General features: G+C 30.0%; 1 protein-coding gene across 1 annotated transcript; it reads left to right on the top strand.

Moving 5' to 3' along the window:
• Positions 1–39,484: 39,484 nt before the first annotated feature.
• Positions 39,485–71,147, top strand: LOC149514023 (uncharacterized). The gene is made up of 2 exons (XM_089746461.1): positions 39,485–40,077; positions 70,979–71,147. Exon 1 carries the CDS (start codon positions 39,675–39,677, stop codon positions 40,056–40,058), a length of 384 nt encoding a protein of 127 aa, XP_089602587.1. The 5' UTR covers positions 39,485–39,674; the 3' UTR covers positions 40,059–40,077; positions 70,979–71,147.
• The last annotated feature ends 942 nt before the right edge of the window (positions 71,148–72,089 follow it).

The raw sequence follows: 72,089 nt of genomic DNA, 5'->3' as shown, positions 1-72,089 counted from the left end.
AAGAAAACCTTTCACATTTTATTGAGCTTAGGCAATTGAAAAAAATCCATTTTAATGGTCGAGTTGTCACATAGTACTAGCTCTTACTATATGGATTTTTTTAATGGTAAAAAGTTTTTTAGAAAGATCTATAGAAGGAACAAGACTTAACTCTTTACAAAAAATAATGAAGCCTACTATGTACCTAAAAAATGAGGGCGAGCTGAGTGATTGTTAAACTATAAGCCAAAAGAAGTTCGATAATGAAAAAAATGAAAAGAAATCCTAAAACCGACCAAGATAGAGTCCTAGTAAACCTATAACCTATTAGATTTTACTATGTTGGTCACCTTATCCTCAGACTTGGGCACTATTACTTTGTAATATTCCAAAGAAAAATCAAATATGTTCTAATGCTCCCCAAACATGAAAGTTAAATTATGGTTTGTGTAAAGGTCATCTTAAACAAAAAGGAAAAAATGATAAACCAAAGCTTAATTAATTGATAAGTTTGCACACAATAAATAAGATCTTTTACTAGATTTAGTCAAAGATAAAATTTGTAAAACTAAAATATAAAAGATAGAAAGATAGCATACTAAAGCTAAAATAGGAAAGATTATAAGCAATAAATCTTATAATCTTTCAAGCTTGGCTACAAATCTTTAAACTTTCATTCTTTTAGTAGCAAATCTTCAAGCTTTTAATCTCTTATATGCAATAGCCCATATGTGAGGCCTATTACATTTAAAGCCCATAAATAAGGCTCATTACATGCATAAACCCATATGTAAGGCTCATGACATGCAAAAGCCCAATTTAACTCACTTTCACACAAAAAGCCTATAAAAATCCAATTTTACCAAAATGTCCTTGCAAGTGAGCAACGCAATCATCATGGACTTCTTCTCCATGGCTTCGTTATCCAAGTTTTGCATTTAGACCGAATTTTATCTAAGTAACAAGATAAGGATCGATTGTAACTTCTTGAACTTAGAACTAGTAATAAAACCTAATAAAGGCACCATAAGGTCTCAATCCTTCCCATCACCATGAATCACATTAGCCTTCACCACATCTCCATGACATATCACATCATGTTCTTTGAATTCATCTCGTGATGAACTAAAAAAAGATTAGGGCAATCCTTAGGAGTAGCTCGACGATTTAAATTCTTTATCACATCTTTAAGGTTGACACCAAGGTCACAAGGAGTATAAAAAAAGATGAAGGCATCAACATTTGCATCAAAGTTCTCTATTTAATCAGTTTCACCCGTTTTCTCAGATTGGTCAAACCATTCAGCTTGTTCAAATTCCTAAACCCACTTAGTCCCAGAAACTTCATCACTAGTTTACTTGGCTACTAGAAATTAAGAAGATCCTTAAACTTGGGTAGGACCATGGACCTTTATGATGTAAAAAAATATGACGATTACTCAAAAATAGAAGACTTTTCTGCATCAGATGTTGATCTAAAATTAGAGGCTGAGATTGGATCTATAGTGGTTTGGGCACTAAAAAGGATCATTAGGCATTTAATAGAGATAGGGGTTTGATTGAAAAAGGTATTTGAAAGAGGAATTAAAGAAGAAAAAATAGAAATAAGGGAAAAAAAGTTCAAACGAATCTAAACTAACCACATTTATAGGAACAAAGGGACTACAAAGGTTGAAATCTATTGCCACAATGAACTTATCCATCTCGAAGAACCCTTTCACTTTTAGCTCAAGAATTTTTTTTCAATTTATTTTTATCCTCTGTAGACATTGAGTTCAACCAGTAGGTAGTTAGGCTATAGTATTTTCTTATAATAATAAGAGCAACCTCATCATCTGAAAGAACTTTTACCTTGCCCTAGCAGAGTTAACCTTTTCCTAACCTCTACCCTAACATTAGATAATTCAAAATTAGAAGATATAATAAAAAGTTTAAAAAATGTACCAAGGTAATTAAGGAAGAAAAAAAAGGTCAAAAAAAAAAAAAAACTTACTAAATTGACAAAGGAACAAGTTATCAAGAGAGTAGAAAAGTAGGAAGAATGTTGGGAAATATGAGAAAATAAAGGTCTCAGTTGGGCTTTATATAGGCAAAGTCCAAAATGGATGGGCAATCCAAATTGAGCCACATCATTGTGCACAAACCATGGATAACCTTTCAACTTTTCCATTCAAATCCAAAGAATCATCCAAATTTTTAATTCTTCCTTGAATTTCTCTCTCCTCATTTAATGATGGCTTAAATGAATCAACAATCAATTTGGATAAAAATTCTTTTGTGTCACGTCGATAACACTACACAAGCAACAAAAAAAAAAGCTTCAGGTAGAAAAGCCAACACCACCTAAACATAGATTTTGTAAAAAATCATGTTAGATCTATCATGAAGACTATCTCCTCATCTCTATACTATGAAAATACTACAAAATCCATGATCAACTCCCAATTTAGCTAAAAAAAAAAATCAGCCAGATTAGTAATTTAGTCATTTGATACCTCAGACTATTTGATGAGAAGACAAACTATTAAGGGCATTTTTTAATTGTAAGGACATTTAAATGTTTTCCATTAGAAAATGATTCCTTAACAAAGCAAAGATAACTTTGTCATTCTAACACAAGCTGATGTGGCAGGTCAATGTGAAATTTTAAGGTTCACATTAACTTGGCCAGCTTAATCTTTCACCTGAAAGTACATGGACACTCTAACTTGGCACCCCCTTAATTAGACTGCCATTTACTAGGTCAGGTCTGACCAACATTATCAGCCTTAGACCTGACTTTCAAAGCTCGAGTCACCCAAGGCTGACACTCTCACCCTATAAGTATAAATGGCCCTCTTCAGACCAAGTATAAGCATTCAATTTTTCTTCTCTCTCTTCTTAAGATTTCTCTCATTCTTAAGTATTGACTTGAGCATTAAAGTACAAAAGCAAAAGAAACCTCTAGCCCTAGATTCTAACCAACCTTCGACCTTGTGATTTTAAGTTTTTGGCCTCGTTAAATAGTTTGACACAAACACTAGTCATAGACTTGAGGCAAAGCCCACGAAAGCATGGTGAGTAACCTAACATGAGGGTTTTTAGATAAGATCAAACTTGTATAAAATTTAGAACTAATAAGATTAATAAGACCTAAAATCTAAAGGCAACGTATAAAAATAGATAAGATCAAATTGTATAAAATAAATTTTAGATCTTATTAGCAATGTATTAAAAATAAAAAAGCAAATTTGTTGTTGTTGTGCGACTTTATTTCTTTGCTCTCATTAGCAATGTATTAAAATTAGAAAAACATATCCATTGTTGTTGTGTGACTTTATTTCTTTGTTCTTCCTCCCTCTATCTCTCCCCTTCTCCCTACATCTCCACTTAGTTTTTCAATGTTGATTATAGCTTCCGACAAGGTTGGTTGCTTATCCCCTCCCTCTTTGTGTTGTTTCCCCTCTTATTCTTCCCTTTCTCTTTCCTTTTCCCTTCTTTTTCTTTTGTATTTTTTTTCCATCACCATATGTCTCTAAAAGCTTCAAGCTTCAATGTTTATTTTTTTAGTCTTTATATTTGATCAATTTTTTTTTTTCAAAATATAAAGGTAATAAAAGATGGTAGGAAGAAAAGCTCTCTAGAACATCTTGTTAAAAAATCTAACTTGTAAATGATTATTTTGCCCTAAATAAATCTCAAAAACTCAAAAAAATTTTAATTAAAAAATACCGATGTCCAACTATGGAATTTAAACATATGTCAACATGTAGTATAAATAGAGGATACTACTTTAAATAGATTTAAGATAGATTAAAGCTAATTTTTCCACACTTATCACTTACTAATGTATTAGAAGTCCATTGTTTAAAAAAAAATATATGTTAGTTGACATTTATATGATCAAAATATATAGTAACAAGTTATGAAAAATTATGAAATATATTTTCAAAATTGTTCAAGAAAAAAATTAAGTTCAAGTAAAATTTAAAAAATTCATAATTTTATTATTAAAAATTTTGTGAAAAACTATCTTATATGTATATGGTTAAAATTTTAAATTTCATTAACAAATTTAAATAATTAACAAGTGTCCATTCAATTAATTACATTTAAGTTGATGAACTTTTTATTTATAATTCAATTGACATTTTGTTAATTGTCTAAACCGTTTATCAATTTCAAAATATTCATCACTGTTGTACATAATAAATTTTATATACGTACGATTATGCAAGTTAATGCATGTCTACTGGCTCATTATTTACGTTAATGGGATACAATTTGTTCAATGATTTAAATCCATGCACGTACTAATATTATTTTTTTTTACACATTCAAACGGTTTATTTATCTAATCTGGTGAAACCCACAATAATCAATGTATTCAAGGAATAAATTAAATATATTCAATAATATATAAAATTAAAAATTTAATTTAATTTATTCATATAATCATCTTTAAAAAATATAATAAAATAGGTTTAAAATTTAAATCATAATACTGATAACTTTTTTTCTATTTTTTCTATTATCGGATTGCAACTTTTTTTAAAAAAAATCGAACTAATGATTTTTCCCATGATGTCGTTTTTTCATCTATCTGACAATAAACTCAACAAAACTCTTCTTTCAAACAATTTTTTTGCCTTTGTTTGATTCGATGTTATTGTAATGAATCAATGAAATACTTTAGGTTTTCCTCCCATAAATGAAATCCTTATTTTTTAAATGGAGAACAAAGTGTCTTGTCATTTCTAAGGAATTGGTGAGAAATTCAGTCAAATTGACTAACAATTTTGTTTTATTTGATTTGGGATAACAATTTGATTACTGTTTCTCTTGTTGGAAAAGAACAGCTAATTTGTTAACGCTTTCATGAGTTTTCTTTTCTTAATATTCTGGTCAAAAGAGATACAAATATAATAGCCAAGTTCTTTGAACTTTTCTACTTCCAAGAAAATATGATTTCCATTGAAGTGTGAATCTCGTGTTGGAAATACGTATATAATTTAATTAATTTATATAATTATTTTTTAAAAAATAATATTTAATAAAATAATATTCAAATTTTAATATTTATAATTTTTTATTTTTAAATTACGTACTATCTCTTTTGTAAAAAAAAAAATGAGGATAAATTTACTTTGTAAAGTTTTGCTTTCCATAATTTTATGGTTGTTGTTGCGAACCTAGTAACAGGGAATTTGGTCGATAAAAGAAAAGGTCATCGTTAGCTTTCCAAGTTGTAATGAGTTACACGGTTTTTAGCAACGAAAATTTAGTACATGATTCGATAAAAATAATATAAATACGTCAATGTTATCAATTATTGATAATTGACAAACACTTCCATTTCACATGGGATCACATTTTTAGTTTAATCTTTATTTCATTTTCACAATGACCTATCAAAAAGATATGAAAAAAAAAGGAAAATAAATAATTTCACGATTAAACATATTAAAAAATTGAAGAGTGGGACAAGAAAGTTTAAGGTAAATAATTATAATTTTGCATTTTTTAAAAGTGGATATATATATATATTTTTTTTTTTTCTTGGAACATAAATCATGACATAAGGAAAATTTGGAAATTGAAAGCTTATGGTCGAAGAAAGCTTTCATCCATCCAATGTAGATATTGATTGAAGGCCACTCCTTCTGGGGCGGCCAGATGGGCCGAACACCTCATCTTCTGCCTTTAAGATGGGATTTTTGACAGCGTCCCCTGATTAAAGCTGTAATTAAATCAAGTCAAATTGTTAGTAAAAAATTTAAATTTAAATTGAAATTTATTATTTAAAATTAAAGTAGAACTCAATTAAATTTTAATTTTTAAACTTGAATTCATCTTAAGATAAAATTTGAATCATTCAATTTTGTTTGATTAGACTTATTTGCCGAATAAAAAATGAACTCAATTTTCATATTTGATTTTAAACTCAAATTTAAGTTCAAATTAATATATATGAGTAAAATAATAATTTTAATTAAAATAATAAAAATATATATTGCAATGTAAAAACTCAATTATACTGTCGAACTATTTGAGTTCAGCATTAGGATGCTCAAACTTGACTTACTCAATAAGTTAAGCTACTTGAGCTCGAGTTCAATTCGATAATGATTAAATTAAATTCAAGTTTTATCCAAAACGAATTCAAATAATTTGTAAGTGCTAGTGTATCATTTGCATTACTACCACTGACAATCATTTGATCATCATCTATGTCTAATTGATTATAAATAAAAAATATTCAATAGACGCATGGTTTGATCATATAACATTGAATTCTTAATATCAGTGACAAAAAAAATTATGAATAAAAAATGTAAAAAAATTATAAAAGGATTAGAAAAAATAAATAAAGATACCTCATTAACTTCTTGTAAAAAGACTACATGGTAAAATGCCATGTCAATAATTTTTAATTTTAAAATTATTTAAAAAATTTTCATCAATTCAATAAAAAATATAAAATATAAAAAACAATAAGATTATAAAACAATCGGAAAAAATTAAGTAAAAATAACCTCATCAACCCTTCATAGATAATTCAAGTGATAAAATTGACATGTCATTAATTTTTAATTTTAAAATTGTTTAAAAATTTCACATCAATTCAGCAAAAGGCCATGTTAACTATTTGTGCCAAGCTTCAACCTAAAGGTATTCTTGGAAAGGTAAGAAAGGAAAAATAGTAGTTAGATGCAAAGATAGGGAGTTTTTCTTTTATTTGCACTCCAACGAGAACGGTAAAAATTAGAAAAAAAGAGGTCAAAAGGAGCAAAAAAAGTAGGGAACTAGAATAAGATGGAACCGGGGATGATAGTGCCTGAATGTCTACATTTATAAGTAGAAAGCAAGGGGCTTGTGGGGGACAACAGTGATGTGGTGAGTGGATATGGCATTGAATATGTCAGGCTAATTTGAAATGTCTAAAATACCCCTAGCTGTCTATTGGCAACCTCTAATAAAAGGAAAAGACCACAATGCCCAGTTGATCGCTAAATGCCCCAAACATTCTGTCCCCCACCGAGTAGTCTAATTATCAAATTGTTGGGTATGTGATTAATTTGTTTTGCATATGTTTATGGGCTTAAAAGGATTCCTAAAGATTCAACCTCTTTTGGCTAGGGTCAAATGTTCATGAGATCGACATGATAGGCTAACATCAAGGGCCTATACTTGTTATTTGGCTCGATCTGGGTTGTTATGGTATGTGCCACCTTAGCATAAGTTTGATCTTATGCATGTGCTTTAGGTTAGGTATATGGTCTACTTAGGGATTGCTAAAGTGGCTTTGCCTTGTGTGGTCCAAGGTGAAAATGAGGGGTTTGGGTAAGTTACTAGAGTTCGTTTGGTCTATGCGAGACTTAACGCTTCATAAGATTTGTTTCTTATGTATGCTTTGAGGGTGACTTAATAGTTGGTTCACCTGGGATCTTAGTTGGTTTAACTGGTTTAAATGGTTAAAAACTCATTTAATGAGGAGAAAAACTGTTTAAGTGCCAAAATTTAGAGCAGGGGAGGTAAAAATATGCATTCCAATGATGTCTTGACACATGGTGCAATCTAGGTTGTTTATTTGATTGATATGTAACTATATAACATGCTATTAGGACCTTCATTTTTACTTTTTTACTTTTTACTCTCAATCTAACCTAAACTTCTTGACCTAAAAGATTTCCAATCTTTCTCAACCTTAAAGGTTTGTTTTTTCCAATCGTTCTCTCCTCTGACTTTAATACTATTATTTTCATCATGTTTACTAATGTTAGTTTCGGGGATGAATAAAGTTTTAAGGTAGAGCCAATGGGGGTTGACTTGAGTATAACAATGATGATCTAATCCCACCAATCATTAAAGGTTGAGAGTATGAAAAAACAACCTACTGGCTTAACTTAATTTTTGAAGAAGAGTAGTGGAAAGTTGATGAGAATACTTAGGCTCGAAAAGAATGGGCTTAAACATGAGCGAGTGGTGCACTCAAATAGATTTTGATTTAAAGAATCCACCTATTCCTTTTTTAATCTCCCAAGTTGATCTATTTTCTACTGCCAACCTTTATTTCTTTTTGGCTGTTCCCACTTTTGGGGTTCAGCCTTATCAACTTTCTACCTGTTTAACTCATTAACCTTTTGACATTGATGCTCTTTTTTTTTCGTCTCTTCTTCTTTGATCAGCTCTTGTTGATGTCTTTTTTTTTTTAAGAGTCTCTTCATCCCTTATATTCCTCTAACATTATAGTGCTTTCTACCACTATTCTAGCTTCAAATCCTACTTGGACTCTAAAGTTTGAGTTTTTTTACGATAAAGACTCTAACAATGAGGGGGTTCTAAGGAGGATTAGGCAGCAGAAGATAACCTAATTAAAGAAGGTAAAGGTGAGAAAGATTCTTCTTCGGGGTTAGATAGGCTAGCCCAGGTCCTTGTTTATACCCTACGTACCTTAGGCATAATCCCTAAATATATTATGAAAAACTTAAAAGGCAAGACTAAGCTTGAGGACTACCTTAATATGTATTCAACTCATCATATCCATTCTTTGGGAGTGAAGTTTCACTTTCTAGAGAAAGGGTATGGTATAATGATGTTGGACACCTCATATCAAGTCTCTAAAAAGCTAGAGCCTTCTTGGCTCTTGGTTTATTAGGATTTTGTGGTGGTCAGTCTATGGTTCCCTTTACATTTTTTATTTGTTGAAATTTTTTATTCTTATAATTTAACAATCACTCAGCTTTCCCTTAACTCATTTTGGTACATAGTAATATTTATAATTTTTTACCAATAATTAGGTGTTCTTCTTGGCCTCCTTTTATTTAGAGAGTTTTTTTTTTTGTTAAAAAATACCCTAGTGACAAAGGTGGTTCTACGTCATAGCTCGTCCTAGTCAAAAATTATTTACAGACTACCTAACTCAATAAAGAACTAGAAGCTGCTCTTCTTCCGCCTTCAGTAGGAGAAAAAAAAGAGGGATGATGAATTCATGCCATAAGAGATCATGAATGAGCTTGAGAATTTTCTTGATATGCCCATTGCTCTTTCCATATTAGACCTCACAGATTGGGGTAAAATAATAAACTACACCCAAAGAATAGAGCTATTCATAAATGCCTATAAGCTAATTTCTCCAAAAGTATTGGGACAGGTGTAAAGTAATCTCGTAGGGTCTTTAATTTTATTGATTTGTTCTAACTCTCCACTTATTTTTACAGAGCGGTCTTTCAACCCAACCAAGGATTTTGGCTTTTCTTTACGCCCATAAATCGAGGCCCAATAAGGGCCAAAATAAGAAAATGCATCTCGGTGCCCCCTTCAAAAAGTAAATAAAATAATAAATCCCACTTAGAATAAGCAATCAAGCTCTTTAGCTTAGCCCTCTGCCATCACCAAAAGCAAGCATGAAACAATAGTACACAATTAGCTTTTAACATAGGTCATTTTCTAGCTAAAAAATTAAGGATTGAAGCCTTCTTTTCCTTTTTAAACAATCAAAAGGCTCAAGTCCTAAGCCTAGCTCAGACAAAATTTATACTAGCTTGGAGTACACTCCTAACAAGAACCCATTGAAAGTGCTAATGTGGCCAAGAGGTTTTGCAAGGTAGTGGTCTTCTCAAGTAATAAGTATCACTTTAGCTTAGTTCTTCTATTATTATTATTAGCTTTTTTATTTTTTTTAAATATGAGATTTACTTTTGTAGTTTATCAAAAGCTTTCACCTCAGCCCTCTATTTGCGCTAGCTAGGCCTTACACCACACCTATATGGCAATGGTCGACGTGCTCAAGGTCGAAAAAAACTTGACTGCCTGAGGTGAAGAATGCTAGAAGAACATAAAGTCTTTGGTCAGTCTATATTCCAATCTTAGCATTTTCTACAAGAAATAGGTCGAGTAGAAAAAAAAAAGATAGATCAGCTAATGGCTAAGTTGAAAAAATACAGATAGAAAAGACCTTAATAAAATCGATGAAAGATTAAGCCAAGTTGAAGCTTAGTGAAGTTCGGGTTGAAATTCCTAAGTTGAGGTCTCAGTTGGAGGTTGAAATGAAAAAGAAGAAAGAAATCAAGCAAAAGGATAAAAAAGCCTACAGGGATGAGGTCATTTTAGAGTTTAAAACCACTGAAGAATTCATTTAACTTCAAGTGAAGTTTTCGAGGAATAATGTCCTCGGTACTTTTAAGCTCACGAAAGATAAGGTGCTGTTCAAGTATGCTGACTTCAATCTTGACTTCTTAAACATTAGCCTAAACAACATCAAGGTCTCATTGGCACCACTCTGAAAGGAAAGGGAAAGAAGATAAGGATACAGCTATGGATGTGAAGCTTGAGGCTGCCTAGCACCTGAGATCAAGAGGAGACCTACCACTGCTGCTACTCTTAACCAAGGAAAAGCCTAAAATGCTTTTCTTTCCTTTTATTCTTTTGTTGATTTTGTAAATTTTTGCTTAAGTATGAGTTTAGGTTTTCATGATGACTTCATACCAACTAACATCACTCTCTAAAACTTCTGTCAATATATGATTCCTTATACTTATAGGGATTAATGGAAAGTGAAAATTTTGTTTAACTCTTAGTTTGATTTTCTTAGTATACCTTTTATTTTTTTTAATATTTAAATAAAAGAATCATAAGCTTATGGCAACAATTTACCAAGTAATCATATGGTTTAAGTTCGGTGAATTTAGCTCAAGTGAATCTAAATAATTTAACAAACCAATGATTAAAGTGTCAGCTCAATTCAAGTGAGCTTAAAATTCAACCAAATGTTTAAGAATATTCTAAATTAACTTAAGAATCTATTTTGATATAAGTTTCAAGTCAAACTTTGTTAGGTCGATCGAAACCTAAGCTAAGGACTTAGAACAAATGTAATTATATTTGACTTTAAGTTAGACATAGTTGAGGTTAGATTCGATCAAACAAAACCCAACTTTAAGACTCTTAATAAACGTGATCATCATAACTTTATTTAATGATTTTTCGTTACAAGTGTGAGCTCGATTCCATCCGAGCTATTGGTAGCATACTTTCAAATTATCTACATTTCATGTTTTCAAGACGAGATTGCCATTCATGTCTTGTAATCTATAAGTCGCACCATAGACAACCTCTTTAACCATTTAGGGTTTTTCCCAGGTTGGGGTTAACTTGCCACCTTGACCGTCAACTTTTACGATTTCAATCTTCATAAATTCTAAGTTACCCTTCTTAATGTTCTTACGTTATACTCTTTTGTTGTAGTAGTTGGATACTCTCTATTCATAAGCTACTTATTTGGGTCAAAGCCACATCTCTTTTTTCTTTAACCAGATCTAGGTTGGCCCTGAGGGCCTCTTCATTTCCCTCTTCTGAATTGAGTTTGACTCTTAAGCTTGAAAGGTTAATATCAACAAGCACCACGACTTTTGTCCCAAATGCTAAATGAAAAGGAGTCTCTTGTAGGGACCTTTATGATTGTCCTAAAAACCTATAATACTCTAGGGAGCTCATCAACCCACTTACCCTTGTCCTTAGCAATATCTTTTTTAGGGCTTCTAATTTGTATTGTTGGCTACTTCAACTTGGCCATTAGATTGGGGGTGGGCAATCGATGTGAATCTTAAATCAATGTGAAGGTTGGAGCATCTCTTTGAATCTCAGGTTTTTAAATTATTTACCATTATCAGTTATTATGGACCAAGATAAGCCAAATCTGTAGACTATATTTTTTCATACAAATTTCTTAACTTAGGATTTTGTTGTAGTAGCTAGGGTCTCGGCTTCAAACCATTTTGTGAAATAGTTTATTGCTATCAAAACAAATTTTCTCTACCTTGTGACTAAGGTGAATGGGTCGAGGATGTTCATTCCCTATTGTATGAAGGGCCAAGGGTTGATGGTAGAAATGAATTCGATTGATATAGATATTGTACATAAGCAAATCTCTAGCATTTATCACATCTCTTCAGTAGGTTAGTTGTAACCTTTCTAATAGTGGGCCAATAGTAGTCCTGCCTAAGTACCTTATAAGCAAGCGATCAAGGTCTGAGGTGATTTTTACATATCCCTTCATGAATTTTTCTAAAGACATAGTTTACTTTTTCATTATCCACACACCTTAGTAATGTAGGGTGAAAGATCTCCTGTATAACTTCACTTTGATTATGGCATACCGAAGAACCTTTCTCATCAAGGCTTTAGCTTAGACCTTGTCTTTGGGCAATTCTCATATGGTTAGGTACACCTTAATCAGGGTTATCCAAGTTTTTTTTTCCTCAATTTGTTCGACTCGTTTCTATTCAATGCTTTTCTGTGCTAACTCTTCCACCAAGACTTGGCTTGAATTTTTCGTTATCATCTTTAAGGCCAACTTAGACAAAGAATCTACTAGCATATTTTTTAACCTCTGTATTTTTCTCACCTTGACTTTTTAGAAAGTGGTGATAAAGGCCAAAGCTTTGTCTAAGTATTTTTATATTCTTTCTTCTTTGGTTCTGAACTCACTATTTATCTTACCAACCACAAATTGAGAATTACTATATATAATTATATACTTTACATTCTGTTTGGCTGCCAATCTCAAACTAATTATTAACGTCTCATACTTAGCCTTGTTGTTAGATATTCTAAAATTTGAAGGCATATTGATATCGCAAGTCATTTGGGCTTATTAATATGAGGTTGGTCTCACTATTTTGGTTGGTGGTCGATCTGTTGATGAAAAGTTTTCACATTTTCTCTTCTTTAACTTACTCATCTTTTCAATTTACTCGTCAATCTGAGCTGACATGAATTATAAGATCAAGTCCACCAGTACTTGAGATTTTAGGATCGACATGATGACTACGTAAGCCAACTTCTCTATCCTGGCATAGTTTACTTCTAACCCCATCAGTACCTTACTCATAAAATAAACTGGCCTTTACCTTCATTTTTTTCCCAAATCAAAACTGAACTAATGGCTTAGTATATGATGGCTAAATACAAATACAATGTCTTGTCGAGCTTTGGCTTAGAAAGAATAGGTGGAAAAAAAAAAAGAACTCTTTAAGCTCATCAAATTCTTTTTGACACTAAGAGGTCCATTTGAAGTTGAAAGGCTAAATGCTCAAATCAAGATCAAATGTTTAGGTGGTTGCTTAATTACGGATCAAACGTTTTAATTTGTACAAATAAGGAGCAAACGTTATCGACTTGTAATAATGTAGGATTTATTTCAAAGGTAAAAGGAATGTGCATCTTACGCGCCATTATAACACCTAAAAAGAATAGGAAACAACTGATTAGGCAAAATCATGTTTATTTGAATTTTTTTTATTACAATTCTAAAAAAAAAAATGAAATGAAAAGATTTTTGGGAAAAAAATTTGTGTTTAACCCAAATAAAAAAAAACTAAAAATTCCCAAACCCAGAGTAGATCATTTTTAACCCTAATCACCCAAACAAGTTTTTTCGATAATCGATTCAATTTCATTTATTAATTTCTATGAGAAAAACATTTTTTTAAACCCTATTTTAGGCTAACCAACATTCTCATTTTTAAGGTTCAATCGTTTGAGCTCTGAAAATTTGGAAGGTTAGTTGTAATTTTTTTGTTAAATTTGTGTAAGGTGAATAATATGTACACATATTTTGGGTTATGTTATTTTTCATAGTTAGCCATTTTGTGGTTGAAGGTTTTTTGTTGTTATTCAAAGTTAGGCATATTCTAGTTTAGGGTGTTTTATAGTTCTTCATTCTTAGGCATTTTTTGATTTATGGTTTTCTGTTATTGTTTTTAGTTGCTTAAACTTATAGTTATGTTTTCTGTTGCTATTTTTAATTGCTCAATTTTATATTTAGGGTTTTCTGCTGTTGTTCTTAATTACTCGAAATAATAACTACGGTTTTCTATTCTTAATTGGTCAAAATTATAGTTAGGGTTTTCTTTTGTTTAGACATATTCCGTTTAGACATAATTGTTTATATAGCCTTTTGATTCTTGTCTATTACTTAGGCCTCCACTAGTGCTAGCATAAGTGATCACCCATCACTATTGTCTTAATTTATAGCATAAGTGAAACCAATTAATCAGCATAAAAAAATAAATGTTATTTCATACAAAAAAAAACCAACAATTCATGGCAGTTAGGATTATAAATATGGTTAAATTTAAGATTGAAAACACTTGCAACATAAATTTTATTTAGTAATTAGCTGTTGTATCAAAAGGTTGGAATTAAATTTTCACCTCACTACCTAACCAAAAAGATTCCAAAAATATACACCAAAAACCTAACTTTTAAGACGTCTCCTAAAACTTTAGCCAAGTCAAATATAATTGTCAACTATAGCAGTTCAAGAACAAAATTATGATAAGGATAGCCATAGAACCAGCCACAAAATTATCAAAAAGATAACCAAGCTTAAGTATAAGCATGATCACAACCTCAAGTCCACGTTATAAATTATCTTGCCAAAAATATTACCAAATAACAACATCAAGTCAATCATGTGAATTCTAATTCTAAGAACAAAATAAAACAGGAAAAATATGCTAAACTTTTGAGCTAGGATGTGCACATAAAAGACCTATTGTAAAAGAAAATTGCATTTCAAAGAAAAACCCTTGGTTATAACATGGTTATAACAAAGTAAAAGCTTATAACGAAAATTTTATAACAAAGTAAAAGATTAAAACAAAAAATATATAACAATGTAAGGGACACGCATACTTAAACTAACTGCAACTTTCATTATTAGGGATTTAGGGTTTCTTATAAGATTTATAACATAAAATTTTGTTAGAAATGATTGTTATAGCACTTATCAACTGTTGTTGCTAGAATTTAGGGTTTATTGTAACATAATTTTATTTTTTTGGTTTTGCAATATGAGTTTTGATTATTGTATTCTATGATTTTACTATGCTAGGGCTTTTGTAGGTAATGATCGTAATTTGATGTATATAAATGAGATAGTAAAGGAATTGGCAGTTGATCCTAATAGAATATCTTACTTTTGATTGTTAAACATTTGTAATGAGGTTGGGTATATGAATATTAGTGAGATATTCTATTTAAAACCTGGAAAAAATATTAGTTGATTGCCTGATGATAGTAAATTATGATAAAAGCACTCTTGATATGATTAGGTATATGGTAGATCTAAGTGTAATTGATGTGTATATAGTACATGGTATAAATGAGGCTATTTTGGCTTATGAGCTGTTAATAAGAACTGAAATGAAAGATGTAGTTGAGGTAGTAAAGAATAAAATGGTAGAAAATCAACACGTAGCTGATGCAGTAGGGAATGAAAAGGTAGAAAATCAACATGTAGATAAGGCAGTAGGGAATGAAAGTGTAGGTGAGGTAGTAGGGAATGAAAGTATAAAAATTGAAGAGGTGGTTGAGGCAGCAAGGGTAGAGAATGAAGATATAGCTATGTCAATAAGGGTAAGAATTGAAGATGATGTTGAGGGAGCATGGGTAGGAAATGAATATGTTGTTGGGATAAGAAAGGTAGCAAAGGTAGAAAATGAAGATGTTTCTAGGGTAAAAGTTGAATATGTAGTTGATAAAAGTAGTAGTGAAAGGGATAACCTTAGAATGAAACTAAATTCAACTTTATTAGTCAATAAAGATGTTGATGACAGATATCAGAGTAAGTATTATAACTCTGATGAGTATGATGAGCCTATCAATGATGAAGATGAAATGGTTGATGGTGCTATTAGGGTGAGAAGTAAGGTCCCAAAGTATGATCCCAATGTAAAAACCCTTTACATTGAGTTAGGTGTATTGTTTGAGAATTCAAAACATTTTAAATATGTTGTGTCCTTATTGTCTATTAAGACAAATAGGGGTATCATTTGAGCAAATAACCATAAGAATTCTGTTAAGGATAAGTGTACTGCAAAACAATGTCCTTCGATAATTTATGCAATATATGATAGAAAGTTACAATCATTTCAAGTGAAGACTTACAATAACAATCATGAATGCAACCCAAGGACAAGTCAAACTATTTTGGCTGAGTTGTACACATAGATTTATGAATGATCTTTTTATTAAGAATGCAAAAATGCAAGAGTTAGTTAGGAAAGAGATTGATCCAGGGTGAATTTAGCATGATAAAAAGGGCTAAAAAAGATATGGCTGATAAAGTTATTACCAACTATAAGGATGAGTTTAAACTCTTACGGAATTATGTTGATGTGATAAAAGAAACTAATAAAGGCAGCACAATAAAAATGCAAGTTCATAGGCCATTACCAAGTTTTCCACTTGTATTTAAAAAGTATTACATATGTTTTTTAGCACTAAAAAAAGGTTTAAAGAATAGTTGTAAGCCTTTTTTGGTACTAAATGGTTGTTGGCTAAAAAGTTTGACAAAAAGTGAGTTGCTATGTGCTATTTGTAGATATGGAAATAATCAAATGTTTTTAGTGGCTTAGGCATTGGTGGAAGTGGAATGCACAGCTTCATGGAAATGGTTTCTTGATTTGTTGAAATCAAAGCTAATGTCTTTAAGAAATGGTATAGGATGGACAATCATAGCATATCAACAAAGGCTAAATATTTATATGTTAGATTTAAATTAAATTATGTACTGAATACTTTAACTCCTTATTAATTACTTTTAGATGTACTAAATTGTTGAAATCAAATTAAATTATATACTGAATACTTTAATAAATTAAATGGTGTAGGGACTTAATAATGCAATTACAAAATTGCTTCAGATGCTAAACATAGATTCTGTGCTAGGCATATATATGCTAATTAGGTTAAAAGAAGACATAGGGGTGAAGAGATGAAAAGAGCTTTCTGGATAATTGCTAAGTCTTCAATAGTTAGACAATTTAAAGAAAACATGAGGAAATTGTAGGAAAAAAATGAGACTAGCGATAGACATAATAAAAGCCCCACTTCAGCAATGACGTAGAGCCTTTCTCAACACAGACTCTAGATGTGAGTTAGTTAACAATAACTTATGTGAAGCATTCAATGGGACATTGCTAGATGTAAGGAAAAAATCAATGATTTCTTTATTTAAAGACATAAGAAGGTTTCTGATGGTAAAAATTGGGAAGAAAAAAAAATGCTTTAAGTGGATAGGTGTGATTGGTCTTAACACTATAAAAGTGATAGAAAAAAATGTAGTTATAACATCATAATGTGTAGTTACAGTTAATGGAGATGCTGGATATGAAATAGATGTGGATGTAGATAGATTCATTATCTAGCTTGATGAGAAAACTTGTAGTTGTAGAATGTACTAACTTTTTGGTATCCAATGTGCACATGCCATATATGCAATTAGAGATCTAGGTGGAAATATTAAAGATTTTGTGTCTAGCTGGTATCATAAAGAGTTGTACCTATAGTCTTATAGTAATTCTTTATAACCTATGCTTGGGAGAAAAGATTGGGCCAAACCAAGGATAGAAGATAATGTTTTGCCCCCAAAGCTCATAAAGATGCTAGACAGGTCCAAAACCAATAGAAGAAATGATCATGACAAGCTTAAGAAAATGAAACCCAATAGTTCAATACATCTGTCGAGGAAGGGCATGATAATGACATGTAAACTATGTCATAAACTAGACCACAACAAAAGAGGTTGTCCTATGATAACAATTGGGTAATTTCATTCTATTTTTTTAATTTATTATTATAAACATTGTGCTATTATGGATCCTTTCTTGTTAAAGTGCACTAACCCATCAATTCAACTTTATTGTTTTATCCATGATAGCAAGATTATCATATGCTTAGATCTGAGACCAGAACATAGACCAAGGTGCATCAAGTATTGTAGATAATATTGAAGCTGCATGCTACTGCTTTAGCTACTACTTATGGTGCTTTCGCATCAATTTTTACTTCTACATCTACTTTAGCTAATGTCAGTGGTTTTGCATTTGCATCTAGATTTGGTTATGCATCTGCATCTGTTTCTGCTAATATCAATGGTTTTGCATCTGCAACTACAACAACAACAACAACTGCATCTACAACTGCATCTGTACAAAACTTAAATCCAGTTTTAAATCTAGCTTCAACAAATCCAATTTCAAATCCAGTTTTAACTCCAACTTCAAATCCACTTTCCATTCCAGTTTCAACAAATGTTTCAAATCCAGTCAATGTTGTTGCTTTTGTTGCCATTGAAAATGCAAAATTGAAGTCTAAAAGGCTAACAAGATCTATTGGAAGATGTTTTGCAAATGAGGATGGGAGACTTTATGGGATGACGATGGAAAAAACAAATCCTTTTATCAAAGTCTAACTCTTCTACAACAACCATTGGGAAGAGAACAATTTTAGCAAATAGCATTGGAAGTTACAATGATAAGCACACTGTAAGAGTTGCCACCAGAAGCAAGACAAAAGTCTTATAAGGTTATGGATTATATACAAACTTAGAAATAGAAAGACAAATTTTAAATGTGAGTGATTCTTTACCAAACATATATTTTTTTATTTCTTTAAATATTACCTATTATAACTTGATAAATGTTATTCAACAGCCTAGATTGAGAAGTGAGAAAATGATAATAGTTAAGACAAGTAGAGACAAGATGAAGGTTGTTGAAGATGTCATTGGTACTCAAGAAAATCAAACACTTGTTTCTAAAAGAAATAAGGGGAAATAAAAAAATCTAAAAAGTTTATATTATGTTCTGTTAACTGTTGCTACTAGCTACTGATGTTAACTATTTTTTTTTCTTGTTAATGTTGTAAGAACACTTTCTATTCAATCTTCTAATGGCTAAATATTTTCTATACTGAATGTTGTGTAATAATACTTTTTGTTGACATTCATCAAATTGCTTTATTATAAGATTGCTTTTATTATTAGATTGTCTCAGATTACTTTCCGGTTGCATATTATAAGTTGAATATATTGCACTAAATCATATTTTCACAACTGATAATATAAAGCAACAGAATTCAAAAGGCTAATTGCTCATTGATATAAAAAAAGTTTTAACAAACATTTATAGACCCTCATAACAATCTTATTAACCCACTATCAAGCGTATAAGTTAAGTTTCCATAATTTTTTTAGCATTGAAAATGATTACACAAAATACAAGTATAAAAAAGAATGAGATAAGCCAAATTATTTTTCAGTTGCCATCTCACCATGTCGATTACCAGCAATTTTATTACTTTCTTTCAATTGCAACCTCAAAATACTAACTTCTCTCCTCAACTGCATATTCTCTGTGATAACATCATCTTTACCAACATTTTCCTTCCACTTTGAAACTTCATAGTTCAAACTTTGAACATAACTATATAAAAATTTTTCTCTTTTTTTTAGCTCTAAAATTATCTTTTTTTTTTCTCTTTCAAAAATTTTAGGATCATGCCATAAATGAAATCCACAAACAGTGCCCTACAATCACACCAAAGAAATATCAATAAATAAATTCTAGCAAAAACACCCAAAAAATATCAATAAATTTACCAGCCTATAATCACATAAAAAAATCTGGAAATAAATAGCAACAAAAACACCAAAGAAATACCAACAAAAATATGAAAGAAATACCAGTAAATTTATCGCCCTACAATCACACCAAAAAATATTATGAAATAATTACTGGCAAAAACATCGAAGAAATACCAACAAAAATACCAAAGAAATACCAATAAATTTATCGAATAATGTGGGCATCCATAAAATCTTCTACCAGGATTGTTATTCATCTATAAAGTCTACCTAGCTACTTTCATATTGTAGTAATAAAAAATGGGTTTTCCTTCAAAGTCCCATTCTATAAGGTAACTAGCTAAAATTAACTTATACGTGTTTATATCATAAAATCATCCTCTAGAAACCCTACAATTTTAATATTTTGAAAAATAAATTCAAAGAAAATCAAAGTATCAAAAAAATCCAAAATTTATACCAAACTTACACTACTAGATGAATTAATATTTGAAAAAAAAAACATTATGTTCAAATGCTATTTCAACAAAAAAAAAATTTCAATTTATGATGAAAAATGAGAAGAAAAAAGGACAAAACCCTAAGCTAAAGCTATTTCACAGACAGAAACGATAAAGAAAAAAGCAAAAAAAAAAAAATAGAATAAGCTTAAAAAATAGCCAAAATAAGTTAAAACTGGTGTTACATGTAGATAAATTAATTCCACATCATATTCCACGTCATGTTTTGTCTGTGATGGCTTTTACACATTGGTAATTTAATGACGCATAAGATGCACATCCCTTTTTTCATTGAAATAAATCCTACATTGTTACAAGTTGATAAGTTTGATCTTTATTTGTATGAATTAAAATGTTCGGTCATGAATTGAGCAACCACTTGAATGTTTGATCCTGATTTGAGCATTTAGCCAAGTTGAAAATATTTCTAAAGATCTTGAAAAATGTCAAGTATAGCTTTACCGACCTGGACATGAACCTACTCAAAGCAATTATTCTCCAATTAACCCTATACCTCATTTATCAATGTTGGTGCTTTCATGTTTAAAATGGCATGAACCTTTTCTAGATTCACCTCTATCCTTATTTTATTGATCTTGTAGTCGAAAAATTTGCCCGACATTATTCAAAAGGCGCATTTGCTCAAATTAAGCTTCATGTTGTATTTTTTCAAGGAATTGAAGGTCTCTTCTAGGTTTTTTAAATGTTCAATCAAGCTCTTACCCTTTACTATCATGTCATCCACATATACTTTCATGTTCCAACTGAACTAATTTTTGAAGATCATGTTGACTAACCTCTGATAGGTTGTTTTTACATTTTTCAAACCAAAAGGCCATGACCTTGTAACAATAAAGGCCTTTCTCAGTGATAAAGGTTAGCTTTTCCTCGTTTTTTTTCAACATTTTGATTTGATTGTAGCTAGAGTAAGCATCCATAAAATTAAGAAAGCCATGTTTAGCACTGTCATCCACTAATCAATCTATGTTGAGGAGAGAAAAACTATCATTTGGACAAGCTTTAATAAGGTTAGTAAAGGCAACGCACATTATTTATTGTTGACTCTGCATCTTGACAATGATTACATTAGCTATCCATTCGAGGTAATAAACCTCCCTAGTGAAACCTGCATGTAATAGCTTGCTAACCTCCTCCTCAATAGCTTTTTGTCTTTTGGGAACAAAAGTCTTCTTTTTTTGCCAAACTAGTTTCATGTTTGTATTAGTGTGTAATTTATGGAATATTACCTCAGGGTCAATTCCTAGCATATCAAATGGTGTCTAAGCAAATAGGTCAGCATTATTTCTCAAAAATTGGATTAATGTCTCTTTATGTTCAAGTTTAATTCCAATTTGCATGTAATTTTTTAAGATGCTCTCCCAGAATGGTATAGACACAAACTTTTCTGCTAATTCAAGTCGATTCTCATCTACCTTAGACCTTTGGTCAACTATTTCTTTCTACTTAATTAGGTTGAAACCATTTTCTATAGGGACAGATCCCAACGTGACAATCAGTATGTTGTTAATAAAATGATAAGTGAGAGAATAAAGCTGAACAAAATGTATGTATTTTCATTTTAATTTTTCTTTTGGTAAGTATATTAGCGCGATCATATTAACATGTGAGTATTCATGCCAGCTTAAGAGTTCAGTCACTTTTAGAATCTATTCAAAAGTTGTAAAAATTGCTAAAAGTATGGTTTCTATTGGTATGGAACTTAAGAGCTCACAGTAGCTATAGACACTTATTTTTGTCCGAGATGTGATCAACTTTTTGAATAGTTGTAGCCATCCATTTTTATCCGAGATGCAATCTATCGGCCCAACCGTTATTGTATTATTATTATTATTATTATTATTATTATTATTATTATTATTATTATTATTATTTTGTTTATTTTTACTTTTAAATCTAGAATCAGGCAACAAATGTTTTGGGATTTATTCGCGTAAAGTTAGGAACCAAATCAAATGGGATTAAGGACTAAGATCAATCGTCCAAATCAAGCAAAGCAAATCCAAGATTCAGGCCTTGATTAAATTTGTTTAAACCCTAAAATTTTTGCTAAAACAGACTATAAATTGAATGCAAATTCACAAGGGAAAATGAGGTTTTTTATCTATTTCAGTTTGGGTTCTTACTACGATTAAGAATAGTCTAGGTTTTTAGGATTTGAATTATTAGGCTTCTGGAATTCATGTTTGGGTTTTTGGAAATATGTTGGAATTGGTTGAAGTTTTGGATGAATTCTAAAAAATTTTCATTTTCTAGGTTAGGGTTTGAATTTTTGCGTTATTCTAGGATTTTTTAGGTTTGGTTGAAGTTTCCAGTGCTTTGCCAACGGAGGTAAAAGACGGCATGCGATGGCGATACGACGGGGTTTAACTAGTTTCTGGGGAAATTTGAAGATTGTTCTTGATGTTTATCATTTTTTAGAGAGAATGAAGAGGAACACTAGGTTAGAGAGAGAAAGAACCATGACCTTTTGAAGAAACTAAAATTTTTTCACCTTTTACACTTATCCAAAACGATGTCATTTTGCATAAAGTGCTGACCTGTGTGACCTATGGACATCCGCGTGCGACCTACTTCTAGGTCCGACCCATTTCGTAGGTTTTTCTTTTCTTTTATTTTTTATTTTCATTTTCATTTATTTTTAGATTTCATTTATTTTACTTATTATTATTATCATCATCATCATCATCACCATCATCATCATCATTGTTATTATTATTATTATTATTATTATTTTATTTTCACATATTATTTTACTTATTTTAAATTTAACCATTTATTTTTTTTACCTTTATGAATTTCATTTTACTTATTTATTTTTTGAAAAAACCAATAACCAAAAAATGTTTCCAAAATAAATTCATGAATCCTACCAAACTATTAGAGAATTTTTTATGAATTTAATTTTTTATGAATTCTACCAAACTATTGGAGAATCTCATAAATCAATTATCATAAAAAAAAATTATTGCTAACATTTGGTTTTGATCCTACTAAACTATTAGAGGATTTCCATATTAAATTAAGTCTTACAAACTATTGAAAGATTTAATGTATTTTTTAAAAATAAATTTACAAGAAAATCTCATCAAACTATTGGAAGATCTACATCAAAAATAAATCTTATTAGATTATTGAAAGATTTTATGAATTATTTTCTTAAATAAAATATATTAATGAACCCAACGATAGAGCCTCTTAAGAATAGAATACTAGTCTCCATGAATACTCATGAGGTGAAAGAATTATCTTAAATTGTTGCCAAACTATTGGAGTAATTTTAAGATCAATTTTTAATATTAAATATTTTGGTAAATCATAAATATGGTTAAAACTTGTATAGTTTAAAATCAAATTGGTACCATCAGTTGGATAGATACTGTGGGAGTGCTATAACCTTTCTCACATGTAACTGTGCTTTCAAACCTAAAATTTGATTTTGTGGACTAAAATCTATAATTTAAAAATACCTAAATTAATTTTTAAACTCCTCTTTAGATATGACAAATTCAGTCAAATGCCCAATCATACATATATAAAAAAGTTTAGTGATGACTCCTTAAAATCTATGTCTAGTGATAGGTTTATGGATCTATACATTATGATAGTTTGGCAATTCCATTGGAGATAATAAGAGTCAAGCTAGTAAATGATCTATATTATCCAAACATAACCTAATAAGTTTAAGATTTTTTTTTATCTTTTGCTTGTATTTTATTTATTTGTTCATTTATTCATTTGCATAAACATAACATAAGCTCTACACTTGAGGTCTGTCCTTTATAAGGGAGTAAAGTACCTACGCCTTTGTGAGATTTCATGTCTCTACATGAGCTAGCAAAATATTTCTACTCAAATTGAATCATTTCTACTTGTAGCCTATAATGAGCAATGATTGAGGTGCCCTACTAGTCTGTGATGAATGATGATGTAAGGAATAATTTAGGAACCTTTTAAAAATGACCCAAGCTACATATAGTTAACCTTATGAGCTTAACCCATAGATAGAGCCATGTTCCATTTACTTTTTATAGTTAATCTGAAATTCAGAGTCATGTTGTTATTGCATTATACTTGTTTATTGTGTTTATTTTTTATTTTATATTGAGATAACTAACCAATTTCTTATTATCTTTCTTTTTATGTATATTCATAAACATACATACAGATTGTATATTATTCCTACCCTACAAATATCTTTAACAAAAGTTTTCATAGAACTCACAGAATGTCAAGTTTGTGCCTCGTCTATATTCTTCAAATATGGGTCATCTATTGATGTGAAGATAAAGTCAGAAATGAGACAGCAAGAAGAAAGGGATTGTTTCCCATCTAGCTATGTCTCTACATTACCTAAGCAAGTTTGACTTACCCTTAAACAAAACGATTTGAAAGACTTGGCAAACATATAGAATAACATGGTTCTTTCATGACAACAAGCTTTTTGTCAAAAGTTTAGGTATGTTGCATATCTCATGTTAGTGAAAGTTGAAAACTCACTCATTAAGATGATATTACAATTTTGGAACCCTTTCTATTGTTATTTCATTTTCAATAAAGTTGATTTGGTGCCAACTATAAAAGAGTATTCAATTTTGGTGGGTATGTATCTTTAGTATCCAAATAGAGTATATGTGAAAAACGAAAGCTGAGATATCATAAAAAGTTAGCCCATATTTTGGGTATAGGAAAAGAGCTCATAAATTCACATGTTCAAGAGAAAGGGGGACATAAAAGTATTCCATAGGAGTTCCTTCAAGATTTCATTGTTAAATGCCCTGATGATGACCAAAGAATAAATGTCTTTGCTTTAGTAATGTATGGGATGGTGATCTACTCCAAAGTCTTAGGTCATATTGAGATTGAGGTGGTGGATTTATTTGAACATAGTGAAAGAGGATGTAATCCTTCACTGACAATATTGGCGAAAATAATAAAATTTTTGAAATTTTATAGATGAAATGATAAAGAACATTTTATGGGTTGCATACCATAATTGTATTTATGGATGAAGAGTCATTTTGAATGCAAGAATAATGCTTTCTCTAAACTCTATTTTTGCAATCGAAATCTAGTTAAGGAATTTTGTGAAAATGAATGGCCAAAAGAAAAACCTAGAAATAATGGGAATATTTGATGCAGCAGCTCATAATTTGTCAGGTGAAATAGTTAGTTCCATGGATGAATTGAGAACTTATGCTATATCAATGTGGAGATGGGATAATGTTCCATTTTTAAGCTTATGAGAGTCAATAGGTTACACACCACTAATGGTAAGAAAGTAGTAAATAGCTAAACAATTCATTCCTATGACTCATAGGCTTAACCAATTTGACTACTTATATAGGAAACCTAAAACATTTTAAAAAATTGACAATATGATTGAGGCCTAAAAGAAACACAAAAGAGTAAGTCTAGATTATTCACTAATAAAGTCACTTAAGGATATTTAGTATAGAAAGCCAAGAGGGGTAAAAAGATTGTATCTACATTCAATGTTCATTACTATTTAGTGAATCAAGAGTTGGATAAGGTACCTTCAAAGTCAAAACTTGCAAAGAAAGAATTTGAAATTGAGAAAGATAAAATGAAACAAGAAATTCTAAGGCTTCAAGAAGAGAAGGGGCAATGGAAGATAAAGCAAAAAAGTTAGAAGTCTAAGTCTATGAGATTTCCAAGAATTGTGATATGATAGTTAAGGATTTGGTTAAACTCCATCAATAACATAAGAGATTAAAGGCTGAGAGTAAGACTTAAAAAGTTGTTCGGAGCATGATAATGCCCTTACATAATTAATGGAGTTTACGACAAGAGCACAAAAGACTGCACATACAAGTGAAGGCTAAATAAATAAATATTATCGATTTGACTAGTAAAAATAAAAAATTTAAAAGAGAATGTTCTCAAATAGAGGATGATTATATGGAAACTCAACAAGAAAATGTTATGCTTAAAAGGTATATGTATACACTCAAGCAGAAGTTGAATAAGCCAGAAAATCATATCATGGCACTCACAAAGAAGTATAGGGAGTTATCTTATCAAGTATGGTTTGGTAAAATAGAAAGATTGGAAAGGTAAAGGTACATAGAACATCTTGCAACCCAGATAAGAAAGGTAGTAATTAAGATAGGAGAAATGGTAAAAGAGGTAGAGACATTGAGAACTTTGGTCACACTAGTAGGAGAGCATAGGCAATGGCTATTGAATTTCATTAAGGAGGCTACAGATCAGTATGAGCAAATCAAGCATTTTTACAAGTGGAAAGTATTGAACTTGATGTAAAATAGACTTTTGTGGAATAAATGAAAGTTTACTTTTGTTAAAATCTTTAAAAGGGTAAATATTTCCCTTTCTTATCCATGCATTGCATTGCATTCAATCACAATCATTTCCTAGTCATGTCAGCTCATAACAAGCTCACTAATTTTAGACTGTAGTATATAAGGTTCAATGATAGCTCAACATCCCTATAACACCCAAGCTCAAGCTAAGAAAAAGCAAGAAAATACGAGCCATGTTGAAAAGTTAGAAAAGGCTCAGGAGAAATCTAGGGGGAACTAAAAAAGATCCTTAAAGCTTTGGATAAAATAAACAAAAAAAAAATAATGGAAGAAGATATTTCACATGATGTCACAGAGCTATTATATCCTTCAGGTTACGATCCACATTAGACCCAATCTATTCAAAATGTCACGCCATAATAGCCCACATTCCCAAGCTATAACTACCTGGGAATGCCTTGTACATCTAGTCAAAGAAATGTTTAGAGTTACATTAATTTTGTCTTCGCTAAAAAGATAGTTATGCTGATCCAAATCCCTAATCGAAACGAGGCAGGAAAAATTGAAGTTGAAGGCGGTTAAGCCCTTAGAGGACTCTAAAATTGATCACACAATGAATATGATTGAGGAGAGTTACAAGCTATAAAAGGCATCGACTTTTATGGTTTCATGGATGCCATAAGGCTTTGCCTAGTACCAGATGTGGTGATACCCCTAAAGTTTAAAGTACCAAAGTTTAAAAAGTACAATGATACCAATGCTCTATCACACATGTCACAATGTATTATTGTAAAATGACAGCTCATGCTAGTAATGAGCTATTACTCATACATGTGTTCCAAGATAGTTTAACTGAGTTTGCTACAAGATGATCTTTTAGTTAGACAGGGCCCGTATACAATCTTGAAAGGATTTGACTCGATTTTTCATTAATGATAGCTCATGCTAGTAATGAGAAATTACTCATACATGTGTTCCAAGATAGTTTAACTGAGTTTGCTAGAAGATGATCATCTGGTTAGACAGGGCCCATATACAATCTTAGAATGATTTGACTCGATCTTTCATTAATCAATACAATCATATTATAGATATGGCTCTTAATCACCTTTAATTACAAGGTATAGAGAATATAACAACTAAGTCCTTTAAAGAGTATACCCAAAGGTGACAAGATATAGTCACTCGAATTCAACCACCATTAATAGAAAAAAAACAACGGTGACGTTTCTAAATATACAAAAGTCGCTTTACTATGAAAACATTATAGGAAATATGACTAAAAATTTTACTGACATGGTGATCTCAAGAGAGATCATTGAAAATCCCATCACAAATGGTAAACTTGAAGGGGGAAAGCCCTCTACTACTAAAAAGATGCTAAAAACAAGGAGAGTGAAACTCAAGCTGTGAGTTTCGAAGGGCAGTAATTTAAAAACTACCCTCAACTAATTTATCCCATATATTATCCTACCATAAATCATGCTTCAGCTTCCCCCTATCAACTAGCTCCATGACCTTTTTATCCATCTACTTACTAACCCGCATTCAAACTGTCCAGCTACACCCATAATTCAAACATCTCGATCGTAATAAAGTCCTTTGTTCATCCAGCCAACCAAATGACTGGCATATAAGAGTCACAAAATAATCAAGAGAAACCCACAATCAATTTTATTCTCATGCGCTATATAAAGTTGTACTAAGAACTCTATAAAAACCATTTCATTGTTCCCATTCCTACAAAATCACTTAAACTTCTTTATCCCAAGTGGTACAATTTCACCATCCATTGTGACTATAATTATGAAATAGCTGGCCATTCCATTGAAGATTGCATCTTTTTGAAATATAGGGTGCAAAGTCTGACTAAAAAAAGGTTGATCAATTTTGATACCAGCAAAAAAACAACACCCAATATCAATGATAACCCACTACCCAATCATATGATTAATGGTTTGAATGAGGACAAAAGACATATAAAAAGAAGGGTGAAAAAGATTAAAATGCCATTCAATCAGTTATTCAAGATTTTATATGAGCTAGGATGATATAACCAATAGACTGCACCTATCATGGAAAATATGTCTCATATAAAAAATGCAAGTACGATAGTAAGGCTTGGAAACACTTTATTAAAATGTGCAAATAGATTCAGATGAGGTATAAAAGCTAATGAATTCTTTCTAGATTGAGTTGTACAAAGAAAAAGAAGCTTCGAAAGGTGCTAAAATGGCTATGACTGATAAGTGGGTGCGAAAGTCGATCACCATACATTGTGGTGAGAAGTCAAAATCGACCATGGATAAACTTATTCGCAAGCCAGTGATTTTCAAAATCCCAAGTCCATTCATCTACAAGGATAAAAAGGCTATGCCATGAAAGTATGGTTATGAATAATGATCCAAGGGCAAAAAAAAATCATGCCTAAAACTGATACTACCAATAAAATTAGTATAAGTGGTAAGACCAAAAGTGGAAGATGCTATACTTCAGAGGTGCTAGATAAAATTAAAAAAAAAAAGAGAAAATGATGGTGACGAAAAAATAGAATGAACCAAAATTGATTAAAAAAAATGTCTCAAAGATAGGAAGCTTGCGAGTTCTTAAAGCTGGTAAAACATAACAAGTATTTTGTGGTGGAGTAATTGAACAATATGCCAGCCAGAATCTTTTTATTGCCACTGCTATTAAATTCAAAACCACACTACAATGCCTTTTCGAATGTGTTAAATCATGCTTATGTGACATATAACGTATCGATGAACTATGTAAACCATACAGCAGGGAACTTGATGGTACGATACTATATAACCTTCAATGACAATGAGATTCTACCCAAAGGTAGAGGAAGTACAAAAGCTTTGCATATCATTGTTAAATGTAAAAGTCACACAATAACTGAAGTCCTTATTGATAATGGTTCAGCTATTAATGCCATGCCCATGTCTATTCTAGCAAGGCTATCTATTGATACATCTCGCATAAAAAACTACCATATGATAATTCAAGCATTTACTAGAAACAAGCATGAAGTATTGGAAGACATTAAAATACCTAAGCAAATTGGACATTGTGTCTTCAATATAAAGTTTCAAGTTATAGAAATTTTTTCATTTTACAATTGTTTGTTGAGGAGACTATGGATTTACATTACAGGTGTTATTCCTTCTTTTCTACATTAAAAAGTCAAATTCAATATGAAAGATCAATTGATGATTACAGCTAGATAAGAGGACTTACTAGTGACTCAACCTATGAATGCTCCACACATAGAAGCTATAAAAGAATCGTTAGAATGCTCTTTTCGATCCTTTGAACTTGTTAATGCTATGGGTGGAGGACCTAAGTTATACCAACCAAAGTTCAGTAAAATCATGATCATTTAAATGATTAATAAAGGTTAGAATATTAGAGTTGGGCTAGCCAAAAGTCTACATGGGATAAATGAACCACCAATAATTACATACAACAATGGAAAACTACGCCTGAGATATAAAGTAAAAGGAATGTGAGATGACAAGAGAGGAAAAAGATGGTGAGAAATATGCCAATGGTTATCCTCAACTTGTATGAAACATTTAGTCTTAAATGATACATATACCTAGGAGCTAAGGAAGATGCTACAAAAGAATTAAGCATGGAAGAAGTTTTTACTGAACTGTCCATCCAAATGATGGGCAAAGATATTTGAAAGGAAAAAGTATTGATTTATCCATGCCCACCAAATTTTGAATTGAAAAACTGGAGTGTCATCAAAATGCCTACTGTCCTTTATACTTTCTCAATGTAATTACAACTACCAATCATTTACATTAAAAAATATTATGATGATCTCTTATATATAGATTTCTTATTATCCATTATTTTAATAAAAAAATAAGAGCATGCATTTTATTCATCTATTCTATTCAATCTACTTTCCTATCAAAACATTTCACCAATGCTTTTTATTTCATTTAATTTCAAGTCCTCAAATGAATGTGAAGATAATCGCGATAATAATCAGGGATTTAGTTTTAAAAATTCAATTAATGCTGATAAACTTGACACTGAAAAAAACTTTGAATTATACTCTACCTTCAGATTTAATAAAATTAATTGAATAAGAGAATAAATCTATTGAGCCTTATCAGGAAGTTACTGAGATAATCAATTTAGGGAATGACAAAAATAAAAAAGAGGTCAAGATCGGCACCTCACTTCTAGTGGTTAATAGATAATGATTAGAGAATCTGCTTTGAGAATTTATAGATATGTTTGCTTAGTCTTATCAAGATATGCCTAAGCTCAACATTGAAATAGTGGAACATTGGCTACCTTTGAAGCCTGAATGTAGGTCAGTTCAACAAAAGTTAAGAAGAGTGAAACCTAAAATGTTGTTAAAAATTAAAAAGAAGGTAAGAAAGTAGTTTGATGCAAGCTTTCTACAAGTGGTCAAACATCCCGAATGGGTGGCCAATATAGTACCTATCCCTAAAAAAGATGAAAAGGTACAAATGTGTGTGGACTATCGTGATCTAAATAAGGCTAGCCTTAATGAAAATTTTTCTCTACCTCATATTGATCCATTGGTAGATAAAATAGCCCGATATGTGGTTTTCTCTTTTATAGATGGATTTTTTTGTTATAATCAGATAAAAATGGCTTAGGATGATATGAAAAAAACTACCTTTGTAACTATGTAGGAAATTTTTTATTATAAGATTATGCCCTTTAGATTGAAAAATGGTGAGGCAACTTATCAAAGGGCTATGCTGACACTTTTACATGATATGATGCACAAAGAGATTGAAGTATATATAGATGACATGATCATAAAATCTAAAAAAAAAAAAGATCATATAGCTAACCTCAAAAAATTGTTTGAGAGATTAAAAAAAATTTAGCTTAAGTTAAATTCATCCAAATGCACATTTGAAGCCAAGTCAAGAAAATTGCTAGGTTTTATGGTTAGTGAAAAGGAAATTGAAGTTGACTCAAACAAGATATGAGCCATTTAGAACTTATCCCCGCTAAGTACACCAAAGAAAGTTCAAGCTGTTTTAGCAGGTTAAACTACATTTCTTGATTTATCTTTCAACTTACCTCTAAATGTGATCTTTTCTTTAAACTCTTCCAAAAGAACAACCTTGGTGGATGGAATGAAAAATGCCAAAAAGCTTTTGATAATGTCAAACAATATCTATCAAACCCTCTAATATTAGTACCATCCATTATGGGAAGACCATTAATTCTATATGTGATGGTACATGAAAAGTCGATGGGATGTATGTTGGGATAGTAGGATAAATCTAGCAAAAAAAAAAAAGCTATTTACTACTTGAGCAAGAAATTTTTGAAGTATGAGTCTAAGTATTCATCATTGAAGAAAATGTGTTGTGCTTTGGTTTGTATGACTAAAAGACTCAAGCAGTATATGCTTTACTACACTACTTGACTTATGGCTAAACTAGACCAATTAAGTACATTTTTTAGAAGCCATTATTATAAAAAAAAATCACAAGATGGCAAGTAATGCTTTCAGAGTATGATATAGTTTACGTGAAACAAAAAGCAATCAAACGAAATGCCATTACTGAATTTCTTGTGGATCATGCCACTAAAAGTTATGAGCCCATGAAATTCAATTTTTTGGATGAAGAATTAATGGCCATCTCAGGATTAGAGAAAGAAAATGATGATGGAAAGTCGTGAAAAATGTATTTTGATAGGGCCAGTAATGCCATAGGGCATGAAATTAAAGCTATTCTAACATCTCCGAAAGGCGCTATTATACCGTTATAGCAAGATTGAACTTCAATTATACCAACCATGTAGTTGAATATGAGGTTTTTGTTATGGACTTGCAAGTTGCTTTGGATAGAAAAATTAAAGCATTAAAGATGTTCAGAGATTCAACTTTGGTTATCTATCAATTGAAGGAAAAATGAGAAACAAAATATTCAAAACTTATCCCATATCATACATACATTGTAGAATTATGCAAGCAATTCAAAATAGTCCAGTTTGAACATTTGCCCTATGAAAAAAATCAAATTATGGATGCATTGGCCACTTTGGTTACAATGATACAAATTAGTTATAATGTTGAGATTCAACTTGTCAGGTTAGATTTCAAGGATATGCCAGTATATTATGCCAATGTAGATGAGAAAAGATATGAAAATCCTTGGTATTATGATATTTTACGATACTTAAAGAATTAATAGTACCTGAATTAACCAATAGAGAATGATAAAATAGTTCTAAAGAGATTGGCTATGAGATTCTTCTTAGATAGAGAGGTTCTATATAAGAGAAGCCTGTATAAAAGAAGCAAAGATCAGGTGTTATTACATTGTGTAAGTGCCTTTAAGGTAAAGAAAATTATTGAAGAAATACATGACCACATATGTAGAGTATATGCAAATGAACACATGATGGTAAGACAGATTATGAGGGTCGGATACTACTAGTTGATAATAGAAAGTGGCTGCATTGATTATGCTAAAAAATATCACAAATGCTAGATTTACACCGATAAGATTCACACTTTACCCACTATTTTACATGTTTTAGCACCACTTTAGCCATTTTCTATGTAAGGGATAGATGACATTGGTCCATTACCCTAAAAGCATCAAACGAGAATAGATTTATTTTTTTGATGATTGATTACTTCACTAAATGAGTCGAAACAATTTTTTTTACAAATGTAACTCGATTAGTAGTCTGTAAGTTTATCAAGAGAAAAATAATCTACAAATATGAACTCTCGAAGAGGATCATCTTAGATAATACAAATAACTTAAATAGCAAGATGATGTAAAAAGCTTGTGCGTAGTTTAAGATTAAGCACTATAATTTAGCTTCATACCACCTAAAAATGAATGAGGTAGTAGAAGCTACAAATAAGAATGTCAAAAAAATTCTAAAAAAAATTACTAAGATGTGTAAAGATTGGCATGAGAAATTACCTTTCACTTTTTATGCTTATCAAATGTCAATACGCACCTCTACCAGGGTAATTCCATTTTCTTTAGTTTACGAGATGAAGGTTGTATTACAAGTAAAAGTAAAAATCTCATCTTTGAGAGTCTTAAGAGAAGTAGGATTAGAAGAAGTTGAATGGATTTAAGAGTGCTATAATCAATTAAACTTCATTGAAAAAAAAAATTAGCGAAATTCTATCATGGTCAACAATACCAAAAAAAGATGATGAGAGCTCACAACAAAAAGGTCTGATCTCGTTAATTTTGAGAAAGAGAGTTGATGTTGAAAAGAATTCTTTCAAGTTAACATAATAATAGAAAAAAGTGGATTTCAAATTGGAAAGGGCCGTATGTTGTAAAAAGGGCTTTTTTGGGATGAACCATAATTTTAAAAGAGATGGAAGGAAATGACCTTCCTAATCCCATAAATTTTGATGTCGTAAAAAAATACTTAAGAAAACAAAGAGGAAAATGAGAGTTCAAGTCAAAAACCAGGTTTGAACTAAATAGAGTTTTATCTAAGTTAAAAACCTGTAAAGGCAAATTGGATAAGGAAGATACAGCATTATCTATAAGGCTCATCAAAACCAAAAATTGGTATATGTTAAAAGGCTCTAAAATGTTATGGGCATCGTATGGTTGGGTTTTTTAAAATTTTAAGATATGTTGTTATGATTATCTGATTGTTTGTCTTGAGACATTGTTGTCTCAAATAGCCATATCTATATACCTTTGTGTTGTCCCATTATCGTTATTTGTAACCTGCTTCTTCTCTAAATAAATTATATTCATTTCATTCTATCTATATCTCACTTTATATTCTTGCCTTTTTTTTTTCTATACTTTGCCATAAATAGAATAAATATATAATTTGCATCTTATATTTTAAAATTAGGATCATAGTTAATAATTGAATAATGTCATAAGAGATTGTGTATTACTTTGAGAAACTTGAAAGAGAGGAATGCAAAAGATAAAATCTTCAAAGATATTGGTTTTGAAAATTCCCCTAAAAGATAAGGATGAGTGTCCATTTTGAGTGACGAAAAATGGATTTGATTCTCCTTGTGAGAAATATGTAGAATTTGGAATACAAAAAAAAGAATATTGAGAACTTTAGTATCACAATCGAAATTTCATTTGGTATGCATTTGCATCTTAGATAGGACATGCATATTTGAGTAATTAGTGTCATTTACATCATTCTCATTATCGCTTATTACATACAAAGTTTTGATCCTAGCTTAATTAAGATCATTTTATTTTTTTGACTCTCGGTTAAATCTATTCAAACCCTAAAATTATTGCTAAAATCTATAAATTAAACATAAATTCAAGAAGGAATATGAGGTTTTTTTTATCTCTCTGAGTTTGGGTTGTTGCCACAATTGAGAATAGTCTGGGTTTTTGGGATTTGAATTGTTAGGCTTTTGGAATTCATGTTTGTGTTTTTAGAAATTGATTGGAATTTGTTGAAGTTTTGGATGAATTCTGAAAAACTTTAATTTTTTGGGTTATTCTAAGATTTTTTGGGTTTGGTTGAAGTTTTTGGTGGTTTGTCGATGAGGTAAATGACAATGTGCGATAGCGATACAGTGCGGTTTAACTAGGTTCTGGGAAATTTTGAAGATTGTTCTTTATGTTCATCATTTTTTAGAAAAAAGGGAGAAAACTTTTAGGTTAGAAAAAGGAAGGACCTTGGCCTTTTGAAGAAATTGAAAAAATTTCACCTTTTATACTAATCCAAAACGATGTCATTTTACATAAGGTGCTAACCCATGTAACTTCTGGAAATCCACACGCAACTTGCTTCCAGGTCTGACCCGTTTCATAGTTTATATATATATATATATATTTATTTTATCTTACTTATTATTATTATTATTATTATTATTATTATTATTATTATTATTATTATTATTCTATCTTTAACTATTATTTTACTTATTTTAAGTTGAACCAATTTTTTTTTTACCTTTACAAATTTCAATTTACTTATTTATTTTATAAAAAAAAACAATAAACAAAAAATGTTTCCAAAATAAATTTATGAATCCTACCAAATTATTGAAGAATTTTTCATGAATTTAATTTTTTTATAAATTCTATCAAACTATTAGAGAATCTCATAAATCAACTTTCATAAAAAATTTATTGCTAATATTTTGTTTTGATCCTACCCAACTATTAGAGGATTTGCATATTAAATTAAGTTTTACCAAACTATTGAAAGATTTAATGTATTTTCAAAAAATAAAGTTACAAGAAAGTCTCACCAAACTATTGGGAGATCTGCATCAAAAGTAAATCTTACTAAACTATTAAAAGATTTACTAATTATTTTCTTGAATAAAATATTTTAATGAACCCAAAGATGGAGTCTTTTCAGAGTGAAACACTAGTCTCCATGACTACTCTTGAGGTGAGAGAATTATTTTAAATTGCTACTAAACTATTAGAGTAATTTTAAGATCAATTTTTAATATTAAATACTTTGGTAAATCATAAATATGGTTAAGGCTTGGATAATTTAAAATCAAACTGATACCATCATTTGAATGGGCACTATAAGAGTGCTATAACCTTCCTCATACGTAACCATGCTCCTGAACCTAAAATTTGATTTTGTGGACTAAAATATACTATTTAAAGATACCTAAGTCAATCTTGGGACTCCTATTTAGATAGAATAGATTTAGTCAAGTAGCCAATCACACCTAAATAAAAAATATTAATGGCGACTCCCCAAAATCTATGTCTAGCAAAAGATCCATGGATTTATACTTTATGATAACGGCTTAAGAGTGCGTTTCTCTCAAGTTAGTTTTTTATCGTTATAGGTGTTTACCCTTACTTTCTTGTTTATCTTCAGCCTCTATTGCTTCATTCTCTTCTTTTTTTTTCTCGATCTTACCTGAACTATGAGTCTATTTCCTAATCTTTCATTTTATTATTGTAACATAACATTATCGTGCCATGAACTGATCTCCTTTCACCTCTCTAACCCCTTGAGGCATTGGAAACTTTACTTTCAAATTGGGAACGAAGCCTATAAGCCGTATAACAGACTGATTTGCTTTACCCAATATCATATTATGGGTAGATAAGACCTCTACAACCATGAATTCTATGATCGATATAACTGTCATAAATTTTGTTCCCAAAAAGATCGATAATTTAATAATCTATTTAACTAGTACTTGCTTATTTTCAAATTCGATCAGAGTCATGATGATCAATTACAATTAGTCTTCCTTGATACCTATATTTTTCATAGTGACATGATTTAAGAATCTCATGCTTTCATTATCATACAAGATCCTTTTGACTACATAATTATATACCACGACCATGACCACTATGGCATCATTATGAGGGTATTGGATTTCTTTTAAATCTTTTAAACTGAATGAGATCGATTCATCTTTTCAGTTTTTTTTTTTTTTTTTACCAATGAGCCAATGGCCATAACCATACCCTAGCTGAGATGGAGCTTTCTCTAATGATCATATTGATTACCCTAATAATCAATCTATTATCAATAACTAAGCCTTCATCCTATCTCTACTCATCTTTTTAACCTTCTCTTCTTATGTTTTTTTTTGGTCTATTTTCTTTTTAAGTTTTATGTTGTCTTTTTTATAGTCTAACCTATTTTGCCCTTGTCTTTATTAGTCTACATACCTTTCTAGTTAGCTTTTTCTATTAGAGCTTCAATCTCATTCTTATTATGACCTACATCTATATATAAGGTACATCTTTTGGTCAAATCCCTCATCATGTTTTGTGTTAGTAGCTTCGACCATCTAAACTTTAGATTTTTTTTAATTTGCATTAGAATCATCTCTCAAAAGGTATTCAGTGCGGTATAGTTTCTTTTTCTGTTAGGGCTTTTAACCTTATATTGTCTCTCTCTTGAAGGAAGATCATAAAGATCTTTACCTTTCTTATGATCGAAAAGGGATGATGAGTCTCTCTCACCTCGACCATCAATGAAGGGATCAGCTTCTCTCACCTTGATTGTTTTTCATTGTAACTTCAGTGTTTATATATTTTTCGACTATAAGTAAAAGTCAAACAACATCTCCAGTGGCTCTAGAGATAAGGTCAGCTTAAAGTGATAATTTTTGTTATTGAATCTACTTGTTAAGGTAGCTACAATGGTCATCTGCTTTAAGTCTTTTACTTATAGAGCTTCCGTGTTAAAATGCATAACATATTTTTCAAAGATTCATTTTTTCCTAGATGGATTGACATTAGGCTCAAAGTTATTTTCTTTGTTCTTTAATTGCTTACAAAATGAAATAGAAAAGAGTGATTGAGTTTTTTAAATGTTGTAATTAACCTCAGTTTGCGACTACTATACCAAGATCGAGCTACACCTTTAAGGGTGGTGACCAATCCTTTACACATAAGCACTTCGTCTACACCTTGCATCATCGTATTAGTTCTATAAAGTTTTAAATGATCAAAAGGATCAAATGTATCATCATAGGTCTCCAAAGTCAGCATCTTGAATCCTTCTAGGGACATGGCTCTGTCAATCTCTTCAATGAAAGGTAAGGTCTTCAAGAACTTGAGCTCATCCTCAAAAGCAATTACCTTTCATTTTAATTCTTTTTTCATAGCTTGCATTCAAGCATCCAAGTCTCTACTCGATTGAGGCTTTGGATCGATTTGTTTTGATTTTTTCGATAATGGTGGGCAATCAAAATATTGTGTTCTTCTTTCCTGAAGGCCTGAGAAGCTTTTATTTTCTCATAGCTCGGCTGCCCTTTTGCACCTTGTCGACCAGAAGTGACTAGATCGAATACCTTTTAAACTTAAGGTGGGGTTATGGTGTGCAACATTTGTTTTAGAGCTTGTATTTGTTCGATTAAAGCTTTAAATTGTTCCATGGTCAGGCCAACCTATTATAGGGTAGGTCAATATATGTGTTGCCTGTTATGTGTTTTTGTTCCAGTCGAGACGACTGTCTCTCCTTTTTTCACAGCTCTTTTTCTAAGCAACATGATTTTAAGTATAATTGATGAGAAAAAAGCACCCACCTAACACGCCAGCTGTTTGTACTTAGCTCTGAACTAAGGGCATTCTTGAAAAGGTAAAAAAGGAAACAGAGCGGTTAAATACAAAAGCAAAAGTTTTCCTTATATTTGCACTACGATACATAAATCAAAGAGTAGAATAAGGGAAATTGAAAGGAGAGAAAAGTAAGAAACTAAAATAATATGAAACCTAGGATGACAATACCCAAATGTTCATATTTATAGATATTTGCACTTCAATGCATAAATCAGAGAACAAAATAAGGGAAATCAGAAGGAGAGAAAAGTAAGAAACTAAAATAATATGAAACCTAGGATGACAATACCCAAATGTTCATATTATAGATAAAAGGCAAAGAACCTATGAGGGACAATAATGACATGGTGGCACTGAATATATTAGATCAACATAAATATTCGAAATGTTCCTAGTTGTCTATTGGCAACCTTTAATAAGAGGAATAGACCACAATGTCCTTTTGACTATTAAATGTCTCTAACATTAACAAATTCAAAGAAGTTTAGTTAACAATACAAATTTGATTCTAGATAGAAATTTATCATTTCAAAATATTGAGAGTTTTGATTTAGTTAAATTATTATATAGGGATTAAATCTGTATTTTGATAAATGTACAGGGACAAATCTTACAATTTACCTAAAAATGTTGAAGTTTGCGGAAGAGGGCTCTGGAAGCATCGCAGAAATGCCAAAACAAATAATGCTGTTCGTCGTCGCAACAAAATACCAACATTCACCCTCGAGGATGTCCCATTCGCGCGTCGGCGGCACCAATAATCTTCTGGCCCATCGCTATACCCTCACACATCTAACGCGTCTCCTACAAAGCGCGTAGTTTAAGGTCGTTGTCGTTTTCCAGTATCTCATGATACCCACTGGGTAACGTGTGCTTACCTAGTAATAATGACGTCATCTATACTGTCCTCCAAATCCAACGGCTGAAACGACCGACGTTCCAAAACGATACAGTCATAAGTCATACACGTATAAAAAATTAGAAACCAAGAAATTGATCGTAAAAATAGTTAATATCATAAATCATATCTAAATAATAAAAAAATATTTTATAATATTTAAATTATAAATTTATTAATTAATACGATAATTATTTTACATAATTAATTTTGAATAATAATATATGATAAATTATAATTTTTTAAAATATTTATATTAATTAATATATTTAAATATCATATTAAAAATTTTAAAAATATAAATATTACATGTAATATTTCAATTATGATAATCTGAAAAAAAAAAAAAGGATACAGAATAAAACATATAAGAGATCAAGCAATCATTTACCCTTAAAATCAAATTCCTTTGGTTTTTTTTTTCTTTTAGTTTTCATTTTTGTTTTGGTTTGGTTAAAGATTACTTGGAGTGAATTTATTGATGCATTAGAAAGAAGAAGAAATTATTTGTGAAAGTTTTAGGGGTATGGAGAAGGAGAAGGAGAAGGAGAAGGAGAAGGAGAAGAGGAACAGGGGTGATGAGAGGGAAAGCAAGGTGTGTGTATTAACGGAGAAGAAAAAGAAGAAGAAGAAGGTAAGGAAGGACGAGGAAGCCAGTGACAAAGAGGTGGAGGAGTTTTTCGCAATATTGAGGAGCATGAGGGCGGTGGTTAAGTATTTCGAGAAAGGTGGAGCTAGAGAAGGGTGGAAGGCGGCGGTGGAGGCTGAAAGAGCGGTGGTCGTAGCCGACGACGACGACGACGACGCCGAGGATGTTATTGATAATCATAAGAGAAGGGAAGCCGTGGAGGAGAATGGCATTTTCGACTTGAACGCAGCACCAGAGGAGGATGAGAATCCAATTAGCTGATCTTGAAACCGCTCCAAAGGTAGAAGCTTAACTCCATATCAAGGTTTCTTGGATTTTTTTTTTTTTTAACTAAGAAGGTTTTCCTGATTATGTTAGTTTAAAGTATAAGTTGATCATCACGTTGTAATATGGTGATTATACTTGAGAAAAACTAATTATATTTTCAACAGTTTTAATCTGAATATTATATATTATTATGTATGTTAAGTTAGAATAAAAATTAAAAACGTATTCAAGAGTTTTTTTTATAAAGAATTCTCAATATAAGAATAAAAAAAATTACCAATGCTCAAATTTAAACTTCCTACTTATCTAATGTTATTCTTTAAATATAATTATATAAACTAACTATTAAATTAATATTCTTCTATTTTAATTACTAGGATAAGGTTCTGATTTAAATGAAAATTTAAGAGTTGGGCAAATGTTAATTAGATGACCACAATAAACATTGATGAAAATTGCATGCGTGACTTTTGGAAAGAAAATCAAAAATGAAATATAGCTTTATATCAAACTATAAATGAAACAAAATTTTCTATGAATAGTTTGTGAATAAATTTAATTTTTATTTATTTATATTTATTTGTTAAGATTAACAAATGATAAAAATAATATTTTGAAATGTATTACTTAAATGAACATATCATATTCATTGTAAAATTCATTAATATTTGATTCGTTTGTGCAAATGATAACATACTTGAGTTTTGTTTGTTTATATTCATTTATTAAATTTAAAAAATATCACAAATAATATTTAAAAATTCATTAATTGAACAAACAAATCATGAACGTAATTTTCAAAATATGAAAGATTGATTAAAACAAATATGTTGCTTATTGTATGAAATAAGAAACCTAAATGAAACATAGAACAAACTTGAAAGTTAGATGTATTTAGATTTGAAGTTCTAGCAAAGGCATCCGAATACCCTTAGAAGATATCCGAATAGTACTCTTTTGTTTGAAGAAAAAGGAAAATCTAGCTTGGATATTTAAATGCCTTGAATGATACTACGTTTCTGTTTGAACAAAAACAAAGATTTAACTTGGGCATTCGAATACTCTATTCAAGGTATTCGAATGCTAACCCTCAGTTTGAGAAATTAAGCTTGGGAATTCGAATGCCTATGCATTCTGGAAGCAAAAATACAAAGGGATATTCGATGCCCATAAAGGATATCCGAATACTACAATACAATACAAAAGTCATAATTTTAAAAAAAGAATGAAAGGTTTCTTGCAAATAAAAGCATGATCTTTCATATATGATGTTTTACGTAAATAAATATTTTTGTAATTATTTAGAGAGATGTGTTTTAATTAAAGAAATCGTTTGTTGTTGAGTCACATCCTTACGAGATTTCATTTATAATATGATTCAAGTAGTTCAAAAGATTAAATAATTTAAAAAAAAAAAATTTTTTTTAATTCTTTCTTGAATAAAGATTAGTTACTTTTGACATTCTTTTCATAAAAATTAATGTTCAAAATTAAATATTTTCTCTCTTATTAAGAGATGTTTACTGGTTTGACATCACAAATGTAATGTCACATCAAACAAAGTTTTATTGTAATTGAAAAACATTTCAGTTACGACAATAATCAAAGTCACAAGTGGAAAATCATCATCCATTACAGATTCACAAAGATTGTGCAAGTCTTGAATTTCTAACCGTTCATGTTTGATTCATTAATATCCCTATCAACAAATTAAAGGTAGAAAGAGATTAGTAATTGATAAGCCTGATTCAACCTTAACACTAGAAAGTAGAAATAGCAAAATAAATTCAAATCTAAAAACTCAACCCCGAACCCGTATAAACTTGATATCTGGAAACTTAACTACTCCAGGCAACAGGAAATAAACCTAGAGCAAAAGCATTTTTAAGCTTAAAAACCATAACACATTAATACATCTTTAAATGGCAAAGATTCACCAAAACAATAATAAAAATTTAAGATAGATTGAAAATACATTTTTCAGAGTAGAGAGATAACTTGGTTCGAATGATTTACTTCGTTTCTTAAACCAGTGCACTGAAACCAATAGGACAATTTTTTTTTATATTTTTATCTTTTTGCTCAGCCAAAATAAATTTTATTAATATTCCAAATGGTATGGAGCTAGCAACAAGGCAAGCAATAGCAAAGTAACTATAGCATAGTTCTATTGCAAGAAAAACAGAGCTTCTTAAAATCATACTATAACATACAAAATCACCTTAAAAGCCAAAACTTATAAATCTGGGCGTGATTTGTGAACAGTCAAAAACTCCAAACTTTTATCAACTCAACCAAATAGCCTCCAGCTTTACACTTTTAGCTATATAAAGCTGAGAAGTGTCAATCAAAGCAGGGTAAAAACACAAACAGCCTTGCAGCACATATACCACCAAGCTTGTATCATGTCTGATCTGGTCACACTATCTCATCCCTGATATATAAAAGATCTAAAGCATCCTGATTTTAACTTCCTCCATACAATCTAAAAAAAAAAAACAGAATTAAACAAAAAACCATCACTCCATAATCTATTCTTTTCTTCCAGCCCACTTGAAGCATACACGTTTACAAATGCAATCACTCAAAAATATTCCCCAACTCATTCCAACAAAACTCCAGAAATAACAAGACATTTCAAGATTCAATTCACATTCAACACCCACAGCCCAGATAACAACTTTCCTCATCTCTTATTAACGTTTTTCATAACTGCTTGTTTATTATACAAAATTCCCCAACTTCTTTAAATAAATGCTTTTCATGTTCTCCTTTGTATATCATTCTATATTGATGCTTTCTAATTGGAGCTTCACCAATTAAACCTCTGCCTGCAAACGTCCTATTCTACCTTTTTTGCCATCTACTTTCCTTTCATATTCATTGAACCCATTCGTAGCCCCGCAGTCTCCTTGTAAAACCTCTAGTCAAAAACTCCAAACTCCACCAAAAACAATCGGAAGATAAATTTATAAACATGTCAAATTTATTAAAGAATATGGAGTTCTAATATGTCTTTATGTGGATGATATGCTAATCTTTGGTACTAATATGATTGGCATGAATGAAATCAAAAGGTATCTGATTTCCAATTTCAAAATGAAAGATTTAAATGAAGTTGACACCATTTTGGGAATTAAAGTTAAGAGATATAATATGGGTTTCATTCTTATTCAAAGTTATTATATTGAGAAACTACTTAATAAGTTTAAGTATCTCAATATAAAAGAAACCAATACTCCATATGATACAAGTATAAAATTAACAGAAAATCAAGATAATGTAATTGCACAACTTGAATATGCTAGTGCTATTGAAAGTATTATGTATGCTATGCATTGTACTAGGCCAAATATAGCTTTTGCTATTTGCAAGTTATCGAGATATACAAGTAAGCCTAGTATAAGTCATTGAAAAGCCATAGGAAGAGTTCTAGGTTATCTTAAAAGAACTAAAGATTTTGGCTTATTTTATTTCGAAAATCCGACTGTTTTGGAAGGATATTCATATGCAAGTTGGATCACTAGTATAAGTGACAATAAATCCACTTTAGAATGGATGTTTACCCTTTGAGGTGATGCAATTAGTTGGGCATCCAAGAAACAAACTTGCATTTCACATTCAACTATGGAATCTAAATTTATAGCTTTAGCTGCAGCAAGCAAGGAAGCTGAATGGCTAAGAAATTTATTAATGGATATAGAATTGTGGCCACAACCAATGACAGCCATTTCCTTGTACTGTGATAGTGAAGCTACTATGTCTAGAGCTTATAGTGAAATTTATAATGGAAAATCTAGACATATTAGTCTAAAACATGATTATATCAGAAAATTGATAAAAAATGGGGTAATTACCATCATATATGTTAAATCTGCTAAAAACTTAGTAGATCCTCTTACCAAGGCACTATCTAGAAATTTGGTAAGAAGCACCACAAGTGGAATGGATTTAACATTCCTTTTAGACACCAATAATGGGAACTTAACTTTGAATTAGTAACCTCTAATTACAAAGTTTAATAGGTAATAACAAATTATTGTTATGTGTCTGTAAACACTAGTCAACCCATTCTATATATTTGGAATACTAGTGTAAGTCATTGTGTAAATGGAGGATGAGATTAAACTTTTAATGGAGTTAATAATTAAATGTCTATAGCAATGGAAACATAAATGAGAAACTTCACCTATATAAACATAGAAGTGGTGCCGCTTCAACAAAAAAATTGGAAACTTTCTTGTAAATGTTTATGAATAAGGATAAGCACATGGCCATAATAGTGCTAAAGCGATTATAAACCTCTAACAGAATATTAAACAAATATTATGTGTGTTATATCTTTAATTTTAACATTAGGAGTTGAGGTTTAATCTGCGGACACCATTAACTTTGTTAGAATTCTAAGTTATATACGCTACTTGAAGGTTTAAATCGAAAGATACTTTTTTGTATTCATAATATTTATTTGTGTGAAAGGTTAAAGCTTAAGTACCAACATTCCAAACTAGTGGGGGATTGTTGGTAATTTAGAATGTGGTGTATCCCACATTGAGTAAAAAGATCACTTATAAATGGTTTAAAAGAAATTACTTATATTATTTAAGTAATTGAGCTAAGTGTTGGAGTGGGTCAAATTATTTGGGTTTGCTAAGAGTTTTCCTATTGGGTTGGACAATTTTAAAAGTCAAAGATGGGCACTTGGGCACTTGGGCTTGTTTGACAAATAGATTTAATTTTTAAATCTTTATTATTATTATTATTATTTATTTCAAAATATTATTGATTCCGAATATATATGCTTGAACAGTAAAAGACATGATTGTTTAAATAAAGTTTATCTAAACAATAAAATATAACTATACAAAATGTCATGACTTTTTGAATTGGTTGGATTAATGACTGTTCATTTATTATAAATAAATCTTTCTACCTGACCAATTTCACTACTTTTGATTTAAAGAGTTTTAAGGTTTTGTTATATTCTATAAGCATAATTGCCTTTAAGACAGTGTTATTCACGCCTTAAAGTCATATTTTCTTCTTTCTTACTATTTCTGTTTTTCTTAAATCTACTAACAATTTAAAGGCAATTATGGATATTACATCTACTATTGTCCCTATTACTGCTATGGATTTGGAATCAAGCATGAAGGTTCATTTTTAAAATCAAGATGTAATCAGACTTTATCGTTTTAATGGATCAAACTACACTAGGTGGAAGGACAAAATGGTTTTTCTATTGACAGCATTGAAGATGTTTTATGTACTTGATCCAAATTTGAAACCAATTCCAAAACCAACTCCTGAAGATTCTGTACTATTAAGGCAACAAGAAGCAAACGTGAAGAAGATGAACTAGTCTGTCGAGGTTATATTCTGAATTCATTATCTGACCGTCTATATAACCTATACAAATATGAAAACACCAAAAGACATATGGATTGCTCTTGAGCACAAATACATGAACGAAAAGAAAGGTACGAATAAGTTTTTCAATTTGAAATACTTTGAATTTTCAATAACTGATGATAAACCAATCATGGACCAATTACAAGAGTTACAAATTCTGGTCTCTAAATTAAGTGAGCTGAAAATTAAGGTTCCTGATTCACTTCAAGTTAGAGCTATTTTGTCAAAACTTCCTCTTTCATGGAATGGATATAGGAAGAAAGTTATGCATTCAATAGATACTTTCACTATTGAAGAATTTCAAACTCACATACAGATTAAAGCAAAAAATCGTGCAAGAGATGCACTTTTCCTTAGAGGTTCCAATGTGAATTACGTGAATGGACAAAATTCTGAAAAAACTCACAAGTCTTTTGATTAATTTCAAAACAATTTTAAAGTTAAGAGGAATAGATTTAAGAAATCCAAATTTAACAAGAACAAAATGTGTTTCCAATATGGAAAGAAATGACATTTGATTAAAGATTACAGATTTAAAAACGCTGGAATTAAGATTGGTTCTAGTTCTGAAAGCAAGGCAAATCTGGTTGAGCAAAAAATTAATGAACTTGTTGCAATGGTGACTGACATGCAAATTGGAATGATCACCGAAGTTCATATGACTACTATAAATAAGTCATCTGATTGGTGGCTAGATTCTGGTGCAACAATTCATATTTGCAATAACAAAAAGCAGTTCAAGACTTATGAAGAATGCAAGAAACCAGAAAACATCCTTATGAGAGATCATGTTCTTGCCAAAGTGATTAGAAAAGGAATGGTTGAATTGAAATTCACCTCAGGATAAAAACTAACTCTAATTAATGTTTTTCATGTTCTTGAGATTAGAAAGAACCTTGTATCTGCAAATCTATTATGTAAAAAAGGCTTTAAGATTATACTAGAGTCTGATAAAGTTATAGTCTCCAAAAATGGTGTATTCATTAGAAAATGATATTCCAATGATGATATGTTTAAACTAAGCATTGATAAAATTAAATAATATTTTTGCTTATATTGTTGAGCATTCTTCTTCTTTATGGCATGCTAGATTATGACATTTAAATTATCATTATGTGAATCATATGACTAAGCATTGTTATATAACATACCAAAAAAATCATGACATTAAATGTGAAATCTGTGTCAAAGTAAAAATGACTAAAAAATCTTTTCTTAAAGCTGAAAGAAATACAAAATTATTAGAACTTATACATTCTGATATTTGTGAGCTAAATGGTTTATTAACAAAGGGAGGAAAAAGGTTTTTTGTAACACTTATAGATGATAGTTCTCGTTATACTTTTGTGTATCTAATGAAAACAAAAGATGAAGCCTTTGATAAATTCAAAGAATATAAATCAGTTGTTGAAAATCAAAAGGAGAAGAAAATCAAAATTCTTCGCATAGATAGGGGTGGCGAATCTTTTTCAGATTCATTTTCTCTTTTTTGTGAAGATAATGAAATTATTCATCAAAGGACAGCCCCTTATGCACCCTAACAAAATGGTTTAGCCGAAAGGAAAAATAGAACCTTGTTTGATATGCTAAATAGTATGTTGTTAAATGCTAAATTACCTCTGAATCTTTGGGGAGAGGTACTTTTAACAGCATGCCACATACATAATAGAATTCTTTCAAAGAAATTTTTACAGACACCATATGAACTTTGAAATCATGGCAGAAAACCAAATTTGGATTATTTTAAAGTGTGGGGTGCATTGCCTTTTATAAAATACATCATCCTCATAAATCAAAATTAGGACCTAGAGGTATTAAAAGTATTTTTGTTGGTTATACACAGAATTCAAAAGCATATAAACTTCTTGATTTAAATACTAATGTTATTGTTGAATCTATTCATGTAGAATTTTTTGAAAATAAGTTTATATGTGATACCAAAATTGATATGGAGAAACAAATTGAAATAATTCCTACGAATGGAAATAAAAGAAAAGAAAGTAATGATTCTGTTGAAATTAGAAGGAGCAAAGAGTTAGAAAAGATAATCTTTTACTTTTTGATTTTATTTCTCCATATTCTATAGTATTCCTAGTAGAAGGGAATAGAACCAAAGTGCTTAAGAAAACACCAATTTTACTAAATGTAGATGAAGACCCTAAAACATTTAATGAAGCTATGACTTCAAAAGATGTTACTTTTTGGAAAGAAGCTATTAATGATGAAATGGACTCAATCATGTCCAATAATACATGCGTCTTGGTAGATTTACCTCCAGGTTCTAAACCTATAGGATGTAAATGGGTGTTTAGAAAGAAATATAATACAAATGGTTCCATACAAACCTTTAAAGCAAGATTAGTTGCAAAAGGTTTTAAACAAAAGGAAGGCATAGATTATTTTGATAAATATGTTCCAGTAGCTAGAATAACATCTATTAGAGTTCTTATAGCTTTGGCTTCCATTCATAAACTGCATGTGCATCAAATGGATGTTAAAATAGCCTTTCTATATGGTGACTTAAAGGAAGAACTATACATGAAACAACCAGAAGGTTTTATTCTTCCAAGTAATGAGAATAAAGTTTGTAAATTAATTAAGTCACTTTATGGGCTAAAGCAAGCTCCTAAACAATGGCATGAAAAGTTTGATTCAATCATAGCAGCTAGTGGTTTTAAACATAATGGAGCAGATAAGTACATTTACTCAAAATTTATTAAAGAATATGGAGTTATAATATGTCTCTATGTGGATGATATGCTAATTTTTTATACTAATATGATTGGCATGAATGAAACCAAAAGGTATTTGATTTCTAATTTCAAAAATGAAAGATTTAAATGAAGTTGATACCATTTTAGGAATTAAAGTTAAGAGATATAATAAGGGTTTCATTCTTAATCAAAGTTATTATATTAAGAAACTGCTTAATAAGTTTAAGTATATCAATATAAAAGAAACCAATATTCTATATGATACAAATATAAAATTAACAGAAAATCAAGATAATGTAATTGCACAACTTGAATATGCTAGTGCTACTGGAAGTATTATGTATGCTATGCATTGTACTAGGCCAGATATAGCTTTTGCTATTTGCAAGTTATTGAGATATACAAGTAAGCCTAGTATAAGTCATTGGAAAGCCATAGAAAGAGTTCTAGGTTATCTTAAAAGAACTAAAGATTTTGGCTTATTTTATTTCGGAGATCCGACTGTTTTGGAAGGATATTCAGATGCAAGTTGGATCACTAGTATAAGTGACAATAAATCCATTTCAGGATGGATGTTTACCCTTTAAGGTGGTGCAATTAGTTGGGCATCCAAGAAACAAACTTGCATTTCATATTCAACTATGAAATCTGAATTTATAGCTTTAGCTGCAGCAGGAAAAAAAGCTGAATGGTTAAAAAATTTATTAATGGATATAGAGTTGTGGCCACAACCAATGACAACCATTTCCTTGTACTGTGATAGTGAAGCTACTATGTCTAGAGCTTATAGTGAAATTTATAATGGAAAATCTAGACATATTAGTCTAAAACATGATTATATCAGAGAATTGATAAAAAAAATAGGGTAATTACCATCATATATGTTAAATCTGCTAAAAACTTAGCAGATCCTCTTGCCAAGGTGCTACCTAGAAATTTGGTAAAAAGCACCACAAGTGGAATGGGTTTAAAATTCCTTTTAGACACCAATAATGGGAACCTAACTTTGAATTAGTAAACTCTAATTGCAAAGTTTAATAGGTAATAACAAATTATTGTTATGTGTCTGTAAACACTAGTCAACCCATTCTATATATTTGGAATACTAGTGTAAGCCATTATGTAAATGGAGGATGAGATTGAACTTTTAATGGAGTTAATAATTAAATGTCTGTAGCAATGAAGACATAAATAAAAAACTCCACCTATATAAACATAGAAGTGGTGCCGCTTCAACAAGAAAATTGAAAACTTTCTTGTAAATGTTTATAAATAAGGATAAGCACATGACCATAATAGTGCTAAAGTGATTATAAACCTCTAACAGAATATTACATAAATATTATGTGTGTTATATCTTTAATTTTAACATTAAGAGTTGAGGTTTAATCTGCGGACACCATCAACTTTGTTAGAATTTTAAGTTATATACGCTAATTGAAGGTTTAAATCGAAAGATACCTTCTTGTATTCATAATATTTATTTGTGTGAAAGGTTAAAGATTAAGCACCAACATTCCAAACTAGTGGGGGATTATTGGTAGTTTAGAATGTGGTATATCTCACATTGAGTAGAAAGATCACTTATAAATGGTTGAAAAGAAATTACTTATACTATTTAAGTAATTGAGCTAAGTGTTAGAGTGGACCAAGTCATTTGAGCTTGCTAAGAGTTTTTCTAATGGGTTGGACAATTTTAAAAGTAAAAAATGGGGCACTTGGGCTTGTTTGACAAATAGATTTAATTTTTAAATCTTTATTATTATTATTTTTTTATTTTTTTCAGAATATTATTGATTCCGAATAAATATGCTTGAACAGTAAAAGACATGATTGTTTAAATAAAGTTTATTTAAACAATAAAATATGACTATACAAAATATCATGACTTTTTGAATTGGTTTGATTAATAACTATTCATTTATTATAAATAGATCTTTTTGCCTGACCAATTTCACTACTTCTGATTTAGAGAGTTTTAAGGTTTTGTTATATCCTATAAGCATAATTGCCTTTAAGACAGTGTTATTTATGCCTCAAAGCTATATTTTCTTCTTTCTTACTATTTTTATTTTTCTTAAATCTACTAACACATTTCATATGGCTTCTGTTTCTTTCAAGGTCTCAAATACTTCACCTTCTTTCGATATGACCCGATTTCGATTTATGAAATCCCCATTAGAAATCGACTAATTAGCAACCCTTTCTTCCCCTTTAGACTTTTTTTTTCTTGAACCCTTATTTTACTCTTCATAATTATTTTCTTCCCCCTCTTATTCACTTTACCCGTCAACTTGTCCTCTACGTTGTCAAAGAACCGCCATTTTTTTGCCCTATTTTGTTTCTCACCAACCCCTTTAGCATCCATATCTTCAATTTCAGGAACAAAGGAAGGCTTTGATCTATTACCTCAATGGGTCACTCCATCTCATCAACTTGCCCATTTCCTTACGTAGTTTAGTAGTTTCTTCTCCTATTAGTTCTCCGCAAGCCTAAGCCCAATTTCATAATTGCTCCGCAACCCATCTAATTCTCCTTTAAACTGCCTGAACCCGTGCTTGAGCACAGAGAATTATGTACATTCTCATCTGTTCTCATTGCCACCTTATTAAAAGCTTCATTGCTTTCTTAGGTTTTTTTTTTTTTTAAATTTCCAACAACAAGGAACAAGCTTTCATTGCTTTCTAGATTTTTTACATTTCCAACAAGAAGGAACATCACTCTAGATTGTTTGTCATAAATCCCTGGCTTTTGGAAATCACTCTGCTCAACCACCCATCTTTTACTACCTGAAACGCCTCTTAACTTCTGTTCCTTCTTCCTCAGCAGAACCAGCTTTGCTCAGGGAATTGTCTACTTCATAATTCTGAACATATTGACATATACCCCGATCTATTTTTGAAACCCGAACAGGATAAGATGATTCTCCCATCTTCAACTGAATCGTACCTCGTATTTTTCATAGTGAATCCGTAGCAATTTGAATAACAGTACCCCTATCAAAAGATTGCAGCTTTAAAGTATCTTCTTCATCCATGCAAACAAAGTCACCTCAACAATTTATGATATGTTGGAAGGTCTCTAGATCCCATACGTGGATTGGAACTCCATAGCAGGCTACACATGAACGCCTTTTAAGATTAACTAGCTTCTCCGACCAAATCTCAATATTCTACGACTCTTTCGACAGACCATCCCAGTTGTTTGCTTTCATCTCATCAAAATCAACATTATTATCGAAAGTAACAAATAATAAATCCCCTGCTATTTTTCTGATAACAACCTCGTCCAATCCATCCCTTTTAAGGAGGTCATGTAGACCTCGTCTCTATGACTTCCTTATTTGTGTCCACTATGCATTTTTCCAGTGAATGTAACAAAAATCATCCACCTTCCCCAAACACTTCTTGTTATCCCTTGCCCCTCTAGCACAGTCTGACAATCACCCTCTTTAGAGCCAGAGTCAATCACGTAAGGAGGCATTGGATTTCCGCTAGTTCTTCCTACTACCAAGGCTTGTAAATATCACCTCCGATAGTTCACACTATTATATTCTCTCATGCGGTTGCTCTCTGTCGTTTTGTTTGTTCCTCTTGTAAGACTCGTGATTCGAATTTAGTGGTGCTCTCAAGTTTTCTTCCTCAATTTCCGCATCCTTATTTTAAACCCCAGATTTTTTTCAAAAAGCAACTCCAGGATTAAACCTAGCTATATTAGCTTCTATTTTCATATCCAAGAGCCATATTCCATTCAGATTCCACACTGCCCTCCTGGCTTCAGCTACCGACGTAAAGCGTACAAATCCAATCCTCCTTCCATTTCTACTTCTCTTTTGTGGGATAAAAACATCAATAACCTTTCCAAACTTGCCACATTCCTTCTCCAACCATCTCCAATGAACTTTCCAAGAAAGATTATTCGCAAAAATAATTACCACCTTTTTCTGGGCCATAAGTTCTCTCGCTACCCAAAATTTTTTTTTATTAAAATTATAAAAAGATGGCATAGTTTGTGGATGGATTGGGAAAAAGCGTTAAACGACCCTGAAGGTGCAAAGGGGTTTTTGCAGAGACCATAGAGGAGCTACACTTTAAGAGAAATGGTGCTCATAAACATGTGCATATTAGATCCAGTAGATCTGACCCTTTCGCGACCTCTCGCATAGAGCTTTACGCACCAGTTACTCTTTTTTTTTTTAAATATATAAACTAAAAACCCAAAGTCAAGAAACCTCAACTGAAATACTTCTAAAATTTCGAATTCGTCTTTACCAAATCTCCTTTATAAGTTTTCAAATGAAAGCACCAAAAAGCAAGTATCAAAGTCTATATTTCGTAAAGAGACAGAGTAATGAAAATTTGAATGATTAAAATAATAAATGAAAAAAAAAAATTAAGAAATTAAGAAAACATAAAAAATGCAATTAAAGCTAATTCCAACGTCCAAACAAAAACAAAAAGTAGGAGAGAGCATTCGATCGATTCGGTTATTCAGTTGTAAAAAATCAAAAACTAACTAAACTGATTTAATTCATAAAAAATGAACCAACCGTTTAATGAGATGAAATTTGAAATTAACCAACCGACTTAAGTTAGTCTGTTTAGTCTATTTTTCTGGACTTTTTTTTGGTTTTTTTTTTCTATTCCTATCAAACTATACTAAAAAATATTTTCAATTTGAAAACCATATGACAGCCATTACTAACTTCTAGCATATGGTTAGCTCACGTGACTACACATGGACCACTTACTCACTATTGAAAAAATCTTTTAAAAAATAAAAAATTATAGTAATAATAAGAAAATCTCAATAAAATAAATAGAATACCACATTTTTTCTCCTGTTTTTTGGACTTTTTTTCGTGATTGGTCCACCGTTCATGTACAAAGGAGCTAAACATTGAATTCAACTTGTTAGGACCACAAATTCTTTGGCTTAGATATCACCATCATCATCAAGTAAATGAGGAAAACAAAAACATATTTCTTGTTTTGTTGTTCACAAAAAATATAAAAGACAAAAGCAACAAACTTTTGATAAATTTTTAAGCTTTGGAGGTCTGGTGGAATAGTGGAGCCATCGATGGTTGTGCCAAACTTATGAAGATAAGGTGAACTAAAGGCAAGTGAAGTATGAGACGAAGCATTGGCAAGACCGAAAGGTAAAGTGTGATGAAAGCTTGAGCTTGAAAGGTCGAGAGTCGACTGACAAGAGGCAGATTGGTGTTTGGTGGAGAGCCAAAAAAGGGCTAAGGATGGGGGTCAACTATTAGTAGTTTAGAATGTGATATATCCGTATTGAATAGAAAGATCATTTTTAAAAAAGATTACTTATGTTATTTAAATAATTGAGCTAAGTGTTAAAGTGAGTCAAGTCATTTAGGCTTACTAGAAATTTTTCTAATGGGTCGGACAATTTTAAAAGTTAAAGATAGGCACTTGGGCACTTAGCCCACTTTGACTTGTTTGACGAATAGATTTAATTTTTAAATCTTTTAAATATTTTTTTTATTTCAAAATATTACTAATTCTGAATAAACATATTTGAATAGAGAAAAATATGATAATCCGAATAAACATATCTGAACAAAAAAATATGACTGTAAACACTCATGTCCGAGGTCAATTGGGGTTGTTTATTATTTTGCCATAGTATATAGTTTGATATATTATTATATATTATTATATTATAGTGTAACTATATTACTATATTATTATATTATTTATTATTATATTATTAATTATTATATTGTAGTATATCATATTATTATTATTATTATTATTATTATTATTATTATTATCATTATTATTAATTTATTTTCCTTTCCATTTTGGTTGATGACTAGAATCATGGAATCTAAAATCTTGAATCGGTTAAATCAGAAAACCCAATTTGCGCAATTAATCAGAATTCAATTCAGGGATCTTTTCAGACAAATTAGCAAGGATCTAGCCTAAAATCATGCTCGGGCAAAATTCAATATCAAGATTCAAACCTGGGATTGGTCTTATCCATTTCTTAAAAGATTTTTCTAAGCATGCCTATAAATTGAATTAAAGAATAGAGGAACAAGCACAATGGATTTTGGGAGACACGATGAAAATTGAGAAATATTTTGTTGTTGCAGTTTTGAAAAATTTTATGGGCAATAAAAGGGTTTTCTATGATTTTATTTTGGGAATTCCAATTTTGATTTGAAGTTTGTGCGTTAGATTTGGGTTTCTAAAGGTGGTTAGGGTTCTAGAGAGTGTTTTAAAGAAATCAAGGCAAATCTAGGAAATTTTGAGATTTCTCTAAAAAAATCTAGGTCTGGATGAATTTTTCGATGAGTTTTGAAATTTTTGATTGAATTTTCCAAGGATATTGAATTTGTCGATGGGATTCCAATGGCTTTTTTAGAAATTGATGGGTTTTCAATTTTCAATTAAACTTTTTGGTGACTTTTTAGAAACCAGTGGGTTTTTTAGTTATCGATTAAAGTTTCCAATGGGTGTTCTTAGGGTTTCTAGAAAGAAGTCAAAGAAAATTAAGGCTAGAGAGAGAAAGTAAAGCGTTTCTAAGAAAAAATGCTGGAACTTGGCTTATATACTGACCCAAAACGGTATCGTTTTAACAGCATAAGATTCGTATTTTGACTCGACCTAATCACAAGTTTCCTTTTTCCCTTTTTATTTTATTTTTTGATTTTATTTTTATTTTCTTAAGTTTTCATTTTATTTTCAATTTTGTATTTTATTTTACTAGTTTAAAAAAAAATCTTTTTTGAAAATAGAAAAAGCAAAGAATAAAAAAAATAATAAAAGATAAAAGACAAAAAAAAAAATTTCAAGTAAATTTATAGAATCTACCAAACTATTGAGAAATTTCATAAATCAATTTTCAAAAAAAATAAAAAAATAAATAATATAAATAATAAAAAATAATTTTTATCCTCTAAATTATTGGAGAATTGCTTCAAATTAAGTCTTACCAAACTATTGGGAGACTTAATGGAATTCGCAAAATTGTTATAAACATTTTTGCAATAAAATCTTGTGAAACTATTGGGAGATCTGTTTCAAAGTAAGTCCTACCAAACTATTATGAGACTTATTGATTTTCTTGAATAAAATACATTGATAAATCCAATGATGGAGCCTCTTCAAAGTGGGACACTAGTCTCTATGAATACTCTTAAGGTGAGAAAATTATCTTAAATTGCTACTAAACTATTGGGATAATTTTAAGACTAATTTTTAATATTTAATATTTTGATAAATTATGAACATTTTTAAAGCTTGGATAGTTTGGAATCAAACTGGTATCATCCTGTGGATAGGCGCTGTGGGGTCTATGCGTAATCGTACTCTCGAATCTAAACTCTAGTTTCGTATATCAAAATCTATTATTTAAAAATACTTAAGTCAATCTTAGGATTCATCTTTAAATAGGACATATTCAATTAGGTGGTCAGTCACACCTAAACAAAAAAGATTAATGACAACTCCTCTAATCTATGTCTAGTGGTAGGTCCACAGATCTATACGTTATGACAGTTTGGTGACTCTGCTGGGGACATATCAGTCAGGCCAGTAAATGATTTCTTATTATTGAAGCATTGCTTAATAAATTTGAGATTATTTTCTTTCTTTCCTATTTCTTTCTTTTCATTGTTTATATTTTATTAGTTATTTACCTATATATATTTGTCATTCATTTGCATGTACATAATATAAAATTCTCCACCCGAGCTCTACTCTTAGGAATGAGTGAAGTACCCATGCCCTTGTGAGATTTCATGTCTCCGCATGGGCTTGTGAAACACCAAATTAAACCATTTCCGTTTGTAGCCTATGATGGGCGAGGATCGGGGTGCCTTACTAGTCTATGATGGACTATGATGTAAGAAATAATTTGAGAACCTTTTAGAGGTAATCCAAATCACATATAGTTAACTTTAAAAGCCTAACCAGATAAAGCCATGTCCTTCTACCCTTTATAGTTAACCTAAATCTAGGGTCATTTTACTTGCTTTATAGTGTTTTATTCTTTAATTTTTTATTGAGGTGAGTAATCGAATTTCTTATTTTCTTTTTATTTCTTTTTTTCTTGTGCATATTCATAAACATACATGCAGATTGCATATTATGCTTACTAATATTTTTGTGTATGCATGCATTCATGCATCACTGCATTTATTTTCATGCATAATTTGAAGGTTCCATAAACATCATTTTAAATTTGCACATTGTGGGAAATTAAGGTTCAATGATAGCCCAACACTAGTACTACACTCGAGCTAGAGCAAAAAAAATGAAGAAAGATAATACAAGTCGTTTTGAAAAGATAAAAAAGGCCCAAAAGATATTTAAAGAAAAATTCAGCAAGGTTCTGAAAGCTTTGAAAAAAATAAATAGAGGGAAAGCAGTAGAAGAAGACATCTCACATAAAGATATTGAACCACTACATTCTCCAGGCTTCACCCTGCATTAGGCCCTAACCATTCCAAGCTCTCAACAACAATAGACCACGTTCCCAAATTACAATCAAATGAATGTTCAGAGCTATACCAATCCTATTTTTGCTGAAAAGGCAGGTGAACCCATCCAAATTCTCAAAATGGATGAGATAAAAAAAAAGTGAAGTTCCAAACGACTGTATCCTTGAAAGATTCTAAGATCGATCAAGCTATAAGTATGATTGAGAAAAGCTTGTAAGCTGTAGAAGGCATTGATTTCTACAGATCCATAGATGTTACCAACCTTTGTTGGGTTCCAATTGTTATAATTTTTTCAAAATTCAAGGTACCAAAATTTGATAAGTACGACGGTATTAAGTGCCCCATTACACACATCATAATGTACTATCGTAAGATGGCATCACATGCCAATAATAAAAAATTGCTAATGCATGTGTTCCAAGATAGCTTAACTGGGTCTATTATAAAGTGATATATTTAGTTGGACAAAACTTGCATTAAGTCGTGAAAAGATTTAACTCAATCTTTCATCAACCAATACTATCACATTATAGATATGGCCCTATATCTCTTTTCATTATAGGGAATGGAGAAAAAATATCTAAGTTTTTCAAGGAATATACCCAAAAATGGTGAGATAGCTACTCAGGTCCAGCACATTTAATTAAAAAGGAAATGACAATTTTGTTTGTAAGCATTTTAAAGTCACCCTATTATAAAAAGATGATAGAAAACGTAACAAAGAACTTTGCTGATATGATGATCTCATAAGATATTATTGAAAATGCCATCAAAAGTGACAAGCTTAAGGAAGGAAAGACCGACAATGCCAAAAAAGGTGAGATGCCTAAAATGAAGCCCAAACGATGAGTTTTTAAAAATAACAATCTAGAAGTTATGCTCCATATCCACCATATGTTCATCCTGCTTATTACTCAATAACCAATAATGTTGAACAAGTTCCTTACTAGCCTTATTTTTCAACCATGAACAACATCGTTGTAAGTCCTCATCAACTTGCATAAGGGCCTTATCATGTTACTACACCAATTCTAAGACCTAACAATCAAACGATTAATTTAAAAAAATTTAGGAGCAATCAAGAGAGAGCTCATATTGATCCTATCCCCATAACCTATACTAAGCTATTTTTAAAATTGCTTAAGAATGACTTAGTATCCCTAGTCTTTTTGAAATCATTGAAGCCGCCTTATCCTAAATGGTACAGTGTTAATGCCACATGTGACTACCATAATGAGAATGTAAGTCACTACATAGAAACCTCCCCAGCTTTCAAGCATAAGGTGCAAAGTTTGATTTGATTAGGCTTGACGTGCTTCAATGAATTAGAAAAACTAAATATCCATAAAAACCCTTTGCCCAATCATCCACGGGCATGACTTTAGAAAGGCTGATAAGAACTGATTATCATCATAGTATTTTTTGAGAATATAGATTTCTTTTATGAACTTGGATTTCATCTTATTTTTTATCATTTTAATAAAAGCGATAAATATGATATATTTTCGCGGCATTCCTCTTTTTATGTGAATCACCGTTATTTATTTTTACCTTCTCATACATTTTTTCATATCCATTCTTTAATTTCAAATAATGAATGTTCAGACAATCATGATAATAATTTAGGATTTGATTTTAAAAATGTCATTCCTAATGATCCATTTGGTAAATTGAGAATGTTGATTTATTGGGACTACTGAATAAAAAAAAGGATAAATTTAGTAAAGAGTTTCGAAAATGATGCAACATATGATCTTTGCATCTGTTCATTCACAAATATGCTCTTAGTCAATAAACGTTCTTCATTGAGAGTATTCATGTTCGAAATGAGAAGTAATCATATTTTTTCTATCCACCAACAAAATAGTAAAAAAAAAATCATCATTTACTATCCCATTTGAGCTTGTTAAAAATTTTTTTCAAGGAACCTTAACCAAGGATCACCTCCACACTGGGGGGGCAAAGTTGAGAAGTTTGTTTATCCTTAAGGATTTCAAGGTCAAAGTCTTATAGTGCTCAATTTTTTTCTTGAAAAAAAAAAGAAAAAAGAAAAAAAAAACAAAAATTGAAAAAAAAATTGAAAGGGCAAAATGTCAATGTCCTTCAAATGAAGAAATGATCCTTGGTTTGATTTTTTGCAAGTACAATTTAGGCCATCTTATCTATTTCTTTGGCAACCTTTACCCTAACTTATGTTATGTCCTTTAAAAGTCCATTTTGATTGAATGTGAATACTAGATTTAAAGAATCATAAGTTAAATTAAGGCAAATTTATTATTGGATTGAGACTTTGATCAAAGTGTCATTGATGAATAAAAGAGGAAAGATAAATGAAAAGAAAAAAATGAGAAAAAGGTGTACAAAAAAAATCAAAATAAAGTGAAAAGAAATTGCAAAAGCAAAATGAAATGAAAAAAAAAAAAAGAAAAAAAAGAGAAAAAAAAGAAAAACTTACATTAAAAACCCAAAAAGGTAGTTTAAGTAAAGATAAAATAGTAAAAAAAAACTTCATATGATAATCCTAAGAATAAGGATGATGATTGGCTTAAAGATTGAATATATGTATTTTTTAAAAATGATTCTGAGTTTGAGTTCAAAATTGTTTGAATAATCGTTATTTTAGATGTTAATATCCTATTTGAATAAATCACAGTATTTTGTCTTTGTTCACCCTTGAGTTGTTCTTGACCTTACTTTTTATTTTTTTAATAATAAAGATCCATTTTTCTCATTCTTCACTAAATGAGCATTCCCTAAATGAATCAAATAAATGTATTATGTCTGTCATTAATTTGAATGATGACAAAAAAAATGAATGACATTTTTCATAAAGAATTGTCCATTGTTTTGAAAGAAGTCGAAGATGAAATGAGTGAAATAAGCCTAAAAAGATGCTTTTAAAAAAAAAAAAGCAAACAAAGTGACCCAATGATGAATCCAATGATAGGTTGGTTGACACGATCTATGAGTTTGACCAGATGAGAAGAATGACATGGTCAGTTGACAAAATTTACTCTGAGATTATTAATATTGAAAAGCTAAAAGGGATTGGTGGAGTCTTGAAAACTTTGTCACCATAATTGAAATTTCATGACATCAACAACATATATATCCTAGATAGGACATGCATTTGCAATGTCGCATTATCACTTATCACTCATTCCAATCTTGGTTAAGTCCAGATCATTTTTTTGACTCACGACATTGTCTCAGTCATTCATTTTTTACCTTGACTTGTTCCTGGTCACTTTATCTTTAGACTCGTGGCATTGTCCTAGTCATTCATCTATGACCTCAATTCGATCTTAGTCATTTCCTGACTTGTAGCATCATCCCAATCATCCGATTTCAGCTTAGTCTAGATCATTTTCTTAACTCACGACATCATCTCAATCATTCATTTTTAATCTCGACTCGATCTTGGTCACTTTGTTTCCTAACTCACAATTCGATCTCGATCACTCATTTCGATCTCGACTCGATTCAGATTATTTTTTGACTTTTGCAAAACATGAAATCTTGTGAATCTTTCTTTCTTGTGAATTTGAAAGTCCTTGCATCTTTACGAATCTAGAACTTTTCAAAATTTGCAATCTTGTAAATCTTTCTTTCTTGTGAATCTAAAAGTCTTTGTGAACTTGAAATCTTTATGAATCTAGAACATTTGTAAAATTTAGAATCTTATGAATCTTTCTTTCTTGTGAATCTAAAAATCCTTGTGAACCTGAAACCTTTGCATATCTAGAACTTTTGCAAAACTTGAAATCCTGCGAATCTTATATTCTTGCGAATTTGAAAATTTTTACAAATCTTGAATCTCTACGATTTTGTTAAACTTGAAATATTAGGATCTTTCAACTTCTGTTAGGAAACCTCACAAATTTTTAAATGTCCAAATTATGAATTTTTAAATTTAGAGTGAAATTTTAAGCTTTATTTTTTTTTACTCAAGGCATCGTCTCGATCATTCATCTACAACCTTGACTTATCTTGGTCACTTTTAGACTTACGATATCATTCTATTCATTCGATCTCGATTTAGTCTAAATCATCTTCCTAACTCGTAGCATTATTCGATCATTCTTTTACAACTTCAACTCGATCTTGGTCATTTTCAGACTCGTGGCATCATCCCAACCATTCGATCTTGGTTTAACCTAGATTATTTTTTCGACTCACGGCATCATCCCGATCATTCATCTATGACCTTGACTTGATCTTGGTCACTTTCAGACTTGTGGCATCATCCTGATCATCTAATCTCGGCTTAGTTCAAATCATTTTCTTGACTCACGATATCGTCTCGATCATTTATCTCTACCATCGACTCGATCTTGATTGCTTTTAGACCCACGATATCATCATAGTCATTCAATTTTGGCTAGGTCTAAATCATTTTTTTAACTCGTGGCATTGTCCTAGTCATTCATCTTTGATCTTGTCTCAATCCATATCATTTTTTAACACTTTGATCTCGATTCAATCCAGATCATTTTTTTGTTTATTCAATCTTGGCTTAGTCTCGATCATTTTTTTAACTTGCGGCTCATCTCGATATTTTTTACTTATTGATTTGATTCTTGAAATAGAGTGGGTGTCTAGGTTTTTGCATCATCATTGTCTAACATAAATGTGCAAAGAGGGACAACTGTAGACACCCATCTATGTTCGGGGTCGATTGGGGTTGTTTATTATTTTGCCATAGTATATAGTTCAATATATTATTATATATTATTATATTATAGTGTAACTATATTACTATATTATTATATTATTATATTGTAGTGTATCATATTATTATTATTATTATTATTTTATTTTCCTTTCCATTTTCAATTAATGACTAGAATCATGAAAACCTTGAATCAGTTACATCAAAAAACCAAATTTGCATAGTCAATCAAAATTTAATTCAGGGATCTTTTCAAACAAATTAGCAAAGGTCTAGTCTAAAATCATGCTCCTAAGATTCAAGCCTAGAAATGGTCATATCCATTTCTTAAAAAGTAGCCTTCAGGATGCTTATAAATTGAACTAAAATTTGGAGGAACTGGCAGAATGGATTTTGGGAGACAATGAAAATTGGGAAACTTTTTGTTGTTGTGACTTTGGAAAATTTTTTAGGTAGTAAAAGAGTTTTCTAAGATTTTGATTTTGGGAATCCTATGTTTGATTTGAAGTCTCTGGGTTAGATTTGGGTTTCTTAAGGTTAGATTAGGGTTTTAGAGAGTTTTTTTGAAGAAATCAAGGTGAATCTAGGAAATTTAGGGATTTTTTTTAAAAAAATTGGGTTTGGAAGAATTTTTTGATGAGTTTTGAATTTTTTGGTTGAATTTTCTAGCGAGGTTGAATTTTTTGATAGGATTCTGGAGGCTTTTCTAGAAATCGATGGGTTTTTCAGTTTTCGATTGAACTTCCTAATGACTTTTTCAAAAACTAGTAGGTTTTCCAATTTCCAGTTGAAATTTTTTATGGGTGTCCTAAGGCTTTCTGAAGAGAAGTAAAAAAGAGTTGAGGCTAGAAAGAGAGACAGCATAAGGTTTTTCAGAAAAAACGCTAGAACTTGGCTTATATACCAACCCAAAATGGTGTCGTTTTAACAGTGTAAGATCTACGCGTCAACCCGTCAACACACATGTTGACCCGCGCTCTAACCTGACCCGATCGCAAGTTTTCTTTTTCCATTTTTATTTTATTTTTAGATTTTATTTTCTTTTATTTTTATTTTCTTAAGTTTTTCTTTTATTTTTAATTTTGTATTTAATTTTACTAGTTTAAAAAAAAAATCTTTTCTAGAAAACAGAAGAAGCAAAGAATAAAAAATAAAAAAATAAAAGATAAAAAACAAAAAAAATCTTTTCAAGTAAATTTCTGGAATCACCAAACTATTGAAAATTTTCATAAATCAATTTTCAAAAATAATAATAATAAATATAAATAATAAAAAATAATTTTTATCCTCTAAATTATTTGAGGATTGCTTCAAATTAAGTCTTATAAAACTATTTGGAGACTTAATGAAATTCTTAAAATTGTTATAAACATTTTTGTAATAAAATATCGTCAAACTATTGGGAGATCTGTTTCAAAGTAAGTCTTACCAAACTATTATGAGACTTATTTATTTTTTTGAATAAAATACATTAATAAATCCGACGACAAAGCCTTTTTAAAATGGGACACTAGTCTCCATGAATACTCCTAAAATGAAAATTTTATCTAAATTTGCTATCAACTATTGGGACAATTTTAAGACTAATTTTTAATATTTAATACTTTGGTAAATTATGAACATTTTAAGGGTTGGATAACTTGGAATCAAACTAGTACTATCTTGTGGATGGATGTTATAGGGGTGCTATAACCTTTTTCATGCATAACCGTACTCTCGAACCTAAACTCTAATTTCGTAGATCATAATCTATTATTTAGAGATACCTAAATTAATCTTGAGATTCCTCTTTAAATAGGACAGATTCAATTAGGTAGCCAGTCACATTTAAATAAAAAAGATTGGTGGTGACTCCTCTAATCCATGTCTAGCGGTAGGTCCACGATTTTATACGTTATGATAATAACTGTTTAAATAAAGTTTATTTAAACAAGAAAATATGACTATATAGAATGTCATAACTTTTTGAATTTGTTTGATTAGTGACTGTTCATTTATTATAAATAGATCTTTTTGCCTGACCAATTTCACTTCCTTTGATTTAAAGAGTTTTTAAGGCTTTATTGTACCCTATAGGTATAATTACCTTTAAGATAGTGTTCTTCACGCCTCAAAACCATATTTTTTCTTTTTTATTATTTCTATTTTCCTAATTTTTTTTAACAATTTAAAGGCAGTTATGGATACTGCATATATTATTGTCCTTACTATTGCTCTGGATTTGGAATCAAGCATGAAGGTTCATTTTTAAAAATCAAGATGTAATTAGACATGATTGTTTTAATGGATCAAACTACACTAGGTAAAATGACAAAATTATTTTTTTGCTGACTATATTGAAGATGTTTTATGTACTTAATCTAAATTTGGAATCAATTCCAAAATTAACTCCTGAAGATTCTGATACTGTTAAGGCCATAAGAAGCAAACGTGAAGAAGATAAACTAGCTGTCGATGTTATATTTTGAATTCATTATCTAATCATCTATATGACCTATATAGAAATATGGAAACACCAAAAGAGATACGGACTGCTGTTAAACATAAATACATGAACGAAAAGAAAGGTACTGATAAATTTCTGGCTTTGAAATACTTTGAATTTTCAATAAATATTGACAAACCAATCATGGACCAAGTGCACGAGTTGTATATTTTGGTTTCTAAGTTAAGTGAGCTAGAAATTAAAGTTCCCAATTCACTTCAAGTTGGAGCTATTTTATTAAAACTTCATCCTTTATGGAATGGATATAGGAAGAAAGTTTTGTATTCAATAGATACTTTCACTATTGAAGAATTTCATACTTATATACAAATTGAAATGAAAAATTATGCAAGAGATGCACTTTTTCTTGGAGGTTCTAATGTGAATTATGTGAGTGAACAAAATTCTAGAAAAACTCACAAGTCTTCTAGTAAATTGTAAAACAATTTTAAAGTCAAAAAGAATAGATTTAAGAATCCAAATTTAACAAGAATAAAATGTGTTTCCATTATGGAAAGAAAGGACATTTGATTAAAGATTACAGATTTAAAAATGTTGGAATTAAGATTCGTTCTACTTCTAAAAACAAAGCAAATCTAGTTTAGCAAAAAATTAATAAACTTGTTGCAATGGTGACTGACATGCAAATTAGAATGATTATCGAAGTTCATATGGCTACTGCAAATAAGTCATTTGATTGGTGGCTAGATTCTGGTGCAATAATTCATGTTTGTAACAACAAAAAGTAGTTCAAGACTTATGAAGAATGTAAAAGACCAGGAAACATCCTTATAGGAAATCATGTTCCTGCTAAAGTGATTAGAAAAAGAACAATTGAATTGAAATTCACCTCAGGATAGAAACTAACTTTACTTAATGTTTTTCATGTTTCTGAGATTAGAAAGAACCTTGTATCTGCAAATCTGTTATGTAAGAAAGACTTTAAGATTGTACTAGAATCTAATAAAGTTATAATGTCCAAAAATGGTGTATTCATTAGAAAATGATATTCCAATGATGGTATGTTTAAACTACGTATTGATGAGAAAAATAATGTTTTTGCTTATATTGTTGAGCATTCTTCTTTTTTATGACATGCTAGATTAGGACATTTAAATTATCAATAAATGAATCATATGACTAAGCATGGTTATATAACATACCAAAAAAATCATGACATTAAATGTGAAATCTATGTCAAAGCAAAAATGACTAAGAAACATTTTCTTAAAGCTAAAAGAAATACAAAATTGCTAGAACTCGTACAGTTTAATATTTGTGAGTTAAATGGTTTATTAACAAAGGGAAGAAAAAGGTATTTTATAACATTTATAAATGATAGTTTTCGTTATACTTTTGTGTATCTAATGAGAACAAAAGGTGAAGCTTTTGATAAATTCAAAGAATATAAATCAATTGTTGAAAATCAAAAGGAGAAGAAAATCAAAATTCTTTGAACTGATAGGGGTGGCAAATATTTCTATATCCATTTTCTCTTTTTTTTGTGAAGATCATGGAATTATGCATTAAAAGACAATCATTTATGCACCTCAACAAAATGGTTTAGCTGAAAGGAAAAATAAAACCTTAGTTGATATGATAAATAGTATGTTGTTAAATGCTAAATTATCTCTAAATCTTTGAGGAGAAACACTTTTAACAACATGCCATATAAATAATAGAATTCTTTCAAAGAAATTCTTGAAGACACTATATAAACTCTAGAATCATGACAAAAAGCCAAATTTGTATTATTTTAAAGTGTGGGGGTGCATTGCCTTTTATAAATACCTAATCCTCATAAATCAAAATTAAAATCTAGAGGTATTAAAAGTATTTTTGTTAGTTATGCACAGAATTCATAAGCATATAGACTTTTTTATTTAAATACTAATGTTATTGTCGAATCCATTTATGTAAATTTTTTTCAAAATAAGTTTATATATGATATTGAAATTTATATGGAGAAATAAATGATTCCTATGATTGAAAATAAAAGAAAAAACAGTAATGATTCTATTAAACTTAGAATGAGCAAATGAACTAGAAAAGAGAATATTTTCCCTTCTAATTTTATTTCTCTAGATTTTATAGTATTCCTAGTAGAAGGAAATAGAATCAAAGTGCTTAATAAAAAACCAATTCTACTAAATGTATATGAAGACCCTAAAACATTTAATGAAGCTATGACTTCAAGAGATGTTGCTTTTTAGAAATAGGCTATTAATGATGAAATGGACTCAATCATGTCCATTAATACATGGGTCTTGATAGATTTACCTCCAGGTTCTAAACCTATAGGATGTAAATGGGTGTTTAGAAAGAAATATAATACAAATAGTTCTGTACAAACCTTTAAAGCAAAATTAGTTGCAAAAAGTTTTAAACAAAAAGAAGGCATAGATTGTTTTGATACATATGCTCCAGTAGCTAGAATAACATCCATTAGAGTTCTTATAGCTTTGGCTTCCATTTATAAATTACATGTGCATCAAATAATGTTAAAACAGCCCTTTTAAATGGTGACTTAAAGGAAAAAGTATACATAGAACAACCAAAAGGTTTTATTCTTCTAGGTAATGAGAATAAAGTTTGTAAATTAATTAAGTCACTTTATAGGCCAAAGCAAGCTCCTAAACAATGGCATGAAAAGTTTGATTCAACCATAGTAGCCAATGGTTTTAAACATAATAGAGCGGATAAGTGTATTTACTCAAAATTTACTAAAAAATATGGAGTCATAATATGCTTTTATGTGAATGATATGCTAATTTTTAGTATTAATATGATTGGAATAAATGAAACCAAAAGGTATCTAATTTCTTATTGTGAAATGAAAGATTTGAATGAAGTTGATGCCATTTTTAGAATTAAAGTTAAGAGATATAACAAGGGTTTCATACTTAATCAAAGTCATTATATTGAAATTTTGCTTAACAAGTTTAAATATCTTAATATAAAAGAAATCAATACTCCATATGATACAAGTATAAAATTAACAAAAAATCAAGGTTTTGTAATTACACATCTTGAATATGCTAGTGCTATTGAAAGTGTTATGTATGATATGCATTGTATGATGCTAGATATAGTTTTTGCTGTTTGTAAGTTATCAAGATATATAAGTAAGCCTAGTATAAGTCACTGGAAAATCGTAGGAAGAGTTTTAGGTTATGTTAAAAAAACTAAAGATTTTGGCTTATTTTATTTTGAATATTCAGCTGTTTTGGAAGGATATTCAGATGCAAATTGGATCACTAATGTAAGTGACAATAAATCCACTTTAGGATGGATGTTTACCCTTAGAGATGGTGCAATTAATTGGGCATCCAAAAAATAAACTTGCATTTCACATTCAACTATGGAATCTAAATTTATAGCTTTAGCTGCAACAGGCAAGGAAGTTGAATGGCTAAAAAATTTATTAATGGATATAGAGTTGTGGCCACAACCAATGTCAACCATTTCCTTGTACTGTGATAGTGAAGCTACTATGTCTAGAGCTTACAGTGAAATTTATAATGGAAAATCTAGACATATTAGTCTAAAACATGATTATATCAAAGAATTGATAAAAAATGAAGTGATTACCATAATATATGTTAAATTTGCTAACAGCTTAGCAGATCTTCTTACCAAGACACTACCTAGAAATTTGGTAAGAAACACCATAAGTGGAATGGGTTTAAAATTCCTTTAGACACCAATAATAGGAACCTAACCTTGAATTAGTAACCTCTAATTGCAAAGTTTAATAGGTAACAACAAGTTAGTGTTATGTGTCTGTGAATATTAGTCAACCCATTTTAAATATTTGAAATACTAATGTAAGCCATTACGTAAATGGAGGATGAGATTGAACTCATAATGGAGTTTATAATTAAATGTCTATAGCAATAGAAATATAAACAAGAAACTCCACCTATATAAACATAGAAGTGGTGCTGCTTCAACAAGAAAATTGAAAACTTTCTTGTAAATGTTTATGAATAAAGATAAGCATATGGCCATAATAGTACCAAAGCGATATAAACCTCTGACAGAATATTAAATAAGTATTATGTGTGTTATATCTTTAATTTTAACACTAAGAGTTGAGGTTTAATCTGTAGACACCATCGACTTTATTAGAATTCTAGGTATATATGCTAATTAAAGGTTTAAATCAAAAGATACATTCTTGTATTCATAATATTTATTTGTGTAAAAGGTTAAAGATTAAGCACCAACATTCCAAACCAATGGGGGGTTGTTAGTAGTTTAGAATGTGGTGTATCCCACATTGAATAGAAAGATCATTTATATGTGGTTTAAAAGAGATTACTTATGTTACTTAAGTAATTGAGATAAGTATTTGAGTGGATCAAGTCATTTGGGCTTACTAAGAATTTTTCTAGTGAATCAGATAATTTTAAAAGTCAAAGATAAGCACTTGGGAACTTATGGCACTTAGGCTTGTTTGGCCAATAAATTTAATTTTTAAATCTTTTAAATATTTTTTTGTTTTGAAATATTATTAATTATGAATAAACATATTTGGACATAGAAAAACATGATGGTCCAAATAAACATATCTAAACAAAAAATATATGATTGTTTAAATAAGGTTTATTTAAACAAGAAAACATGACTATACAGAATATCATGACTTTTTGAATTGACTTGATTAATGACTGTTCATTTATTATAAATAGATTTTTCTACCTAACCAATTTTACTACTTCTGATTTAGAAAGTTTTTAAGGCTTTGTTATATTTTATAGGCATAATTGCTTTTAAGATAGTGTTCTTCACGCCTCAAAGTTATATTTTCTTCTTTTTTATTTTTTCTGTTTTCTTAAATTTTCTAACATCAACAACCAGGGGTGTAAAGACTAAAGAAATGCCTTAAAATGTTAAGGACTTGCAGAAAGTGGCTAGGGTTTTTTTTTTTTTGTTCAATTTTATCAATTTGATAAAATAATTAAAAAGGTAAAAAAAATTGATTTTTTCTATTGATTCATATCTTTAAAACTACTACTGAGAATCGACCATATAAACCGTCTAATCCAAAGGCTAACCAAAATACTCGTCAAAACTAATGAACTTGTCTTGGTTAAACCAATAACATTGGTTTTGATCGATTTTGTTGGTTGAAACCAACAATTGCTCAGCTCTAACAAAAGGAAGAAACTTACCTTATTTTTACCAAAATATTTGATAAAAGAAACTAAATGTTCAAAAGTTAAAGAAACCTAAAAAATCCAAACAAAAAAAAAACATAATAAAAACCCTTGTCTTTGGAATTGGGATCCACATCACACATCATATTTATTTCTTCAATGTTTTGAGTATGTAAACTATAATAAGGACCTTCCAAATCATTACACGCATATAAGTCAATCCAATACTAATTAACCTTAATAAAAGCTAGATTTATTAATTTAAAATACGATATTATAATATGATATAAATAAAATATGAAAAAAAGATATGAATGTAATATGATTTAAAATTTTATAAATAATTATATATGAGTTTAATAAAATAAAATATATATTTTATATTTTTATATTGATATAAATTATAATGTATAATTTTTGTGTAAAATATAATATGAATATATAAGTTTTAATATTTTATACTATAAAAATATACTAATTATCAAATTTAAAAATATATTAAGAAATGTATTATTTTTAATATACTTTAATTAAACAGGTGTGTGTTATTTTTTTAATTTCTATTGATGAAATTTAAAAACTAATTCGTGAATTGAGACGGTTTTCTTCAAAGAGAAACTTTAATTACAAATTAATTTAGCAACTTGAGCTTCTCATCAGAATCTCAACGATACATTTAAACTTGCTTGTTCGGATAATAATCATTCAAAATATGCATTTAAAAGTCTTTTGTCCATTACAATTAAGTCACTACAATATGAGGATTAACCCAAATGATTACCCCCACCTGCAAAGCGAGGTGGATTTTCCGCAAGGATAGGTTATAGGTCCAGCTCTCGCATTCCCTCCTCCCTAATATAAAAAATAAAATAAAATAAAAAAACTGTATAAATTGAAAGGGCCAGAGGGTGTAGGGTAAGCAATGGTTGTACTCTTGGGTTCTATATCATCCGAACCCAAAGTTTATTAGCCCAAAATTAAATTCGAGTTGTGCTCCTTGGACCACAATTCTACAAAGGCATTGGTCCGGCAGCCAGTTAGGAGAATCAGGTAGGCAACTTCTGAAAAAAAAAGCGAAAAAACCTACAAAAAGTTTCTCACTTCATCCTATTTTAATAATCTTGTATGATCGTCCCATGAATCCAACATCTCTATCCAAATTTCACTTCAATCTTTCCAATTGCGTCAAACATAGTGACATTCAGTCTTACCTTTTTTTTTTTTGGTATATAGGAAGTCGTAGTTGAAATAAAGAAAAAAAAATTGTGTAAATGTTAGATTTGAACTCTAAACTCATTATATGTTATCTCTTAAGAGTATTTTATATATACCTATTGAATTAAGTTTTGAATTCTTATTAATCTTAACCTTTAAATATTAAAATCTTTGTTTTGAAATAATGATTATTACATTTGATCATTTTGTTTATTATAGGTGTATTTATTTCTCATTTCACACATAGAATCAGATGAATTTTCTATCTCAAATCACAAATGAGAGATATCTTTGATAAGGAATTCAATCTAACTTTATTCTTAAGTTAATAGCTTTTTCTCTTAGTATAGTATAAACAAAAAATGTTATAATTTAATTTAATTAATTTATATAATTACTTTTAAAAAGTATTATCTAATATATTTAGAATTCAAATTTTAATATTTATAATATTTCTTATCTCACGTTATAATTTTTTTTATAAAAAAATTTCATAAGAAAAGATGGAAAAAGCAACTATCCAAGAGACAAAAGGTACAATTAGCATCTTAAGTGGGTTTGCATTCCACATTTTGCAAACAAGATAATAATAATTGATAGCTAGGCCTTTACTTTGATTCTTAAATCTTATCAGTGGGCGTCGCAGATCTTTCTCCATTATTTGATTGAAAACCTTTGAAACAATGTGGTTCACTATCTTAAACCAAGTTCCTCCACTCACTTTTTTTTTGTGCTTTTGCATTCCCAGCTTGCTAACCACACATTTTTTTTTTAGATATTTCTTGGATTTGTTCAATAAAAGGACTAAGAAGGCAATGAACAGAAGAGAACAGGAAAAAGAAATGAGAAAAAAGAATCATTGTCCAGCTTTGAACAGGTAGATATTTGGGATAAATGTCATAGGCTGAGTGTCAATTCAGTCTGATGGCATGTTTTGTTTTGTGAACCATGGGGGCTGCTATGTTTAAATAATTTGGTAAATGTTACCTAGTATTATTTTTAAAATTATTAGAATGATTTGGTTATCGATGATTTTAAATTATTATATTTGATTTAATATTATAAATTATTAATAATTTTAAATTATTATATTTGATATTATATAAAAATAAATCATAAAATATAAAATATTCAAAATTATTTTACAAAAAAAAATTAATACTTATTAAACCGATAATTTATAAAATAATTAAATTTAATTTTATAAAAAATTATAAAATATAAATTAATTTTGATGAAGAATAATTTCTAAAAAATTATTAAATAATTTTTATTTTGATAATTAATAAATATTTACTCCATTGAAATAGAAACCTATTTTTAAAATAAATTAATAAAAAATATTTTTTTGAAAATTTTTACCAGTCAACTTTCTAATGCAATATTAATTGCATCTTTCATATGAGTAAATTAGTCAAGAAATCGTATTAAAAATTATCTTGTTATAGTGATAAAATTTTTTCATTCTTTAAGTTAGGAATCATATTATCTCTTAAGGTAATGATTTTATCATCTTAATAATTTAAAATCATTGTCATATAAAATTTTTAAATTATTATCAAATAAAATAATATAATTACTGAATACATATCATTGTAATTTTTAAATAAATCATTTCATATCAAACACATTCTCAAGAAAGAAAATAGCATGCAATTGTTTATGGGGTCTTTTTTTTTATTAAGGTTGATTACTTATGCTTGATTATGCAGGTGGGGCTGCTTGAAATCCAGCATTATTTATTTTATTAAGTGGTAAAGATTTTTTGGACTTAATTTAATATATTTTTAATATATATATTTTAAATCGATTTAAATAAATTTATTTAGATCAAATTTAATAAATTTATTAAAAAAAATTACTTTTTGATAATCTTATACCGAATT

The sequence above is a fragment of the Durio zibethinus genome, chromosome 17 (assembly GCF_047325235.1).
Source record: "Durio zibethinus cultivar Kanyao isolate XHJ-2024 chromosome 17, ASM4732523v1, whole genome shotgun sequence".
Classification (NCBI taxonomy): domain Eukaryota; kingdom Viridiplantae; phylum Streptophyta; class Magnoliopsida; order Malvales; family Malvaceae; genus Durio; species Durio zibethinus.
Note: the sequence above shows the minus strand (reverse complement) of the source record. Positions and strands in the feature narration are given on the sequence as shown.

What these genes read in the sequence shown, in the direction of transcription:
- LOC149514023 (XM_089746461.1), top strand. Translation starts at nt 39,675, where the DNA reads ATGGAGAAGGAGAAGGAGAAGGAGAAGGAGAAGGAGAAGAGGAACAGG.